Raw genomic sequence first — 68,282 nt, 5'->3', positions numbered from 1 at the left:
CAAACAGGTCCTCGGTGACGGATCAGACAAAGAGCAGCTCAAAAACTACTATGAAGAGACATAATCAAGGACCAAGGTTTCCCTTGCCCGGACACTGGTCACCGGGGCCCCCCTCTGGAGCCAGGCCTGGAGGTGGGGCTCCATGGTGAGCGCCTGGTGGCCGGGCTTACACCCATGGTGTCCAACAGGGCACAGCCCAAAGAGACAACGTGGGTCCCCCCTCCAATGGGCTCACCACCCATAGGAGGAGGAATATAAGTCGGGTGCCCTGTGAGCTGGGCGGAAGTCGAAGGCAGGGTCCTTGGCGGTCCAATCCTCAGCTACATAAGGTAGCTCTTGGGCCGTAAAATGTCACCTCACTGGGGGGGGGGGGGGGGGGGGGGGTAGAGGAGCCTCAGCTGGTGTGCGAGGTGTAGGTGTTCTGGCTGGATCTAGTCGGTCTCACTTCGACACACAGCAAGGGCTCTGGAACCCGTCTTCTCGAGAGGGGCTGGACTCTCTTCCACTCTGGCGCTGAGAGGGGATGGAGTTTACTCCAGAAAACGAGAAGTTAGTTTCCCTCCGCCTTCGGGTGGCGGGGTGGGTCCTGACTGTTGTTTGGGCTTTTGCACCGAACAGCAATTCAGGGAACCCACCCTTGTTGGAGTCCCTAGAGGGAGTACTGGAGAGTGCTACCTCAGGTGATTCCCTCGTTCTACTAGAGGACTTAACGCTCACATTGGCAACGACAGTGAGACCTGGAGAGGCGTGATTGTGAGGAACGGCCGCCCGGATCTGAACCAGAGTGGTGTTTTGTTTTTGGACTTTTGTGTTGGTCACAGATTGTCCATAACAAACACCATGTTCAAACATAAGGGTGTCCATATGTGCACTTGGCACCAGGACACCCTAGGCCGCAGTTCCATGATCGACTTTGTAGTTGTGTTTTCAGATTTGTGGTCTCATGTTTTGGACACTCGGGTAAAGAGAGGGGCGGAGCTTTCAACTGATCACCACATGGTGGTGAGTTGGCTCCGATGGAAGGGGTGGATGACCTGGCAGGCCCAAATACATAAGGGTCTGCTGGGAAAATCTAGCACAGTCTCCTGTCAGAGGGAGTTGCAACTCCCACCTCTGAAAGAACTTCAAACATGTTACGGACATTGAGTCCGAGTGGACCATGTTCCGTGCCTCTATTGTCGAGGCAGCCGATTAGGGCTGCGGCCGCAAAGTGGTTGGGGCCGTGGCGGTAATTCCAGAACCCACTAGTGTGCTGAGGGGTGCCGTCAAGCTGAAGAATGAGTCCTATCGGGTCCTTTTAGTTCATGGAACTCCGGAGGCAGTGGACAGGTACCGACAGGTCAAGCGGTGTGCGGCTTTGATGGTTGCAGAGTCAAAAACTCGGACAAGGGAGGCGTTCGGAGAAGCCATTGAGAAAGACTTCCGGTTGGTTTCAACGTGATTGTAGACTACCATCCCCCGCCTTAGGAGGGGGAAGCTTTGCACTGTCAACACCGTGTATGATGGGGATGGCGTGCTGCTGACCTCAACACGTCTTCCAATAAGGAAGGAGTGTCTGAGGACTCTGTAGTGGGCTCTCCTATTTCTCGAGCTGAGGTTGCCGAGGTGCTGGACGAAGTGGCTGGAGAGAGGGAAGTCTGGGCTTCCCTGCTTATGCTGCTGTCACCGCGACCTGACCTCAGATAAGCAGAGGAAGATGGATGAATGGAAGGTTGCCGTGTTAGTTAAGAAGCTCCTCGGTGGTAGGGCCCCTGGGTTGGTTAAAATCCACCCAAATTTCCTTAAGACTCTGGATGCTGTGGGGTTGTCGTGGTTGACAAGACTCTGCAGACATCGGGGGCGGCACCTCTGGATTTGCAGACTGGGGTGGTGGTTCCTCTCTTTAAGAAGGGGAACCGGAGGGTGTGTTCCAACTATCGTGGGATCACAAGCCTCAGCCTTCCCGGTAAAGTCTATTCAGGTGTACTGGAGAGGAGACTGTGCCGGACAGTCCGACCTTGGATTCATGAGGAGCAGTGTGGTTTTCGTCCTGGTTGTGAAACTGTGGACGAGCTCTATGCTCTTGGCAGGGTCCTTGAGGGTGCATAGGAGTTTTCCCAACCAGTCTAAATGTGTTTTGTGGACTTGGAGAAGGCATTCGACCGTGTCCCTCGGGAAGTTCTGTGGGTAATGCTCACAGAGAATGGGGTATCGGACTGTCTGATTGTGGCAGTCCGCTCCCTGTATAATCGGTGTCAGAGCTTGGTCCGCATTGCAGGCAGTAGGTCGGACCAGTTTTCAGTGAGGGTTGGACTCTGCCAGGGCTGCCCTTTGTCACCGATTCTGTTCTTAACTTTTATGGACAGAATTTCTAGGTGCAGTCAGGGCGTTGAGGGGATCTAGTTTGGTGGCTGCAGGTTTAGGTCTCTGCTTTTTGCAGATGATGTGGTCCTGATGGTTTCATTTGGCCAAGGTCTTCAGCTCTCACTGGAGCAGTTCACTGCCGAGTGTGAAGCGACTGAGACTAGAATCAGCACTGTATGTTTAAACCTAAACATTTTTGGATTTTTCTACGTGGCGCCATCTTGGAAGTATGCTAACATTTCTTATATTAGTTTTATGCCAGCTCTTTAGCTAATTGTACATGTTTACACTTAAAAATCACTGATAGTAGGCTCATTTATTCTCAAGTTTGTTCTAATAGTGTTTAACACTCATCACTTCCTCTCCCCACAGGGCATGTTCGTCCTGGGCCTGCCGTACGCCATCTTGCACGGCGGCTACCTGGGCCTGTTCCTCATCATCTTCGCAGCGGTGGTGTGCTGCTACACAGGCAAGATCCTCATCGCCTGCCTGTACGAGGAGAACGAGGACGGTGTGCTGGTGCGCGTGCGCGACTCCTACGTGGACGTGGCCAACGCCTGCTGTGCGCCGCGCTTCCCGGCGCTAGGCGGCCACGTGGTCAACGTGGCGCAGATCATCGAGCTGGTGATGACGTGCATCCTGTACGTGGTGGTGAGCGGCAACCTGATGTACAACAGCTTCCCTGGCCTGCCCGTCTCGCAGAAGGCCTGGTCGGTGGTGGCCACGGCGGCGCTCCTGCCCTGCGCCTTCCTGAAGAACCTGAAGGCCGTGTCCAAGTTCAGCCTGCTGTGCACGGTGGCGCACGTGATCATCAATGTGCTGGTCATCGCCTACTGCCTGTCGCGTGCCCGCGAGTGGGCCTGGGAGAAGGTGAAGTTCTACATCGACGTGAAGAAGTTCCCCATCTCCATCGGCATCATCGTCTTCAGCTACACGTCGCAGATATTCCTGCCGTCGCTGGAGGGCAACATGCAGCGGCCCGCCGAGTTCCACTGCATGATGGAGTGGACTCACATCGCCGCCTGCGTCCTCAAAGGCCTCTTCGCCCTGGTGGCCTACCTGACGTGGGCCGACACCACCAAAGAGGTAATCACAGATAACCTGCCCTCCGCCATCCGCGCCGTGGTCAACATCTTCCTGGTGGCCAAGGCGCTGCTCTCCTACCCGCTGCCTTTCTTCGCCGCCGTGGAGGTCCTGGAGAAGTCACTGTTCCAGGACGGCGGGCGCGCCTTGTTCCCCGACTGCTACGGGCCAGGCGGCCAGCTCAAGTCCTGGGGTCTCGGCCTGCGCGTGGCCCTGGTGGTGTTCACGCTGCTCATGGCCGTCTTCGTGCCGCACTTCGCCCTGCTCATGGGCCTGACGGGCAGCCTGACGGGCGCCGGCCTCTGCTTCCTCCTGCCCAGCCTCTTCCACCTCAAGCTGCAGTGGAGGAACCTGCTGTGGCACCACGTCTTCTTCGACGTCGCCATCTTTGTCATCGGCGGCATCTGTGCCGTGTCTGGTTTGATCCACTCCATCGAGGGCCTCATAGAAGCCTTCAGGTACAACATCCAGGACTGACGACGCCGTCCCCTTTTTCCACCTTTGCCCGCTGCGCCCGACGTGGGGAGGAAGAAAACGATGTTGTGTCAATCTTTTCATTTTGCCTTTGGTCGTGACGTGCAATCAGAAACTCTACAAGTCATGTTGGACGTCTGAACTCCAGTCCTGTCTTTATGTCTTCCTCTTTGGACTGCGGGCCTCAACTGCTCACCAACAACCTCCTGTCACTTCCTGTCACTTACCTGCAACCCCGTGTCATTTCTTGTCACTTACCTGAGCTGCTACTCATATGTACACAACACCGGTTGTACAGTACAGTAGGGTGTACAGTCTGCCCACACATAAACAAAACCTAAACCATCTGTTCCAGTTCCAGGGTCCAACTGCGGCCACCTTCTTAAACAACATTTAAAATTGTTTTGTCAATTTTGGCTAGCATTTCCTGACGAAACCCTGGCTGGGAATCGGACCGCTACCATCGGGAATTGGACCGCTACCCTCGGGAATCGAACTGCTACCCTCGGAAAACGAACTGCTACCCTCGGGAATCGGACCGCTACCCTTGGGAATCAAACCACTACCCTCAACAGGCCCAACAATTATAACAAGTTTGTTGCGAGACGTAAGGGTTTTTAAAGTTCCACCATGGCCGCAGTTTGGTCCTTGACACAAAAAACAATTTCTTGTTTATGTGTGGACCTGTTTTTCTACCAAGTGGTCCAGTTGGGTGCAGTTGAGTCCAGTTGTGTCAAGTTGGGTCCAGTTGGGTCCAGTTGAGTCCAGTTGGGTCCAGTTGAGTCCAGTTGGGTCCAGTTGAGTACCTTTGAGTCCAGTCGATTCAAATGGGTTCTAATTGGGTGCAGTTGTATCCAGTTGGTTCAGGTTGAGTCTAGTTGGGTCCAGTTGAGTCCAGTTGGGTCCAGTTTGGTCCAGTTTGGTCCAGTTGGTTCAAGTTGGTTTCCAGTTGGGTTTAGTTAGATCCAGTTGAATCTAGTTGGGTCAAGTGGGTTCAAGTTGGGTCAAGTTGGTTTCCAGTTGGGTTTAGTTAGATCCAGTTGAATCTAGTTGAGTCAAGTGGGTTCAAGTTGGGTCTAGTTGGGTCTAGTTGGGTCCAGTTGATTTTAGTTGGTTTTAGTTGATTCTAGTTGGGTCCATTTGAGTCCAGTGATTCAAATGGGTTCCAATTGAGTCCAGTTGAGTTTAGTTGGTTTTAGTTGATTCTAGTTGGGTCCATTTGAGTCCAGTGATTCAAATGGGTTCCAATTGGGTCCAGTCGGTTTCCATTTGGGTGCAGTTGTATCCAGTTGTTTCCAGTTGAGTCTAGTTGGGTCCAGTTGAGTCCAGTTAGATCCAGTTGGTTCAAGTTGGTTCCAGTTGGGTTTAGTTAGATCCAATTGAATCTAGTTGGGTCAAGTGGGTTCAAGTTGGGTCTAGTTGGGTCCAGTTGATTCAAGTTGAGTTTAGTTGGTTCCAGTTGATTCCAGTAGGGTCCATTTGGGTTTAGTTGATTCAAGTGGGTTCCGTTTGGGTTCAATTGAGTCAACTGGGTTCCAATTGGGTCCAGTTGGGTCTAGTTGGTTCCACTTGGGTCCAGTTGGATCAAGTTGAGTCGAGTTGGGTCCAGTTGGGTCAAGTGGGTTCATGTTGGTTCCAGTTGGGTCTAGTTAGATCCAGTTGAGTCTAGTTGGGTCCAGTTGGGACAAGTGGGTTCAAGTTGGTTCCAGTTGGGTCTCGTTAGATCCAGTTAAGTCTAGTTGGGTCAAGTGGGTTCAAGTTGGGTCTAGTTGGGTCAAGTGGGTTCCAGTTGGGTCAGGGGGTTCCAGTTGGGTCTAGTTGTGTCAAGTGGGTTCCAGTTTGGTCTAATAGGTTCCAGTTGAGTCCAGTTGGTTCTGGTTGGTTCCAGTTGGGTCCAGTTGAGTTCAATTACTTTCAGTGGGTTCCAGTTGGTTCCAATTGAGTCCAGCTGGGTCGATTTGGGTCAAGTTTGTAACCTAAAATGTGTCAAGTTCCTATGCTAAAAGTAACAAAGAGTTGTGTCACAAAAGTGATGTTTTGGAAAGCCAGCATTTGTGAACACGAGTTTTTGCATCATTGTTCATGTCACATGACAGGTACAAGAATGATCAGGCGTGCATTAGAAAGTCGGTGGTCACGTATGAAGGACACATGTTGTAAGAGCAGAGTGCAAAGTGCTGAATCAGCATGAAAAGTGAGGTGAGAGACAAGTACAGTAAGTACAGTAAGAGTTGTTTGACATTTACAATGCATACAGAGTTCATTACTTCTTGTTATTATTGTTATTCTGATGAAAGGTGGTTGCTGCTTTGTTTGTCTGCGTGCTCGTGGGTGAAGTGGATCTCAAACGTTTGAAAAGTGATGTTTTCTCCCTGTGGAAACGTGTCATGCAATAAAAGTCAAATATGAAACGTGACAAAGACACTCTCTCAAATGCAGTCTCACCGATATTTGTTCTTGCACAACACTCACATATACAGGATCTTTGATCAGCCATTTTAACAGCAGGTCCTACAAAAAAAGCAGAACCTCTTTGTCAAATAGAGGATCTTTGATTAGAGCTTTGAACAGTAGCTCCTTGAAAACTGCACAGCACTCCTCTTGTATTAAAGGATCTTTGAGTAGTGTTTAACGTATAAAGGATCTTTGATTAGTGTTTTAAAACAGTAGGTCGTTTAAACAGCAGAAGAGTTTTGTTATATAAAGGATCTTTGATGAGTGTTTTTAACAGTAGGTCCTTAAAAACAGCAGAGCACTCTTGCTGTATAAAGGATCTTTGACTAGTGTTTTAACAGTAGAGGATCTTTGATGAGTGTTTTTAACAGTAGGTCCTTAAAAACAGCAGAGCACTCTTGCTGTATAAAGGATCTTTGACTAGTGTTTTAACAGTAGAGGATCTTTGATGAGTGTTTTTAACAGTAGGTCCTTAAAAACAGCAGAGCACTCTTGCTGTATAAAGGATCTTTGACTAGTGTTTTAACAGTAGATCCTTGAAAACTGCAAAGCACTCCTCCTGTATAAAGGATCTTTTATTATAATTTTTTTAAACGTATACAGGATCTTTGAATAGTGTGTTTTTTAACGTATAAAGGATCTTTGATGAGTGTTTTTTAACAGTAGGCCGTTTAAACAGCAGAAGAGTTTTGTCATATAAAGGATCTTTGATGAGTGTTTTTTAACAGTAGGCCGTTTAAACAGCAGAAGAGTTTTGTCATTTAAAGGATCTTTGATGAGTGTTTTTAACAGTAGGTACTTAAAACAGCAGAGCACTCCTGTTGTATAAGAATCTTTGATTAGTGCTTTTAACAGTAGATCTTTAAAAACTGCAAAGCACCCCTCTTGTATAAAGGATATTTTATTATCATTTATTTTAAACATATAAAGGATCTTTGATGAGTGTTTTGAACAGTAGGTGCTTAAAAACAGCATAGCACTCCTGTTGTATAAAGGATCTTTGATGAGTGTTTTGAACAGTAGGTCCTTTAAACAGTAAATAGGTTTGTCATATAGAGGATCTGTAATGAGTGTTTTGAACAGTAGGTCTTTTAAAGAGCAGAAAAGTTTTGTCATTTAGAGGATCTTTGATGAGTTTTGTCATCATGTAATGTGTAAAACGAAGAGTTTCACTTCTACGTGTCACATGTTCCAAGGTTTCACTTCCTTCATCAAAGCTTTAAGAAGAGCATGAAAAGAGTTGCTGTGTTTTTGTTGCAAAGATGTTTGTCACAGCTGCGCTGAGCGCAATTTTCTTCTTCTTCTTCTGCACGCGTGCACAGGAAGTGCCAGCAGTTCAAGTTGTGTTCACTGATAAAGCACTTCAATACGGTGAGAAAAACATTTTTATTACTTATTATTATTATTATTGTTATTATTATTATCGTTATTCTCATAATTATAATTGTAATATTATGATTTATATGATTATTATTGTTATTATTTTATTATTATTGTTGTTATTCTTGAGATTTTTCTATTATTAATATTAATATTATTATTCTTATTATGAGGAGTATTAGTAATATTATTATTGTTGTAATTATTTTACAATTAATATTTGTATTATTAATATCATTATTATTATTGTTATTATTATCATTATTAGTATTGCTATTATTATTATTATTATTATTGTTATTATTTGCATCAATACCTCCTCTCTGAGCTGCCACCTTACCGTGGTAGAGGAGCTTGCGTGTCCCAATGATCCTAGGAGCTATGTTGTCCGGGGGCATAAGGTAGGGTCTCCCAAGACAAACTGGTCCTAGGTGAGGGATCAGACAAAGAGCAGCTCGAAGACCTCCATGACGAATAAAAATAAAGGACCCAGATTTCTCTCGCCCGGACGCGGGTCACCGGGGCCCCCCTCTGGAGCCAGGCCCGGAGGCGGGGCACGATGGCGAGCGCCTGGTGGCCGGGCCTGGCCCCATGGGGCCCGGCCGGGCACAGCCCGAAGAGGCAACGTGGGTCCCCCCTCCAATGGGCTCACCACCCATAGCAGGGGCCATAGAGGTCGGGTGCAGTGTGAGCTGGGCGGCAGCCGAGGGCAGGGCACTTGGCGGTCCGATCCTCGGCTACAGAAGCTAGCTTTTGGGACGTGGAACGTCACTTCGCTGGGGGGGAAGGAGCCTGAGCTAGTGCGCGAGGTCGAGAAGTTCCGGCTAGATATAGTCGGACTCACTTGGACGCACAGCAAGGGCTCTGGAACCAGTTCTCTCGAGAGGGGCTGGACTCTCTTCCACTCTGGCGTTGTCGGCAATGAGAGGCGACGGGCTGGGGTGGCAATTCTTGTTGCCCCCCGGCTCAGAACCTGCACGTTGGAGTTCAACCCGGTGGACGAGAGGGTAGCTTTCCTCCGCCTTCCGGTAGGGGGGATGGGTCCTGACTGTGGTTTGCGCTTACGCGCCAAACGGCAGCTCAGAGTACCCACCCTTTTTGGATTCACTCGAAGGAGTACTTGAGAGTGCTCCCCCGGGTGATTCCCTCGTTCTACTGGGGGACTTCAATGCTCATGTTGGCAGCGACAGTGAAACCTGGAGAGGCGTGATTGGGAAGAATGGCCGCCCGGATCTGAACTCGAGTGGTGTTTTGTTATTGGACTTTTGTGCTCGTCACAGATTGTCCATATTGAACACCATGTTCAAACATAAGGGTGTCCATATGTGCACTTGGCACCAAAACACCCTAGGCCGCAGTTCCATGATCGACTTTTTAGTTGTGTCATCGGATTTGCGGCCTCATGTTTTGGACACTCGGGTAAAGAGAGGGGCGGGGCTTTCAACCGATCACCACCTGGTGGTGAGTTGGCTGCGATGGTGGGGGCGGATGCCGGACAGACCTGGCAGGCCCAAACGCATTGTGAGGGTTTGCTGGGAACGTCTGGCAGAGTCTCCTGTCAGAGAGAGTTTCAATTCCCACCTCCGGAAGAACTTTGAACATGTCACGAGGGGGGTGCTGGACATTGAGTCCGAGTGGACTATGTTCCGCTCCTCTATTGTCGAGGCAGCTGATTGGAACTGTGGCCACAAGGTAGTTGGTGCCTGTCGTGGCGGTAATCCTAGAACCCGTTGGTGGACACCGGCGGTGAAGGATGCCGTCAAGCTGAAGAAGGAGTCCTATCGGGTTCTTTTGGCTCATAGGACTCCTGAGGCAGCGGAGGCAAAAACTCGGACAAGGGAGGAGTTCGGGGAAGCCATGGAAAACGACTTCCAGACGGCTTCGAAGCGATTCTGGACCACCATCCGCCGCCTCAGGAAGGGGAAGCGGTGCACTATCAACACCGTGTATGGTGAGGATGGTGTTCTGCTGACCTCGACTGCGGATGTTGTGGATCGGTGGAGAGAATACTTCGAAGACCTCCTCAATCCCACCAACACGTCTTCCTATGAGGAAGCAGTGCCTGGGGAATTCTGTGGTGAACTCTTCTATTTCTGGGGCTGAGGTTGCTGAGGTAGTTAAAAAGCTCCTCTGTGGCAGGGCCCCGGGGGTGGATGAGGTCCGCCCGGAGTTCCTTAAGGCTCTGGATGCTGTGGGGCTGTCTTGGTTGACAAGACTCTGCAGCATCGCGTGGACATCGGGGGCGGTACCTCTGGATTGGCAGACCGGGGTGGTGGTTCCTCTCTTTAAGAAGGGGAACCGGAGGGTGTGTTCTAACTATCGTGGGATCACACTCCTCAGCCTTCCCGGTAAGGTCTATTCAGGTGTACTGGAGAGGAGGCTACGCCGGATAGTCGAACCTCGGATTCAGGAGGAACAGTGTGGTTTTCGTCCTGGTCGTGGAACTGTGGACCAGCTCTATACTCTCGGCAGGGTCCTTGAGGGTGAAGGGAGTTTGCCAAACCAGTCTACATGTGCTTTGTGGACTTGGAGAAGGCATTCGACCGTGTCCCTCGGGAAGTCCTGTGGGGAGTGCTCAGAGAGTATGGGGTATCGTACTGTCTGATTTTGGCGGTCCGCTCCCTGTATGATCAGTGTCAGAGCTTGGTCCGCATTGCCGGCAGTAAGTCGGACACGTTTCCAGTGAGGGTTGGACTCCGCCAAGGCTGCCCTTTGTCACCGATTCTGTTCATAACTTTTATGGACAGAATTTCTAGGCGCAGTCAAGGCGTTGAGGGGATCCGGTTTGGTGGCTGCAGGATTAGGTCTCTGCTTTTTGCAGATGATGTGGTCCTGATGGCTTCATCTGGCCAGGATCTTCAGCTCTCGCTGGATCGGTTCGCAGCCGAGTGTGAAGCGACTGGGATGAGAATCAGCACCTCCAAGTCCAAGTACATGGTTCTCGCCCGGAAAAGGGTGGAGTGCCATCTCCGGGTTGGGGAGGAGACCCTGCCCCAAGCGGAGGAGTTCAAGTACCTCAGAGTCTTGTTCACGAGTGAGGGAAGAGTGGATCGTGAGATCGACAGGCGGATTGGTGCGGCATCTTCAGTAATGCGGACGCTGTATCGATCCGTTGTGGTGAAGAAGGAGCTGAGCCGGAAGGCAAAGCTCTCAATTTACCGGTCGATCTACGTTCCCATCCTCACCTATGGTCATGAGCTTTGGGTTATGACCGAAAGGACAAGATCACGGTTACATGCGGCCGAAATTAGTTTCCTCCGCCGGGTGGCAGGGCTCTCCCTTAGAGATAGGGTGAGAAGCTCTGTCATCCGGGGGGAGCTCAAAGTAAAGCCGCTGCTCCTCCACATCGAGAGGAGCCAGATGAGGTGGTTCGGGCATCTGGTCAGGATGCCACCCGATCGCCTCCCTCGGGAGGTGTTTAGGGCACGTCCGACCGGTAGGAGGCCACGGGGAAGACCCAGGACACGTTGGGAAGACTATGTCTCCCTGCTGGCCTGGGAACGCCTCGGGATCCCCCGGGAGGAGCTGGACGAAGTGGCTGGGGAGAGGGAAGTCTGGGCTTCCCTGCTTAGGCTGCTTCCCCCGCGACCCGACCTCGGATAAGCGGAAGAAGATGGATGGATGGATTTGCATTAATACTATTATTTGTATTATTGTATTATTTTTCTATTATTACTTTTAATATTATTATCAGTGTTATTAATATTATCCATCCATCCATCCATCCATCCATCCATCTTCTTCCGCTTATACGAGGTCAGATCGCGGGGGCAGCAGCCTAAGCAGAGAAGCCCAGACTTCCCTCTCCCCAACCACTTCGTCCAGCTCCTCCCCGGGGATCCCGAAGCGTTCCCAGGCCAGCCGGGAGAGATAGTCTTCCCAACGTGTCCTGGGTCTACCCCGTGGCCTCCTACCGGTCGGACGTGCCCTAAACACCTCCCTAGGGAGGTGTTCGGGTGGCATCCTGACCAGATGCCCGAACCACGTCATCTGGGTCCTCTCGATGTGGAGGAGCAGCGGTTTTACTTTGAGCTCCTCCCGGATGGCAGAGCTTCTCACCCTATCTCTAAGGGAGAGACCCGCCACCCGGCGCAGGAAACTCATTTCGGCCGCTTGTACCCGTGATCTTGTCCTTTCGGTCATGACCCAAAGCTCATGACCATAGGTGAGGATGGGAACGTAGATCGACCGGTAAATCGAGAGCTTTGCCTTCCTTCTCAGCTCCTTCTTCACCACAACGGATCGATACAGCGTCCGCATTACTGAAGACGCCGCACCAATCCGCCTGTCGATCTCACGATCCACTCTTCCCTCACTCGTGAACAAAACTCCGAGGTACTTGAACTCCTCCACTTGGGGTAAGATCTCCTCCCCAACCCGGAGATGGCACTCCACCCTTTTCCGAGCAAGAACCATGGACTCGGACTTGGAGGTGCTGATTCCCATCCCAGTCGCTTCACACTCGGCTGCGAACCGATCCAGTGAGAGCTGCAGATCTTGGCCAGATGAAGCCATCAGGACCACATCATCTGCAAATAGCAGAGACCTAATCCTGCAGTCACCAAACCAGATACCCTCAACGCCCTGACTGCGCCTAGAAATTCTGTCCATAAAGGTTATGAACAGAATCAGTGACAAAGGGCAGCCTTGGCGGAGTCCAACCCTCACTGGAAACGGGTCCGACTTACTGCCGGCAATGCGGACCAAGCTCTGACACTGATTATACAGGGAGCGGACCGCCACAATAAGACAGTCCGTTACCCCATACTCTCTGAGCACTCTCCACAGGACTTCCCGGGGTACACAGTCGAATGCCTTCTCCAAGTCCACAAAGCACATGTAGACTGGTTGGGCAAACTCCCATGCACCCTCAAAGACCCTGCCGAGAGTATAGAGTTGGTCCACAGTTCCACGACCAGGACAAAAACTTCACTGTTCCTCCTGGGAAGGTTGAGGAGTGTGATCCCACGATAGTTGGAACACACCCGCCGGTCCCCCTTCTTAAAGAGAGGAACCACCACCCCGGTCTGCCAATCCAGAGGTACCGCCCCCGATGTCCACGCGATGTTGCAGAGTCTTGTCAACCAAGACAGCCCCACAACATCCAGAGCCTTAAGGAACTCCGGGCGGCTCTCATCCACCCCCGAGGCCTTGCCACCGAGGAGCTTTTTTACTCCCTCGGCAACCTCAGCCCAGAAATAGGAGAGCCCACCACAGATACCCCAGGCATTGCTTCCTCATAGGAAGATGTGCTGGTAGGATTGAGGAGGTCTTCGAAGTATTCCCTCCACCGATCCACAACATCCTCAGTCGAGGTCAGCAGAACACCATCTCCACCATACACGGTGTTGACATTGCACTCCTTCCCCTTCCTGAGGCGGCGGATGGTGGTCCAGAATCGCTTCAAAGCCGCCCGGAAGTCATTTTCCATGGCTTTTCCAGAGTTTTTGCCTCTGCGACTGCTGAAACCGCATACCGCTTGGCCTGTCGGTACCTGTCTACTGCCTCCGGAGTCCTATGACCCAAAAGAGCCCGATAGGACTTTTTCTTCAGCTTGACGGCATCCCTTACCGGGTTCTAGGATTACCGCCACGACAGGCACCAACCACCTTGCGGCCACAGCTCCAATCAACAATAGAGGCACGGAACATCGTCCACTCGGACTCAATGTCCAGCGCCTCCCTCGTGACATGTTCAAAGTTCTTCCGGAGGTGGGAATTGAAACTCTCTCTGACAGGAGACTCTGCCAGGCGTTCCCAACAAACCCTCACAATGCGTTTGGGCCTGCCAGGTCTGTCCGGCATCCTCCACCACCATCGCAGCCAACTCAACACCAGGTGGTGATCGGTAGAAAGCTCCGCCCCTCTCTTCACCCGAGTGTCCAAAACATGAGACCGCAAATCCGATGACACAACTACAAAGTCGATCATGGAACTGCGGCCTAGGGTGTCCTGGTGCCAAGTGCACATATGGACACCCTTATGCTTGAACATGGTGTTTGTTATTGACAACCTGTGACGAGCACAAAAGTCCAATAACAAAACACCACTCGGGTTCAGATCCGGGCGGCCATTCTTCCCAATCACGCCTCTCCAGGTTTCACTGTCGTTGCCAACATGAGCATTGAAGTCCCCCAGTAGAACAAGGGAATTACCCGGGGGAGCACTCTCCAGTACTCCCTCGAGCGAATCCAAAAAGGGTGGGTACTCTGAGCTGCTGCTTGGCGCGTAAGCGCAAACAACAGTCAGGACCCGTCCCCCTACCGGAAGGCGCAGGGAAGCTCCCCTCTCGTCCACCGGGTTGAACTCCAACATGCAGGCTTTGAGCCGGGGGGCAACAAGAATTGACACCCCAGCCCGTCGCCTCTCACTGCCGGCAACGCCTGAGTGGAAGAGAGTCCATCTCCTCTCAAGAGAACTGGTTCCAGAGCCCTTGCTGTGCGCCGGAACTTCTCCACCTCACGCACTAGCTCAGGCTCCTTCCCCCCCAGCGAGGTGACGTTCCACGTCCCAAGAGCTAGCTTATGTAGCCGAGGATCGGACTGCCAAGTGCCCTGCCTTCGGCTGCCGCCCAGCTCACACTGCACCCGACCTCTATGGCCCCTGCTATGGGTGGTGAGCCCATTGGAGGGGGGACCCACGTTGCCTCTTTGGGCTGTGCCCGGCCGGGCCCCATGGGGAGAGCCCCGGCCACCAGGCGCTCGCCATCGTGCCCCACCTACGGGCCTGGCTCCAGAGGGGGGCCCCGGTGACCCGCGTCCGGGCGAGGGAAATCTGGGTCTTTTGTTCGTGTTCTTCATAGAGGTCTTTGAGCTGCTCTTTGTCTGATCCCTCACCTAGGACCAGTTTGCCTTGGGAGACCCTACCAGGGGGCATAGAAACCCCCGGACAACATAGCTCCTAGGATCATTGGGACACGCAAACTCCTCTATCACGTTAAGGTGGCAGCTCAGAGAGGAGCATTAATATCATTACTACTGTTATTATAATTGTATTATTATTATTATAATTAGTATTATTATGACTATTATTATTATTGTTAATATTTGTGTTATTGTTATTTTTAATATAATTTATATTATTATTATCATTATTGTTTTTATTATTGTTATTATTATTATGACTATTATATTATTTATATTATTTTATTATTTTTATATTATTACTTTTAATATTATTATTATTATTATCAATGTTATTAATATTATTATTACTGTTATTATCATTGTATTATTATTATAATTACTATTATTATGACTATTATGATTATTACATAATGTAGATACATAATGTGCCATAATGTTATATGTGTATATGTATATACATATATGCATATGTATGAATATATGCATGTGTGTGGATATATACATATATATAGATACATATCTTATTTTTTATCTTTTTTTTTTTACTATTTATATTACTAAATTATTGTTTATGCACCAAGGGGATCTGCTCCAATTTCGTTGTTCTTTGAACCTGTTCACTGTAATAATGACAAATAAAATTATATTCTATTCTATCATTATTATTATTTGTGCTATTATTTTCAATTTATATTGTTATTATTATCATTATTGTTTTAATTGTTATTATTATGACTATTATATTATTAGTAGTATTAGTATTGTTATTATTATTAACATCATTATATCATTATTATTATTGTTATTATTCTTTATTGGTAGTATTACTATTTTACTATTATTCATATTTGTATTATTGTTATTATAATAACATTATTATAATTATTCATCTTATTATTAGTATTATTTGTATTATTATGCCTATTATTATGAATAATATTTGTAATATTTGTTATTGTTATTATTATTAATACCATTATCATTATTGTTAGCATTATCATTATAAGTATTTTTATTATTATTATTACAATTATTATTATTATTACAATAATAATTATTTGATTATTGTTATTGTTCATGCAGCAAAGACTGTGTTCACAAACTGGATCCAGGACACCTTGGAACTGATCACACTTCCTGATGTCAAAGGTCAAATTCCTTTGGGCTTTTTCGGCCAAATGGACTACACACTGAGTGGGTAGGAAGACTTGACTTCTAGATCCATAAGTATATTCATAAGTATATCCATATAATATATACATACATATATTCATAAGTATATCCATATAATATATACATACATATATTCATAAGTATATCCATATAATATATAAATTCATACATTCATAAGTATATCCATATAATATATACATAAATACATACATAAATGATATCTATAAAAACATACAAACCCCGTTTCCATATGAGTTGGGAAATTGTGTTAGATGTAAATATAAACGCAATACAATGATTTGCGAATCATTTTCAACCCACATTCAGTTGAATATGCTACAAAGACAACATATTTGATGTTCAAACTGATAAACTTTTTTTTTTTTGCAAATAATCATTAACTTTAGATTTTGATGCCAGCAACACGTGACAAAGAAGTTGGGAAAGGTGGCAATAAATACTGATAAAGTTGAGGAATGCTCATCAAACACTTATTTGGAACATCCCACAGGTGAACAGGAAAATTGGGAACAGGTGGGTGCCATGATTGGATATAAAAATAGATTCCATGAAATGCTCAGTCATTCACAAACAAGGATGGGGCGAGGGTCACCACTTTGTCAACAAATGCGTGAGCAAATTGTTGAACAGTTTAAGAAAAACCTTTCTCAACCAGCTATTGCAAGGAATTTAGAGATTTCACCATCTACGGTCCGAAATATCATCAAAGGGTTCAGAGAATCTGGAGAAATCACTGCACGTAAGCAGCAAAGCCCGTAACCTTCGATCCCTCAACAAGCGACATCAGTGTGTAAAGGATATCACCACATGGGCTCAGGAACACTTCAGAAACCCACTGTCAGTAACTACAGTTGGTCGCTACACCTGTAAGTGCAAGTTAAAACTCTCCTATGCAAGGCGAAAACCGTTTATCAACAACACCCAGAAACGCCGTCGCCTTCGCGGGGCCTTAGCTCAAATCATCAAATTGATTTTGGAAACTGTGGACGTCGTGTTCTCCGGACCAAAGAGGAAAAGAACCATCCGGATTGTTAAGTGTAAAACCCAGCATCTGTGATGGTATGGGGGTGTATTAGTGCCCAAGACATGGGTAACTTACACATCTGTGAAGGCGCCATTAATGCTGAAAGGTACATACAGGTTTTGGAGCAACATATGTTGCCATCCAAGCAACGTTACCATGGACGCCCCTGCTTATTTCAGCAAGACAATGCCAAGCCACGTGTTACATCAACGTGGCTTCATAGTAAAAGAGTGCAGGTACTAGACTGGCCTGCCTGTAGTCCAGACCTGTCTCCCATTGAAAATGTGTGGCGCATTATGAAGCCTAAAATACCACAATGGAGACCCCCGGACTGTTGAACAACTTTAGCTGTACATCAAGCAAGAATGGGAAAGAATTCCACCTGAGAAGCTTCAAAAATGTGTCTCCTCAGTTCCCAAACGTTTACTGAGTATTGTTAAAAGGAAAGGCCATGTAACACAGTGGTGAACTTGCCCTTTCCCAACTACTTTGGCACATGTTGCAGCCATGAAATTCTAAGTTAATTATTATTCGCAAAATAAAGTTTATGAGTTTGAACATCAAATATCTTGTCTTTGTAGTGTATTCAATTGAATATGGGTTGAAAAGGATTTGCAAATCATTGTATTCCGTTTATATTTACATCTAACACAATTCCTCAACTCATATGGAAACGGGGTTTGTACATAAATACATACAAAAGTATATTTATAAGTATAGCCATTATAAAAAGGTCGTACTTTGTTATGAGGTCCATGTGTAAATGCTAGTGTTTATAGTCACACGTCAGACAGGTGTTAACACTCAACGTCAGCCAGGTGTTAACAGTTACACGTCAGACAGGTGTTAACACTCACATGTCAGACAGGTGTTAATAGTCACACGTCAGACAGGTGTTAACAGTCACAGGTCAGACAGGTGTTAACAGTCACACTTCAGACAGGTGTTAACACTCAACGTCAGCCAGGTGTTAACAGTCACACGTCAGACAGGTGTTAACACTCAACGTCGGCCAGGTGTTAACAGTCACACGTCAGACAGGTGTTAACACTCAACGTCAGCCAGGTGTTAACAGTCACATGTCAGACAGGTGTTAACACTCACACGTCAGACAGGTGTTAACACTCAACGTCAGCCAGGTGTTAACAGTCACACGTCAGACAGGTGTTAACAGTCACACGTCAGACAGGTGTTAACAGTCACAGGTCAGACAGGTGTTAACATTCACACGTCAGACAGGTGTTAACACTCAACGTCAGCCAGGTGTTAACAGTCACACGTCAGACAGGTGTTAACACTCAACGTCGGCCAGGTGTTAACAGTCACACGTCAGACAGGTGTTAACACTCAACGTCAGCCAGGTGTTAACAGTTACATGTCAGACAGATGTTAACACTCACATGTCAGACAGGTGTTAATAGTCACACGTCAGACAGGTGTTAACACTCACATGTCAGACAGGTGTTAATAGTCACACGTCAGACAGGTGTTAACACTCACATGTCAGACAGGTGTTAATAGTCACACGTCAGACAGGTGTTAACAGTCACAGGTCAGACAGGTGTTAACAGTCACACTTCAGACAGGTGTTAACACTCAACGTCAGCCAGGTGTTAACAGTCACACGTCAGACAGGTGTTAACACTCAACGTCAGCCAGGTGTTAACAGTTACATGTCAGACAGATGTTAACACTCACATGTCAGACAGGTGTTAATGGTCACACGTCAGACAGGTGTTAACACTCACATGTCAGACAGGTGTTAATAGTCACACGTCAGACAGGTGTTAACACTCACATGTCAGACAGGTGTTAATAGTCACACGTCAGACAGGTGTTAACAGTCACAGGTCAGACAGGTGTTAACAGTCACACTTCAGACAGGTGTTAACACTCAACGTCAGCCAGGTGTTAACAGTCACACGTCAGACAGGTGTTAACACTCAACGTCGGCCAGGTGTTAACAGTCACACGTCAGACAGGTGTTAACACTCAACGTCAGCCAGGTGTTAACAGTCACATGTCAGACAGGTGTTAACACTCACACGTCAGACAGGTGTTAACACTCAACGTCAGCCAGGTGTTAACAGTCACACGTCAGACAGGTGTTAACACTCACACGTCAGACAGGTGTTAACACTCAACGTCAGCCAGGTGTTAACAGTCACATGTCAGACAGGTGTTAACAGTCACAGGTCAGACAGGTGTTAATAGTCACACGTCAGACAGGTGTTAACAGTCACATGTCAGACAGGTGTTAAAAGTCGCATGTCAGACAGGTGTTAACACTCGCACGTCAGACAGGTGTTAACAGTCACAGGTCAGACAGGTGTTAACAGTCACACTTCAGACAGGTGTTAACACTCAACGTCAGCCAGGTGTTAACAGTCACACGTCAGACAGGTGTTAACACTCACACGTCAGACAGGTGTTAACACTCAACGTCAGCCAGGTGTTAACAGTCACATGTCAGACAGGTGTTAACACTCACATGTCAGACAGGTGTTAACAGTCACAGGTCAGACAGGTGTTAATAGTCACACGTCAGACAGGTGTTAACAGTCACATGTCAGACAGGTGTTAAAAGTCGCATGTCAGACAGGTGTTAACACTCGCACGTCAGACAGGTGTTAACAGTCACAGGTCAGACAGGTGTTAACACTCACACGTCAGACAGGTGTTAACAGTCACACTTCAGACAGGTGTTAACAGTCACAGATCAGACAGGTGTTAATAGTCACACGTCAGACAGGTGTTAACAGTCACATGTCAGACAGGTGTTAACAGTCGCATGTCAGACAGGTGTTAACACTCGCACGTCAGACAGGTGTTAACAGTCACAGGTCAGACAGGTGTTAACAGTCACACTTCAGACAGGTGTTAACACTCAACGTCAGCCAGGTGTTAACAGTCACACGTCAGACAGGTGTTAACACTCAACGTCAGCCAGGTGTTAACAGTCACACGTCAGACAGGTGTTAACACTCACACGTCAGACAGGTGTTAACACTCAACGTCAGCCAGGTGTTAACAGTCACATGTCAGACAGGTGTTAACAGTCACAGGTCAGACAGGTGTTAACACTCGCATGTCAGACAGGTGTTAACACTCGCACGTCAGACAGGTGTTAACAGTCACAGGTCAGACAGGTGTTAACACTCGCACGTCAGACAGGTGTTAACACTCAACGTCAGCCAGGTGTTAACACTCACACGTCAGACAGGTGTTAACACTCGCACGTCAGACAGGTGTTAACAGTCACACGTCACACAGGTGTTAACAGTCACACATCAGACAGGTGTTAACTCGACTATGACGTCATGCAGCTAAATAAACTTAACTCAGACAGGTGTTAACAGTCACACTTCAGACAGGTGTTAACAGTCACAGGTCAGACAGGTGTTAACACTCGCATGTCAGACAGGTGTTAACAGTCACAAGTCAGACAGGTGTTAACACTCACACTTCAGACAGGTGTTAACACTCAACGTCAGCCAGGTGTTAACACTCACACGTCAGACAGGTGTTAACACTCAACGTCAGCCAGGTGTTAACACTCACATGTCAGACAGGTGTTAACAGTCACAGGTCAGACAGGTGTTAACAGTCACACTTCAGACAGGTGTTAACACTCACACGTCAGACAGGTGTTAACACTCACACGTCAGACAGGTGTTAACACTCAACGTCAGCCAGGTGTTAACAGTCACACGTCAGACAGGTGTTAACAGTCACACGTCAGACAGGTGTTAACACTCACACGTCAGACAGGTGTTAACACTCAACGTCAGCCAGGTGTTAACACTCACATGTCAGACAGGTGTTAACAGTCACAGGTCAGACAGGTGTTAACAGTCACACTTCAGACAGGTGTTAACAGTCACAGGTCAGACAGGTGTTAACACTCGCATGTCAGACAGGTGTTAACACTCGCACGTCAGACAGGTGTTAACAGTCACAAGTCAGACAGGTGTTAACAGTCACACTTCAGACAGGTGTTAACACTCAACGTCAGCCAGGTGTTAACACTCACACGTCAGCCAGGTGTTAACAGTCACATGTCAGACAGGTGTTAACACTCACATGTCAGACAGGTGTTAACAGTCACATGTCAGACAGGTGTTAACACTCACATGTCAGACAGGTGTTAACAGTCACAGGTCAGACAGGTGTTAACACTCACACGTCAGCCAGGTGTTAACAGTCACATGTCAGACAGGTGTTAACACTCACATGTCAGACAGGTGTTAACACTCACATGTCAGACAGGTGTTAACAGTCACAGGTCAGACAGGTGTTAACACTCACACGTCAGCCAGGTGTTAACAGTCACATGTCAGACAGGTGTTAACAGTCACACGTCAGACAGGTGTTAACACTCGCACGTCAGACAGGTGTTAAAAGTCACAGGTCAGACAGGTGTTAACACTCGCACGTCAGACAGGTGTTAACAGTCACAGGTCAGACAGGTGTTAACACTCGCACGTCAGACAGGTGTTAACACTCGCACATCAGACAGGTGTTAACAGTCACACGTCAGACAGGTGTTAACAGTCACATGTCAGACAGGTGTTAACACTCTCACTTCAGACAGGTGATAACATTCACATGTCAGACAGGTGTTAACACTCGCACGTCAGACAGGTGTTAACAGTCACAGGTCAGACAGGTGTTAACACTCGCACTTCAGACAGGTGATAACATTCACATGTCAGACAGGTGTTAACACTCGCACGTCAGACAGGTGTTAACAGTCACAGGTCAGACAGGTGTTAACACTCGCACGTCAGACAGGTGTTAACAGTCACAGGTCAGACAGGTGTTAACAGTCACAGGTCAGACAGGTGTTAACAGTCACACGTCAGACAGGTGTTAACACTCGCACGTCAGACAGGTGTTAAAAGTCACAGGTCAGACAGGTGTTAACACTCGCACGTCAGACAGGTGTTAACACTCGCACGTCAGACAGGTGTTAACAGTCACAGGTCAGACAGGTGTTAACACTCGCACGTCAGACAGGTGTTAACACTCGCACATCAGACAGGTGTTAACAGTCACACGTCAGACAGGTGTTAACAGTCACATGTCAGACAGGTGTTAACACTCTCACGTCAGACAGGTGTTAACACTCGCACATCAGACAGGTGTTAACAGTCACAGGTCAGACAGGTGTTAACACTCGCACTTCAGACAGGTGATAACATTCACATGTCAGACAGGTGTTAACACTCGCACTTCAGACAGGTGTTAACACTCGCACGTCAGACAGGTGTTAACAGTCACAGGTCAGACAGGTGTTAACACTCGCACGTCAGACAGGTGTTAACACTCGCACGTCAGACAGGTGTTAACAGTCACATGTCAGACAGGTGTTAACACTCGCACATCAGACAGGTGTTAACAGTCACAGGTCAGACAGGTGTTAACACTCGCACGTCAGACAGGTGTTAACACTCGCACGTCAGACAGGTGTTAACAGTCACATGTCAGACAGGTGTTAACACTCGCACGTCAGACAGGTGTTAACACTCGCAAGTCAGACAGGTGTTAACAGTCACAGGTCAGACAGGTGTTAACAGTCACACTTCAGACAGGTGTTAACACTCAACGTCAGCCAGGTGTTAACAGTCACACGTCAGACAGGTGTTAACAGTCACACTTCAGACAGGTGTTAACACTCAACGTCAGCCAGGTGTTAACAGTCACATGTCAGACAGGTGTTAACAGTCACAGGTCAGACAGGTGTTAACACTCGCACGTCAGACAGGTGTTAACAGTCACACATCAGACAGGTGTTAACTCGACTATGACGTCATGCAGCTAAATAAACTTAACTCAGCAACATGGTGAGGAAGAAATAAATCTAAAGTCTGAAAATGTGTTTTATTGCCATCTAGTGGTCATTTATATTTATACACCAACAAGTATTTATGGACAGGTGTGTGTACTTACCTGTCACATCAAGTCTTTATAGACAGGTGTGTGTACTTACTGTTACATCACGTCTTCATGGACAGGTGTGTGTACTTACTGTTACATCACGTCTTCATGGACAGGTGTGTGTACTTACTGTTACATCAAGTCTTTATGGACAGGTGTGTGTACTTACTGTTACATCAAGTCTTTATGGACAGGTGTGTGTACTTACTGTTACATCAAGTCTTTATGGACAGGTGTGTGTACTTACTGTTACATCAAGTCTTTATGGACAGGTGTGTGTACTTACTGTTCCATCAAGTCTTCATGGACAGGTGTGTGTACTTACTGTTCCATCAAGTCTTCATGGACAGGTGTGTGTACTTACTGTTACATCACGTCTTCATGGACAGGTGTGTGTACTTACTGTTACATCAAGTCTTTATGGACAGGTGTGTGTACTTACTGTTACATCACGTCTTCATGGACAGGTGTGTGTACTTACTGTTCCATCAAGTCTTCATGGACAGGTGTGTGTACTTACTGTTACATCAAGTCTTCATGGACAGGTGTGTGTACTTACTGTTACATCAAGTCTTTATGGACAGGTGTGTGTACTTACTGTTACATCAAGTCTTTATGGACAGGTGTGTGTACTTACTGTTACATCAAGTCTTCATGGACAGGTGTGTGTACTTACTGTTACATCAAGTCTTTATGGACAGGTGTGTGTACTTACTGTTACATCAAGTCTTTATGGACAGGTGTGTGTACTTACTGTTACATCAAGTCTTCATGGACAGGTGTGTGTACTTACTGTTACATCAAGTCTTTATGGACAGGTGTGTGTACTTACTGTTACATCACGTCTTCATGGACAGGTGTGTGTACTTACTGTTACATCACGTCTTCATGGACAGGTGTGTGTACTTACTGTTACATCACGTCTTCATGGACAGGTGTGTGTACTTACTGTTACATCAAGTCTTTATGGACAGGTGTGTGTACTTACTGTTACATCAAGTCTTTATGGACAGGTGTGTGTACTTACTGTTACATCAAGTCTTTATGGACAGGTGTGTGTACTTACTGTTACATCAAGTCTTTATGGACAGGTGTGTGTACTTACTGTTCCATCAAGTCTTCATGGACAGGTGTGTGTACTTACTGTTCCATCAAGTCTTCATGGACAGGTGTGTGTACTTACTGTTACATCACGTCTTCATGGACAGGTGTGTGTACTTACTGTTACATCAAGTCTTTATGGACAGGTGTGTGTACTTTCTGTTACATCACGTCTTCATGGACAGGTGTGTGTACTTACTGTTCCATCAAGTCTTCATGGACAGGTGTGTGTACTTACTGTTACATCAAGTCTTCATGGACAGGTGTGTGTACTTACTGTTACATCAAGTCTTTATGGACAGGTGTGTGTACTTACTGTTACATCAAGTCTTTATGGACAGGTGTGTGTACTTACTGTTCCATCAAGTCTTTATGGACAGGTGTGTGTACTTACTGTTACATCAAGTCTTTATGGACAGGTGTGTGTACTTACTGTTACATCAAGTCTTCATGGACAGGTGTGTGTACTTACTGTTACATCAAGTCTTTATGGACAGGTGTGTGTACTTACTGTTACATCACGTCTTTATGGAAAGGTGTGTGTACTTACTGTTACATCAAGTCTTTATGGACAGGTGTGTGTACTTACTGTTACATCAAGTCTTTATGGACAGGTGTGTGTACTTACTGCTCCATCAAGTCTTTATGGACAGGTGTGTGTACTTACTGTTACATCAAGTCTTTATGGACAGGTGTGTGTACTTACTGTTACATCAAGTCTTTATGGACAGGTGTGTGTACTTACTGTTACATCAAGTCTTTATGGACAGGTGTGTGTACTTACTGTTACATCAAGTCTTTATGGACAGGTGTGTGTACTTACTGTTACATCAAGTCTTTATGGACAGGTGTGTGTACTTACTGTTACATCAAGTCTTTATGGACAGGTGTGTCAGGTGTGTGTACTTACTGTTACATCAAGTCTTCATGGACAGGTGTGTGTACTTACTGTTACATCAAGTCTTTATGGACAGGTGTGTGTACTTACTGTTACATCAAGTCTTTATGGACAGGTGTGTGCACTTACTTGATCTACTTCCTGCAGAGTCAACATCTCCAAGTGTGACTTTCCTGATCCGTCAGTCCAGTTCTCCCAGGAGGTCTCAGGACTGCAGGCCACCATGGCAGGTCTCAACGTGGCCCTGACAGGAGACTGGAGAGTCCACTGGGGGATCTTGTGAGGCACAAATCTCATTTTGTTTGTACAATTACTGCAAATTAAGTTTTTAATTACATTTTTAATATTCATATTGTATATATTTTTTATGTAGTTAATTTTATTTTTACTTTTTCCCCATTGCAGAATTAATAAATACTTTTTGTCTTCTATTTCATTTGATTTAGTTGTATCTTAATCATTACATTAAATCTTAGCATTTTAAATACATAGGTTATTATTTTTTATTATTACTATTATCATTATGATGATGATTATTGCTCTGATTATTATTATTAATATTATCATTATTATTATTATTGTTATTGTTATTATTATTATTATTCTGATTATTATTGTTATTATTATTATTACTCTGATTTTTATGTTTATTATTATTAATATTATCATGATAATTATGATGATGATGATGATTATTATTATCATGATTATTATTATTGTTATTGTTATTATTATTATTATTCTGATTATTATTGTTATTATTATTATTACTCTGATTATTCTGTTTATTATTATTAATATTATCATGATAATTATGATGATGATGATTATTTTATATTATCATGATTATTATTAGTAGTATTAGTAGAACGGCCTACCTCAAGGTAGTGTGCTGGCTCCACTACTGTATAACATCCATACCAACGACTAGCCAATGAACCAGAACACTGAACGATTCATCTACGCTGACGACCCCTGTGTAACATCTCAAGAGAGTACTTTTGAAGCGGTAGAAGCAAACCTCACCTCAGCCCTAGATGAGCTACTTCTCTAAGAGTGTCTGCCCTGAGATCGGTAGGTTGTGAGTTCAAACCCCGGCTGAGTCATACCAAAGACTATAAAAATGGGACCCATTACCTCCCTGCTTGGCATTCAGCATCAAGGGTTGGAATTGGGGGTTAAATCACCAAAAATGATTCCGGCCACCGCTGCTGCCCACTGCTCCCCTCCCCTCCCCGGGCGTGATCAAGGGTGATGGGTCAAATGCAGAGAGTACTTTCGCCACACCTAGTGTGTGTGTGACAATCATTGGTACTTTAACTTTACTACGAGCGAAACCATCTACATGCAAACCCTGCGAAGACCCAAGTCTGCTCGTTCCATCTCAGGAACCGGGATGTGAACCGACCTCTTAACATCAAATGGTCTGGAACACCACTTAAGAACTGTACCAAACCTGTCTACCTTAGCGTAACCCTGGACCGCACCACCCTCTCCTTCAAGGAACACATCAAAAACACCAAACTGAAAGTCAGCTCCCGAAACAACATCTTATGGAAACTGACAAATTCCAAATGGGGAGCCACAGCACACACACTAAGATGTACTGCTTTGGCCCTGTGCTATTCCTGGGCGGAGTAGGCATGTCCTGTCTGGGAGAGATCAACCCATGCCAAAAAACTGGACCCAGCGCTGAACAACACCTGCCGCTTGATCACTGGTTGCTTGAAGCCTACCAACCTGAACAACCTCGCTGGCATTGCCCCTGCAGACGTGAGACGGGAAGTTGCCAGCCGAGTAGAGTTCCCAACAGCTACCGGTGATGAACGCCACCCCCTCCATGGACCTGAACCCTCAGCCCAACGTCTGAAGACAAGGAGAAGCTTCCTCAGCAATGTCCAGCTCCTAACAACATCTCGGGAAGAAACCAGACTCCAGCTATGGACACAAAGACTAGAGAAAGACCCCCCTCCTATTGACATGGGAATCCCCCCTTCTGAAGACCTGAACCCCGGGTCGGAAACACCATGGGTCCAGTGGAAGACACTAAACCGCCTGAGAACAGGAACGGGGCGATGAAAAGCTGCTATGGCCAGATGGGGCTACAAAACCGGCCCAACCACCTGAGGACCTTAGGATGCAGCACTGCCATGTTGGACCTCTGCTAGCCCACCAGGGCATCTTCAAAGATCTCTCAGAGTTCAACCACAATGCTAAAGACCGTGTGAAGAAATGGAAAACTGACACGAAAAAAGAAGATTAATATGTTAATTACTATGATGATGATTATTATTATTATTATTAAGATTAATATGTTAATTACTATGATGATGATGATGATGATTATTATGATTAATATGTTTATTACTGGCAGCTCGGTGGCAGAGGGGTTAGTGCGTCTGCCTCACAATACGAAGGTCCTGAGTAGTCTTGGGTTCAATCCCGGGCTCGGGATCTTTCTGTGTGGAGTTTGCATGTTCTCCCCGTGACTGCGTGGGTTCCCTCCGGGTACTCCGGCTTCCTCCCACCTCCAAAAACATGCACCTGGGGATGAGTTGATTGGCAACACTAAATTGGCCCTAGTGTGTGAATGTTGTCTGTCTATCTGTGTTGGCCCTGCGATGAGGTGGCGACTTGTCCAGGGTGTACCCCGCCTTCCGCCCGATTGTAGCTGAGATAGGCTCCAGCGCCCCCCGCGACCCCGAAGGGAATAAGCGGTAGAAAATGGATGGATGGGATGGATGTTTATTACTATGATGATGATTATTATTATTATGATTAATATGAGATTGCGACTTGTCCAGGGTGTACCCCGCCTTCCGCCCGATTGTAGCTGAGATAGGCTCCAGCGACCCCCTGCTACCCCAAAAGGGACAAGCGGTAGAAGATGGATGGATGGATGTTTATTACTATGATGATGATGATGATTATTATGATTAATATGTTAATTACTATGATGATTATTATTATGATGATTAATATGTTTATTACTATGATGATGATGATGATTATTATTATTATCATTAATATGTTATATTTATTACTGTAATGATGATGATGATTAATATCATTAATATGTTTATTACTATAATGATGATTATTATTATTATTATTAATATGTTTATTACTATGATGATGATGATTATTATTATGATTAATATATTTATTACTGTAATGATGATAATTATTATTAATGTTTATTACTATGATGATGATTATTATTATGATTAATATGTTTATTACTATGATGATTATGGTGATTATTATTATGTTTATTACTATGATGATGATGATGATGATTATTAATATGTTTATTACTAAGATGATGATTATTATAATTATTATTATTAATATGTTTATTACTATGATGATGATGATTCTGACGCATGTTTCCAGGAATGCAAGAGGCTCCTTTGACGTGGCCGTGTTCCAAGTGGGCGTGGCCTCAGAGCAGTACCTGGGAAGAGACTCAGGTGGACGTTTGTGTGTAAACCAGGTGACATGTGAGGCCACAACTGGACAGGTGGACTTGCGTCTGCACGGCGGCTCCAGGTGTCACATCTTGTCTCTCATAATTCCTACTGCTTCTTCGCCACTTGAACGCCTCGTCCTGTCCCCAGCTGGATCATGCAGCCTTTTGGCAGCCATCTTGAGGCCTTCATCAGACGCCAGATAATGAACGGAGTGAGTGGTCTTCTGCTTTGTCTTTCACTGTTATCATAGAGGATCTTTGACTCACTTGTTTCTAGTACTTCAGTCCTTAAAAACAGCAGAGTGCTCCTGTCACATAGAGTATCTTTGACTCACTTGTTTCTAGTACTTCAGTCATTAAAACAGCACATCTCTCCTGTCACATAGAGGATCTTTGACTCACTTGTTTCTAGTACTTCAGTCAAAAAAACAGCACATCTCTCCTGTCACATAGAGGATCTTTTACTCACTTGTTTCCAGTACTTTAGTCCTTAAAAACAACACATCTCTCCTGTCACATAGAGGATCTTTGACTCACTTGTTTTTAGTGCTTCAGTCCTTAAAAACAACACATCTCTCCTGTCACATAGAGGATCTTTGACTCACTTGTTTCTAGTGCTTCAGTCCTTAAAAAAAGCACAGCTCTCCTGTCACACATATAGGATCTTTGACTCACTTGTTTTTAGTGCTTCAGTCCTTAGTCACATAGAGGATATTTGACTCACTTGTTTCTAGTACTTCAGTCCTTAAAAACAGCACAGCTCTCCTGTCACATAGAGGATCTTTGGCTCACTTGTTTCTAGCGCTTCGGTCCTTAAAAACGGCACATCTCTCCTGTCACATAGAGGATCTTTGACTCACCCTTTTTTAGTACTTTATTTAGCGTCTTAAAACAGCACATCTCTCCAGTCACAAAGAGGATCTTTGACCAGGGTTTTAGTGGGTCCTTCCAAACTACAAACGTTCACTTTATCTTACGATATTTTTTTTATTGGTGCGTAAAATAAAACAGTTTGCATGGTTTCCTTTCTTGCAAGCTTTGTCCCACCATGGAGGATCTGGTGGAGAACTTGGAACAGCACCTGCAGGCCATGAAAGGTACTGCAGCCAGTTCATCCATCCATCCATTTTCTACTGCTTGTCCCTTGTTCAGTTCTTGGAAAACACCCGACTTGTCTTTAGTCCGCCTGCAGGTCAACCAGGACCTGATCGTGGACCTGCCTCTCACCAGCAAGCCTGTGGTCCAGGCGGCAAGTCTGAGCCTCGGACTTAAGGTCAGGAAAGATGCATTATCATATAAAGTTTCATGTTTTTAACAAGGAATAGGCATTGCGATAAAGTTTGATGTGTTTAACAAGGAATAGGCCATATGATAACGTTTCATGTTTTCAACAAGGAATAGGCAATATGATACAAAGTTTGATGTGTTTGACAAGGAATAGGCAATGCGATAAAGTTTGATGTGTTAAACAGAAAAGATGCTTTATGATATAAAGCTTGGTGTGTTTAACAAGGAATAGGCAATGTGATAAAGTTTGATGTGTTTAACAGGAAGTAAATTATATACAGTGTGATGTGTTTAACAGGGAATAGGCAATATGATAAAATTTGGTGTGTACAACAAGATTTAGGCAATATGATCAAATTTGGTGTGTACAACAAGATTTAGGCAATATGATAAAGTTTGATGTGTTTCACAGGAAAGATGTATTACGATATAAAGTTTGGTGTGTTTAACAGGAAAGATGCAGAAATAGGCAATATAATATAAAGTTTAATGTCTTTGACAAGAAAGATGCATTATGATCTTCTGGAATAGTTCCAGTAGAGTTTAAACATGCAGTGGTACGACCTCTACTTAAAAAACCAAGCCTCGACCCCTCTCTCCTCTCTAACCTCAGACCTATCTCTAATCTTCCATACATTTCCAAAATATTAGAGAAGGTTGTCTACAGTCAGTTGTTGCCCTTCTTGGAAGATAATGGTATCACTGAGCTGTTCCAGTCCGGTTTTAAAGCCCTCCACAGCACAGAGTCAGCGCTTCTAAAAGTATCTAACGATATCCTCCTGTCCACTGATTCTGGTAAATGTGTTGTCCTGGTGCTTTTAGATCTGTCTGCTGCGTTCGACACCGTCGACTACGCCACCTTAATCACTCTTCTTGAGAACTGTGTGGGCATTAAGGGCGCCGCCCTCAACTGGTTCCGGTCGTACCTAACCGACAGGAGTTTTTGTGTAAAAGTAGACAGTTTTATGTCTTCCACAGCTCCTTTACCACATGGGGTCCCCCAGGGCTCAATCCTTGCCCCAATTTTATTTGCGCTTTACCTTCTCCCCATTGTTTCTATTTTTAGGAAGTACAGTATTGCATTTCATTTTTATGCCGATGATTGCCAGATTTATTTTCCCATGGCACAAAATAACACGGTTCAACATCTTATTGACTGCCTGCACGACATCAAAGCCTGGCTTTCAGTTAACTTCCTGAGCCTAAATGAAGACAAAACAGAAGTTATGTTGTTCGGTCCAAGTCGCTCTCCCTCCCCCAACGTTGACCTCGGCACTCTGACCCCGTATCTCAGCGACTGTGTCACAAACCTGGGGGTAAAGTTCGACTCAGATTTTAAATTCGAAAAACAAATCAGCAGTGTCGTTCAAAAAAGCTTTTATCAATTACGCCAAATAGCGAAAGTGAAACCGCTTCTATCAGGACCTGATCTCGAGAAATTAATCCACGCCTTTATCTCGACTCGTCTTGACTACTGTAATGCCCTGTATGTAGGCATTAGCCAGGCCTCCCTCGCCCGCCTGCAGCTCGTGCACAACTCTGCTGCTTGTCTGCTAACACAGACCCGCAGACGTGAGCACATCACCCCTATTTTAGCGTCCCTTCACTGGCTCCCTGTGCGTTATCGAATCAATTTTAAACTCCTTTTATTTGTTTTTAAATGTCTAAACAACCTCGCGCCAACCTATCTCTCCGACCTCCTTCAGCCTTACTGCCCCACCCGATCCTTAAGATCAGCCGATCAGCTGCTGTTGACGGTCCCTGACACAAGGCTGAAGCTTAGAGGTGACAGAGCTTTCGCCGCTGCTGCTCCCAAGCTCTGGAACGACCTACCTCTGAGTGTTAGACAAGCCTCCTCTCTTCCTGTTTTTAAATCTCTCTTAAAAACATACTTTTATTCCATGGCTTTTAACACTGAGTGATATCCATCCTGCAATGGCGCCCCATAATACACCTGCTGTGAACCTGTTTTTATGTTTTTATGTTTTATTTATATTATTGTATTTATTTATTTTTTATCGTGTTCTGTTTGTGTTGTGTTGTGTTTGCTCGGTACTCATATTATCTTTTAACCTGCCCATTGTACAGCACTTTGGCTACCCCTGTGGTAAATTTTAAATGTGCTTTATAAATAAAGTTGATTTGATTTGATTTGATATGATATAAAGGTTGATGTGTTTAACAAGGAATAAGAAATATGATAAAGTGTGATGTGTTTAACAGGAAAGATATGATAAAAAGTTTGATGTGTTTAACAAAGAATAGGAAATCTGATAACGTTTGATGTTTTTAACAAGAAATATGTATTATGAAATAAAGTTTGATGTGTTTAACAAGGAACAGGAAGTATGGATAGTTTGTTGTGTTTAACAGAAAATATGTATTATGATATAAAGTTTGATGTGTTTAACAAGGAATAGGAAATATGCATTATGATATCAAGTTTGACGTGTTTAACAAGTAATAGAAAATATGCATTATGATATAAAGTTTGACGTGTTTAACAAGGAATAGGAAATATGCATTATGATATAAAGTTTGATGTGTTCAACAGAAAATATGCAATATGATTAAGTTTGTTGTGTTTAACAGGAAATGTGCAATATGATTAAGTTTGATGTGTTTAACAGGAAATATATGATATAAAGTTTGATGTGTTTAACAGGAAATATATGATATAAAGTTTGATGTGTTTAACAGGAAATATATGATACAAAGTTTGATGTGTAACAGAAATATACATGCTATAAAGTGTGATGTGTAACTGAAATATACAACATGATATAAAGTGTGATGTGTATCAGAAATATACATCATGATACAAAGTGTGATGTGTAACAGAAAAATACAACATGATATAAAGTGTGATGTTTAAGAGAAATATACAACATGATATAAAGTGTGATGCATGTGTCATGTGTGAAGGGGGAGGTGTCTAGTGTGAAAGAGCCAAAGGATCCGCCCTTTGACCCGCAGCCCTTTGTCTTACCTGAGCACGCCCACTTCATGCTGACCGCCGCCCTCTCCGACTTCACGCTTAACTCCGCCTCCTTCAGCTGCTGGGCCGCAGGACTCCTGCACACCTTCATCGACGACAGCATGGTGAGATCACCTGAGAACACGCCCTCCTCACCTTTGACCAACATGCCCCTCCCCCGCTCAGGTACCTGCCAGCTCACCTGTGCACCTCAACACCCGCTCACTGGGCGCCTTCATTCCTCAGGTACGCCCACACTCCTCAGGTATGCCCACACTACTCAGGTACACCCACACTCTTCAGGTACAACCACACTCCTCAGTTACACCCACACTCTTCAGGTACAAGTACACTCCCCAGGTACGCCCACACTCCCCAGGTACGCCCACACCCCTCAGGCACGCCCACACTCCCCAGGGACGCCCACACTCCTCAGGTACACCCACACTCCTCAGGTACAACCACACTCTTCAGGTACAAGCACACCGCCCAGGTACGCTCACACTCCTCAGGTACGCCCACACTACTCAGGTACAACCACACTCCTCAGGTACACCCACACTCTTCAGGTATGCCCACACTCCTCAGGTATGCCCACACACCTAAGTTACACCCACACTCCTCAGGCACGCCCACACTCCACAGGCACGCCCACACTCTTCAGGTACACCCACACTCCTCAGGTACGCCCACACTACTCGGATACAACCACACTCCCTCAGGCACGCCCACACTCCTCAGGTACACCCACACTCCTCAGGCGCGCCCACACTCCTCAGGTACACCCACACTCCTCAGGTACAACCACACTCCTCAGGTACGCCCACACTCCTCAGGCACTTCCACACTACTCAGGTACGCCCACACTCCTCAGGCACTTCCACACTACTCAGGTACAACCACACTCCCCAGGTACGCCCACACTCCTCAGGTACACCCACACTCCTCAGGTATGCCCACACCCCTCAGTTACACCCACACTCTTCAGTTACACCGACACTCTTCAGGTACGCCCACACTCCTCAGGTACGCCCACACTACTCAGGTACAACCACACTCCTCAGGTACACCCACACTCTTCAGGTATGCCCACACTCCTCAGGTATGCCCACACACCTAAGTTACACCCACACTCCTCAGGCACGCCCACACTCCACAGGCACGCCCACACTCTTCAGGTACACCCACACTCCTCAGGTACGCCCACACTACTCGGATACAACCACACTCCCTCAGGCACGCCCACACTCCTCAGGTACACCCACACTCCTCAGGCACGCCCACACTCCTCAGGTACACCCACACTCCTCAGGTACAACCACACTCCTCAGGTACGCCCACACTCCTCAGGCACTTCCACACTACTCAGGTACGCCCACACTCCTCAGGCACTTCCACACTACTCAGGTACAACCACACTCCTCAGGTACACCCACACTCTTCAGGTATGCCCACACTCCTCAGGTATGCCCACACACCTAAGTTACACCCACACTCCTCAGGCACGCCCACACTCCACAGGCACGCCCACACTCTTCAGGTACACCCACACTCCTCAGGTACGCCCACACTACTCGGATACAACCACACTCCCTCAGGCACGCCCACACTCCTCAGGTACACCCACACTCCTCAGGCACGCCCACACTCCTCAGGTACACCCACACTCCTCAGGTACAACCACACTCCTCAGGTACGCCCACACTCCTCAGGCACTTCCACACTACTCAGGTACGCCCACACTCCTCAGGCACTTCCACACTACTCAGGTACAACCACACTCCCCAGGTACGCCCACACTCCTCAGGTACACCCACACTCCTCAGGTATGCCCACACACCTCAGTTACACCCACACTCTTCAGTTACACCGACACTCTTCAGGTACGCCCACACTCCTCAGGTACGCCCACACTACTCAGGTACAACCACACTCCTCAGGCACGCCCACACTCCACAGGCACGCCCACACTCCTCAGGTACACCCACACTCCTCAGGTACGCCCACACTACTCGGATACAACCACACTCCCTCAGGCACGCCCACACTCCTCAGGTACACCCACACTCCTCAGGTACACCCACACTCCTCAGGCACGCCCACACTCCTCAGGTACACCCACACTCCTCAGGTACAACCACACTCCTCAGGTACGCCCACACTCCTCAGGCACTTCCACACTACTCAGGTACGCCCACACTCCTCAGGCACTTCCACACTACTCAGGTACGCCCACACTCCTCAGGCACTTCCACACTACTCAGGTACAACCACACTCCCCAGGTACGCCCACACTCCTCAGGTACACCCACACTCCTCAGGTATGCCCACACACCTCAGTTACACCCACACTCTTCAGTTACACCGACACTCTTCAGGTACGCCCACACTCCTCAGGTACGCCCACACTACTCAGGTACAACCACACTCCTCAGGTACACCCACACTCTTCAGGTATGCCCACACTCCTCAGGTATGCCCACACACCTAAGTTACACCCACACTCTTCAGGTACGCCCACACTCCCCAGGTGCGCCCACACTTTAGGACACACCTTTAGGAACAAGGCAGTACCTAAAAGTGTCCACCAGGTGGTGTCATTGCACCACATTGTGGTCCAGGTGACATGTGGGTTCTTCCTCAGCTCCCAGGGCTGTTCCCCGACCTGCCCGTGGTTCTGAAGGTGTACGCTAGGAACACGCCCATCTTCTCCTTCCACCCTGGTGCCGTCACACTGATCTTGCCAGGCGCCATCAGAGCCTTCGCCCTGCAGGCCAACGCCACACTCACGCCGCTCTTCAAACTGCACCTGGTGAGGAACTTCAGTACTTCTACTTTGTAGAACTCAGAACATGACTCCAGTACTTTGAATAGCACCTGTTTGGATTTAGTCTGAGGAAAATTTACACCTCATTATAAATAAATGATAAATGGGTTGTACTTGTATAGCGCTTTTCTACCTTCAAGGTACTCAAAGCGCTTTGACACTACTTCCACATTTACTCATTCACACACTGATGGAGGGAGCTGCCATGCAAAGCGCTAACCAGCACCCATCAGGAGCAAGGGTGAAGTGTCTTGCTCAGGACACAACGGACATGACGAGGTTGGTACTAGGTGGGGATTGAACCAGGTACCCTCGGGTTGCGCAAGGCCACTCTTCCACTGCGCCACGCATTATTGTGGCCTGTCATGTAATTCACCGTATTTTTTAGATCATTTCATGTGGTCCACCCCATCATTTAGAGTGGCCTGTCACATCATTTAAAGTAGATTGTCACGTAATTTAAGGTGGACTGTCACTTCATTCAAAGTGAACTGTGACATACTTTAAAGTGACCTTTCACGTCATTTAAAGTGGACTGTCACTTCATTCAATTTGGCCTGTCACATCATTTAAAGTGGCCTGTCACGTCATTTAAGGTGGCCTGTCACGTCATTTAAGTTGGCCTGTCACGTCATTCAAAGTGGCCTGTCACGTCATTTAAAGTGGACTGTCACGTCATTTAAAATAGCCTGTCACTTCATTTAAAGTGGACTGTCACGTCATTTAAAGTGACCTGTCACGTCATTTAAAGTGGACTGTCATTAAGTGGCCTGTCACATCATTTAAATGGCCTGTCACATCATTTAAAATAGCCTGTCACTTCATTTAAAGTGGACTGTCACGTCATTTAAAGTGACCTGTCACGTCATTTAAAGTGGCCTGTCATTAAGTGGTCTGTCACATCATTTAAATGGGCTGTCACATCATTTAAAGTGGCCTGTTACGTCATTTAAAGTGGACTGTCACGTCATTTAAAGTGACCTGTCACGTCATTTAAAGTGGCCTGTCATTAAGTGGTCTGTCACATCATTTAAATGGGCTGTCACATCATTTAAAGTGGCCTGTTACGTCACTTAAAGTGACCTGTCACGTCATTTAAAGTGACCTGTCACGACATTTAAAATGGCCTGTCATTAAGTGGTCTGTCACATCATTTAAATGGGCTGTCACATCATTTAAAGTGGCCTGTTACGTCACTTAAAGTGACCTGTCACGTCATTTAAAGTGACCTGTCACGTCATTTAAAGTGACCTGTCACGACATTTAAAGTGGCCTGTCATTAAGTGGCCTGTCACATCATTTAAATGGCCTGTTACGTCATTTAAAGTGGACTGTCACGTCATTTAAAGTCGCCTGTCACGTCATTTAAAATGGCCTGTCATGTCATTTAAAGTGACCTGTCCTATGATTTAAAATGGCCTGTCATGTCATTTAAAGTGGACTGTCATTAAGTGGCCTGTCACATCATTTAAATGGCCTGTCACATCATTTAAAGTGGCCTGTTACGTCATTTAAAGTGACCTGTCACGTCATTTAAAGTGGACTGTCATTAAGTGGCCTGTCACATCATTTAAATGGCCTGTCACATCATTTAAAGTGGCCTGTTACGTCATTTAAAGTGGACTGTCACGTCATTTAAAGTGACCTGTCACGTCATTTAAAGTGGCCTGTCATTAAGTGGTCTGTCACATCATTTAAATGGGCTGTCACATCATTTAAAGTGGCCTGTTACGTCACTTAAAGTGACCTGTCACGTCATTTAAAGTGACCTGTCACGACATTTAAAGTGGCCTGTCATTAAGTGGTCTGTCACATCATTTAAATGGGCTGTCACATCATTTAAAGTGGCCTGTTACGTCACTTAAAGTGACCTGTCACGTCATTTAAAGTGACCTGTCACGACATTTAAAATGGCCTGTCATTAAGTGGTCTGTCACATCATTTAAATGGGCTGTCACATCATTTAAAGTGGCCTGTTACGTCACTTAAAGTGACCTGTCACGTCATTTAAAGTGACCTGTCACGTCATTTAAAGTGACCTGTCACGACATTTAAAGTGGCCTGTCATTAAGTGGCCTGTCACATCATTTAAATGGCCTGTTACGTCATTTAAAGTGGACTGTCACGTCATTTAAAGTCGCCTGTCACGTCATTTAAAATGGCCTGTCATGTCATTTAAAGTGACCTGTCCTATGATTTAAAATGGCCTGTCATGTCATTTAAAGTGGACTGTCATTAAGTGGCCTGTCACATCATTTAAATGGCCTGTCACATCATTTAAAGTGGCCTGTTACGTCATTTAAAGTGACCTGTCACGTCATTTAAAGTGGACTGTCATTAAGTGGCCTGTCACATCATTTAAATGGCCTGTCACATCATTTAAAGTGGCCTGTTACGTCATTTAAAGTGGACTGTCACGTCATTTAAAGTGACCTGTCACGTCATTTAAAGTGGCCTGTCATTAAGTGGTCTGTCACATCATTTAAATGGGCTGTCACATCATTTAAAGTGGCCTGTTACGTCACTTAAAGTGACCTGTCACGTCATTTAAAGTGACCTGTCACGACATTTAAAGTGGACTGTCATTAAGTGGTCTGTCACATCATTTAAATGGGCTGTCACATCATTTAAAGTGGCCTGTTACGTCACTTAAAGTGACCTGTCACGTCATTTAAAGTGACCTGTCACGACATTTAAAATGGCCTGTCATTAAGTGGTCTGTCACATCATTTAAATGGGCTGTCACATCATTTAAAGTGGCCTGTTACGTCACTTAAAGTGACCTGTCACGTCATTTAAAGTGACCTGTCACGTCATTTAAAGTGACCTGTCACGACATTTAAAGTGGCCTGTCATTAAGTGGCCTGTCACATCATTTAAATGGCCTGTTACGTCATTTAAAGTGGACTGTCACGTCATTTAAAGTCGCCTGTCACGTCATTTAAAATGGCCTGTCATGTCATTTAAAGTGACCTGTCCTATGATTTAAAATGGCCTGTCACATCATTTAAAGTGGCCTGTTACGTCATTTAAAGTGGACTGTCACGTCATTTAAAGTGACCTGTCACGTCATTTAAAGTGGCCTGTCATTAAGTGGTCTGTCACATCATTTAAATGGGCTGTCACATCATTTAAAGTGGCCTGTTACGTCACTTAAAGTGACCTGTCACGTCATTTAAAGTGACCTGTCACGACATTTAAAATGGCCTGTCATTAAGTGGTCTGTCACATCATTTAAATGGGCTGTCACATCATTTAAAGTGGCCTGTTACGTCACTTAAAGTGACCTGTCACGTCATTTAAAGTGACCTGTCACGTCATTTAAAGTGACCTGTCACGACATTTAAAGTGGCCTGTCATTAAGTGGCCTGTCACATCATTTAAATGGCCTGTTACGTCATTTAAAGTGACCTGTCACATCATTTAAAGTGGCCTGTCATTAAGTGGTCTGTCACATCATTTAAATGGGCTGTCACATCATTTAAAGTGGCCTGTTACGTCACTTAAAGTGACCTGTCACGTCATTTAAAGTGACCTGTCACGACATTTAAAATGGCCTGTCATTAAGTGGTCTGTCACATCATTTAAATGGGCTGTCACATCATTTAAAGTGGCCTGTTACGTCACTTAAAGTGACCTGTCACGTCATTTAAAGTGACCTGTCACGACATTTAAAGTGGCCTGTCATTAAGTGGCCTGTCACATCATTTAAATGGCCTGTTACGTCATTTAAAGTGGACTGTCACGTCATTTAAAGTCGCCTGTCACGTCATTTAAAATGGCCTGTCATGTCATTTAAAGTGACCTGTCCTATGATTTAAAATGGCCTGTCATGTCATTTAAGGTGGCCATCAGAGGGCAGCCATAATTGCGGAGTGGCCCTCATTAAAAACAAGGTGGCCCCTCCTGGTTTGGTGCATGGATTTGTGTCTGGGGGTGTTTGAAAAAACAAAACTTTATAAATGAAATGTTTTTACAGAACATCAACAACAAAGTCATGTTAAAAAAAATAAACACTAAATTAATATTTAATACAGACTACAAAAGTGACAACTGATTTATTTCTATGAACTTACAGCAGCACGGGAATTTTTTAAATATCTTCTTTAAGCAACGACTTTTATTTTTTCCAGCTGAGGTTTTCTGGGTCACTTGTTGCCGGGCAGATTGCGGCTACAATTCTGGAATTGAGGCCAAAAATGAGCACCAGTTGAAGGTATTGAACTGGAAATGTGTTTGTTTGATGCAGGACTCCAGCTACAAGGGCAGCGTGTGGGCAGATAATGAGCGGCTGAAGTCCTCGGTGACGATGGACAAGTGAGTGGAAGCATGAAGGCCACAATAAAAGGTGTAAAAGTAAGCGTATCTTCTTCCTACAGTCTGAATCTGACGCTAACAGCGACAACCATCGGACCCTTTAAGGTACCGCCTGTGTCACCTTAGCGCTCGCACACGCCCTTTAACTGCCGTCTGTTTGCAGACCGACACTTTGGAGAATTTGTCCAGGATTACCATGAAGATGTTGGTCCTGCCTCCACTTAATGGTGACTTGTCACTTCATTATTGGACCTTTTAGTTCAGGGTTCCCATCAATGACCTTTTTTTAATTGAAAAAAGTAAACAAATATGGCGTCCTTCTAGTTGATGTCCAAAGGAACCTGGATGTACACTTTTTGTTAATCATAGATTATTATTATGATGGAAGAATACTAATACACTATTTTACAGACTATAGTTGTTTATAAGCCACGCCCACTACATTTTAGAAGATACTAATATTTTCCATATATTAGTCACACCGGACTATAAGTGGCAGATATATTCTTGTTGTGAAATGACTTATTTACACAGCAATATTTATTTACATACCTTAATTGTTTCCAAACGGTGTCTGTAACACGGCAGTAAAATGGCCGATCAAACAAAACATCAGTCATCGTCATGGACCCACTAGCTGCGCAATCTAGCTAAACAGACTCAATAAGAGGAGTGGTCCACTCCCAGCTATCTTTATTGACATTTATAAATAATATAATTTCTGTATAAAATTGTCATAAGTACACCTCTGCATAACCTTGTATCGTTATTAACATTTATAAATAGTACCATTTGTCTATAACATTGTTATAAGGACACCTCTGCGTAACCTTGTATCTTTAACATTTATAAATAGTATCATTTGTTTATAACATTGTTATAAGTACACCGCTGCATAACTTTGTATCTTTAACATTTATAAATAGTATAATTTGTCTATAACATTGATGTAAGGACACCTCTGCATAACAATTTATATTTATTAACATTTATAAATAGTATAATTTGTGTATAAAATTGTTATAAGTACACCTTTGCATAACATTGTATCTTTATTAACATTTATAAATACTATCATTTGTGTATAAAAATGATATAAGTACACCTCTGCATAACATTGTATCGTTAACATTTATATAGTGCATGTGCCTCACAATACGAAGGTCCTGACTGAGTAGTCCTGAGTTCAATCCCGGGCTCTGGATCTTTCTGTGTGGAGTTTGCATGTTCTCCCCGTGACTGTGTGGGTTCCCTCCGGGTACTCCGGCGTCCTCCCACCTCCAAAGACATGCACCTGGGGATAGGTTGATTGGCAACACTAAATTGGCCCTACTGTGTGAATGTGAGTGTGAATGTTGTCTGTCTATCTGTGTTGGCCCTGCGATGAGGTAGCGACTTGTCCAGGGTGTACGCCGACTTCCGCCCGGATGCAGCTGAGATAGGCTCCAGCACCTCCCGCGACTCCAAAAGGGACAAGCGGTAGAAAATGGATGGATGGATGTATAAAATTGTTATAAGTACACCTCTGCATAACCTTGTATCATTATTAACATATAAATAGTATAACTTGTCTATAACATTGTTATAAGTACACCTCTGCATAACCTTGTATCTTTATTACCTATATAAATTGTATCATTTGTGTATAAAATTGTTAAGTACACCTCTGCATAACATTATATCTTTATTAACATTTATAAATAGTATCACATGCCTATAACATTGTTATAAGTACACCTCTGCATAATATTGTATGCTTATTAACATTTATAAATAGTACCATTTGCCTATAACATTGTTATAAGTACACCTCTGCATAACCTCGTACCTTTTTTAACATTCATAAATAGTATCATTTGTCTATAAAATTGTTATTGGTACACCTCTGCATAACATTGTATCTTTAATAAAATGTATAAATAGTATCATTTGTCTATAAAATTGTCAAGTACACCTCTGCATAAAATTGTATCTTTATTGACATTTATAAATAGTATGACTTGTCTATAACAAAGAGGAAGTCAGGATGAATGAATATCCACAATGAGCACGTTTTGTAGCAAACAGCTTTTTGAAGGCGGGTTTAAAGCATGATACTGATAAAGCACGTTGCACGGGTTTGCAAGCGTCCCGTAGGGGTCCCGCCCCACTATTTGAGAATAACTTATTATTTTAAGGCGCAAACACTACATTTTGAAATTATACAAAAACTTCAATGTTTTACAATATTTTAAACATCTTTATACAAACTGTGTTAATAAAAGAATAAGAGACACTACAGTAGGATCAATTAAAATATTGTAATAATACAAGTTATATGTATGTATAAAACAGGCTAATCTACATCAGCGTAAATTCCTCCAATAAAAATAATAATTTAAGGTATTTTCTACTTTCAACCATTTTCCAAGATTTAATTAATAATTTGAAAACATTAAGCCAATGGGAACATTGAAGTTTTACTTTCAGAAATTGACTTTTATGTATAATATATACATATATATATATATATATATATATGCATATATACCTACATATATATATATATTCTTATATATACATATATATATATATATACACAGTGGTGGTCAAAAGTGTACATACACTTGTAAAGAACATAATGTCATGGCTGTCTTGAGTTTCCTATCATTTCTACAACGCTTATTTTTTTGTGATAGAGTGATTGGAGCACATACTTGTTGGTCACAAAAAACATTCATTAAGTTTTCTTCTTTTATGAATTTATTATGGGTCTACTGAAAATGTGACCAAATCTGCTGGGTCAAAAGTATACATACAGCAATGTTAATATTGGCTTACATGTCCCTTGGCAAGTTTCACTGCAATAAGGCGCTTTTGGTAGCCATCCACAAGCTTCTGCTTGAATTTTTGACCACAAAATGGGTGCAGTTCAGCTAAATGTGTTGGTTTTCTGACATGGACTTGTTTCCTCAGCATTGTCCACACATTTAAGTCAGGACTTTGGGAAGGCCATTCTAAAACCTTCATTCTAGCCTGATTTAGCCATTCCTTTACCCCTTTTGACATGTGTTTGGGGTCATTGTCCTGTTGGAACACCCAACTGCGCCCAAGACCCAACCTCCGGGCTGATGATTTGAGCTTGTCCTGAAGAATTTGGAGGTAATCCTCCTTTTTCATTGTCCCATTTAAAGCACCAAAACAGGCCCAGAGCATAATACTACCACCACCATGCTTGACGGTAGAAATGGTGTTCCTGGGATTAAAGGCCTCACCTTTTCTCCTCCAAACATATTGCTGGGTATTGTGGCCAAACCGCTCAAATGTTGTTTCATCTGACCACAGAACTTTCCTCCAGAAGGTCTTATCTTTGTCCATGTGATCAGCAGCAAACTTTAGACGAGCCTTAAGGTGTGGCTTCTGGAGCAAGGGCTTTCTTCTTGCATGGTAGCCTCTCAGTCCATGGCGATGCTTTACTGTGTTCACTGACATCGGTGTTCCAGCAGCTTCCAATTCATTACAGACCTGCTTTTTAGTGGTTCTCGGTTGACTCTTGATCCTCCTGACCAATTTTCTCTCAGCAGCAGGTGATAGCTTGCGTTTTTTTTCTGATCGCGGCAGTGACAAAACTGTGCCATGCACTTTATACTTAGGAACAATTGTCTGCACAGTTGCTCTTGGGACTTTAAGCTGCTTTGAAATGGCTAAGTGACTTTCCTGACTTGTTCAAGTCATGTCAGGTTTTTTCAGATCTGTGCTGAATTCCTTTGACTTCCCATTGTGGTGTTTGTAACCAAGTCTAATGACTGCATCACATGAGCCCTATTTAAATGGGCTCAGAGAAGTCAACAGGTGTGGTCAATCATAATCACTCACATGAAGTTAAGAGGCCATGAAGATCATTTGATTGGATTGTAAATTTTCTACATCACCAACATTGAACATGTACCGTATTTTCCGCACTATAAGGCGCACCTAAAAACCACACATTTTCTCAAAAGCTGACAGTGCGCCTTATAACCCGGTGCGCTTTATTACGATTCATTTTCATAAAGTTTCGATCTCGCAACTTCGGTAAACAGCCGCCATCTTTTTTCCCGGTAGAACAGGAAGCGCTTCTTCTTCTACGCAAGCAACCGCCAAGGAAAGCACCCGCCCCCATAGAACAGGAAGCGCTTCTTCTTCTACTGTAAGCAACCACCCGCCCCCGGAAGAAGAAGAAAAAACGCGCGGATATCACCGTACGTTTCATTTCCTGTTTACATCTGTAAAGACCACAAAATGGCTCCTACTAAGCGACAAGGATCCGGTTCATAAAAAGACGCAATCTCTCCATCCGCACACGGATTACTACCGTATTTCACAGCAACTGATATTCCTGTGAACCGCACTGTGGAACGGGAGCACGTACGGTGAATATTCGCACCACAGGGAATGAGAAGTCATCCTTCACTGTGGTTCTAGCTTGCCATGCTAACTTCCACCCATGGTGATATTCAAAAGGAAGACCTTGCCAAAAGAGACCTTTCCAGCCGGCGTCATCATAAAAGCTAACTCGAAGGGATGGATGGATGAAGAAAAGATGAGCGAGTGGTTAAGGGAAGTTTACGCGAAGAGGCCGGGTGGCTTTTTTCACACAGCTCCGAAGGCGAACACACCTTCACTAAGACGGGCAGACAGCGCCGGACGACATACGCCAACATTTGCCAGTGGATCGTAAATGCCTGGGCAGATATTTCGGTCACAACTGTGGTCCGAGCTTTCCGGAAGGCAGGATTCACAGAACAACAGCGACACTGACTCCGATGACTTCGACGAGACGGAACCGGCCATTTTGGATACCACGCTTGCGCAACTTTTCAATTCGGACACCGAAGACGAAGAATTCGAAGGATTTACGAATGAAGAATAACTTCAGAAGGTGAGCGCTATGTTTATTTTGTGTGTTGTGACATTAACGTTCGAGCAACATTATGTTGCTATTGCTCTACACCATTTTGAATTTTACTATGTTTGTGATTGCACATTTGCGTACATTTTGGGACAGAGTTGTTAGAACGCTGGTTTTCAATATATTATTAAAGTTTGACTGAACTATCTGACTGTTTTTTTGACATTCCCTTTAGCGCAGCGTAGGCGCGGCTTATAATCCGGGGCGGCTTATTGGTGGACAAAGTTATGAAATATGTAATTCATTGAAGGTGCGGCTAATAATCCGGTGCGCCTTATAGTGCGGAAAATACGGTATGTTGCTGTATGTATACTTTTGACCCAGCAGATTTGCTCACATTTTCAGTAGACTCATAATAAATTCATAAAAGAAGCAAACTTCATGAATGTTTTTTGTGACCAACAAGTATGTGCTCCAATCACTCTATAAAAAAATAAGAGTTGTAGAAATGATTGGAAACTCAAGACAGCCATGACATTATGTTCTTTACAAGTGTATGTACACTTTTGACCACCACTGTACATATATACATATACTGTATATACAATATACACAGTACACACACACATGTGTGTGTATATATATATATATATATATATATATATATATAGCACATGTTATTCGAGTAGTATAACAGATATATAATTAATAATTATTATAATTGGTTATTAGGAGTGTGTGTACTTGTGGACATTTTATATAATGACATTTAAATATATCTCCTTATATAAAGACAGTCATATCTTCTTATTTAAAGACATGTTTTCATATCTTTGCTTTGCAGACAGACTGTCCAAGGGTGTAGCTCTCCCACAGAGCAGACAGGTACATCTGGTACAAGCAGTAGTGAGTGTAGAAGAGGTAAGTACACCCATCATTGTGAGGATGTGACAGAACAAATAGTTCATTGTTGTCTCCTCCCTGCAGGGCTTCATGGATCTGCACTCAAATGTTGAGCTGCAACTGAACCACAACCATCTTGGTCAAGTGGAGCACTGATTGTCATGAGGGCACCATAGGAAGGTGTGACGACCACCACAATGTATACACACGGGTGGGAGTGCACCACCTAGTGAGGAAATAGCAACTATGCCTTTGAGAGATGAATTTTAACCCTACGGCCCAAAAGGGTCCCTCTCAGTAACGTGTAATAAAAAAATTAATTTTTCCTCCCAATTATCATTCTAATGTTGCTGAGCTCAATTCAACACGGTTTTGTAAAAATAAAAATTAATGTTTGTCACCTTGACTCATGGTTTCAAAGCAACTTATTCATCAATTTGTACATAGAAAAAACTAATACACAATCGTGTATTAATATCATGCGTCCTTTATACATCTATATGTTCACTGTTACACACGTCCTTTATACATCTATATGTTCACTGTTACAAGCGTCCTTTATACATCTATATGTTCACTGTTACAAGCGTCCTTTATACATCTATATGTTCACTGTTACACGCGTCCTTTATACATCTATATGTTCACTGTTACACACGGCCTTTATACATCTATATGTTCACTGTTACAAGCGTCCTTTATACATCTATATGTTCACTGTTACACACGTCCTTTATACATCTATATGTTCACTGTTACACGCGTCCTTTATACATCTATATGTTCACTGTTACACACGGCCTTTATACATCTATATGTTCACTGTTACAAGCGTCCTTTATACATCTATATGTTCACTGTTACAAGCGTCCTTTATACATCTATATGTTCACTGTTACACACATCCTTTATACATCTATATGTTCACTGTTACACACGTCCTTTATACATCTATATGTTCACTGTTACACACGTCCTTTATACATCTATATGTTCACTGTTACAAGCGTCCTTTATACATCTATATGTTCACTGTTACAAGCGTCCTTTATACATCTATATGTTCACTGTTACACGCGTCCTTTATACATCTACCGTATTTTCCGCACCATAAGGCGCCCTGGGTTATAAGCCGCGCCTTCAATGAACGGCATATTTCAAAACTTTGTCCACCTATAAGCCGCCCCGTGTTGTAAGCCGCATCTAACTGCGCTAAAGGAATGTCAAAAAAACAGTCAGATAGGTCAGTCAAACTTTAATAATATATTAAAAACCAACGTGATGTGGGCGCGCATGGAGTCGTATATCAACATGGACGAAGCTGCGTGAAAAAAGCCACCCGGCCTCTTCGCGTAAACTTAAACTTACCTTAACCACTCGCTCATCTTTTCTTCATCCATCCCTTCGAGTTAGCTTTTATGATGACGCCGGCTGGAAAGGTCTCTTTTGGCAAGGTCTTCCTTTTGAATATCACCATGGGTGGAAGTTTCTGGCCATTAGCATGGCAAGCTAGAACCACAGTGAAGGATGACTTCTCATTCCCTGTGGTGCGAATATTCACCGTACGTGCTCCCGTTGTATCCACAGTGCGGTTCACAGGAATATCAGTTGCTGTGAAATAGTAATCCGTGTGCGGATGGAGAGATTGCGTCTTTTCATGAACCGGATCCCTGTCGCTTTGTAGGAGCCATTTTGTGGTCTTTACAGATGTAAACACACAAAGGAAATGATAATATCCGCGTGCTTTTTCTTCTTCTACGCGGGCGGGTGGTTGCTTACAGTAGAAGAAGAAGCGCTTCCTGTTCTATGGGGGCGGGTGCTTACCTTGGCGGTTGCTTGCGTAGAAGAAGAAGCGCTTCCTGTTCTACCGGGAAAAAAGATGGCGGCTGTTTACCGAAGTTGCGAGACCGAAACTTTATGAAAATGAATCTTAATATTTATCCATATATAAAGCGCACCGGGTTATAAGGCGCACTGTCAGCTTTTGAGAAAATTTGTGGTTTTTAGGTGCGCCTTATAGTGCGGAAAATACGGTATATGTTCACTGTTACACACGTCCTTTATACATCTATATGTTCACTGTTACACGCGTCCTTTATACATCTATATGTTCACTGTTACACGCGGTCTTTATACATCTATATGTTCACTGTTACACACGTCCTTTATACATCTATATGTTCACTGTTACACACGTCCTTTATACATCTATATGTTCACTGTTACACACGTCCTTTATACATCTATATGTTCACTGTTACACGCGGTCTTTATAAATCTATATGTTCACTGTTACACACGTCCTTTATACATCTATATGTTCACTGTTACACGCGTCCTTTATACATCTATATGTTCACTGTTACACACGTCCTTTATACATCTATATGTTCACTGTTACACACGTCCTTTATACATCTATATGTTCACTGTTACACACGTCCTTTATAAATCTATATGTTCACTGTTACACACGTCCTTTATACATCTATATGTTCACTGTTACACACGTCCTTTATACATCTATATGTTCACTGTTACAAGCGTCCTTTATACATCTATATGTTCACTGTTACAAGCGTCCTTTATACATCTATATGTTCACTGTTACACGCGTCCTTTATACATCTATATGTTCACTGTTACACACGTCCTTTATACATCTATATGTTCACTGTTACAAGCGTCCTTTATACATCTATATGTTCACTGTTACACGCGTCCTTTATACATCTATATGTTCACTGTTACACACGTCCTTTATACATCTATATGTTCACTGTTACACGCGGTCTTTATAAATCTATATGTTCACTGTTACACACGTCCTTTATACATCTATATGTTCACTGTTACACGCGTCCTTTATACATCTATATGTTCACTGTTACACACGTCCTTTATACATCTATATGTTCACTGTTACACACGTCCTTTATACATCTATATGTTCACTGTTACACACGTCCTTTATAAATCTATATGTTCACTGTTACACACGTCCTTTATACATCTATATGTTCACTGTTACACACGTCCTTTATACATCTATATGTTCACTGTTACAAGCGTCCTTTATACATCTATATGTTCACTGTTACAAGCGTCCTTTATACATCTATATGTTCACTGTTACACGCGTCCTTTATACATCTATATGTTCACTGTTACACACGTCCTTTATACATCTATATGTTCACTGTTACAAGCGTCCTTTATACATCTATATGTTCACTGTTACACGCGTCTTTTATACATCTATATGTTCACTGTTACACACGTCCTTTATACATCTATATGTTCACTGTTACAAGCGTCCTTTATACATCTATATGTTCACTGTTACACACGTCCTTTATACATCTATATGTTCACTGTTACACGCGTCCTTTATACATATATATGTTCACTGTTACACGCGTCCTTTATACATCTATATGTTCACTGTTACACGCGTCCTTTATACATCTATATGTTCACTGTTACAAGCGTCCTTTATACATCTATATGTTCACTGTTACAAGCATCCTTTATACATCTATATGTTCACTGTTACAAGCGTCCTTTATACATCTATATGTTCACTGTTACACACGTCCTTTATACATCTATATGTTCACTGTTACAAGCGTCCTTTATACATCTATATGTTCACTGTTACACACGTCCTTTATACATCTATATGTTCACTGTTACACGCGTCCTTTATACATCTATATGTTCACTGTTACACGCGTCCTTTATACATCTATATGTTCACTGTTACACGCGTCCTTTATACATCTATATGTTCACTGTTACAAGCGTCCTTTATACATCTATATGTTCACTGTTACAAGCATCCTTTATACATCTATATGTTCACTGTTACAAGCGTCCTTTATACATCTATATGTTCACTGTTACACGCGTCCTATATACATCTATATGTTCACTGTTACAAGCGTCCTTTATACATCTATATGTTCACTGTTACACGCATCCTATAAACATCTATATGTTCACTGTTACAAGCGTCCTTTATACATCTATATGTTCACTGTTACACGCGTCCTTTATACATCTATATGTTCACTGTTACAAGCGTCCTTTATACATCTATATGTTCACTGTTACAAGCGTCCTTTATACATCTATATGTTCACTGTTACACGCGTCCTATAAACATCTATATGTTCGCTGTTACACACGTCCTTTATACATCTATATGTTCACTGTTACACACGTCCTTTATACATCTATATGTTCACTGTTACAAGCGTCCTTTATACATCTATATGTTCACTGTTACACGCGGTCTTTATACATCTATATGTTCACTGTTACACACGTCCTTTATACATCTATATGTTCACTGTTACACACGTCCTTTAAACATCTATATGTTCACTGTTACACGCGGTCTTTTTACATCTATATGTTCACTGTTACATGCGGTCTTTATACATCTATATGTTCACTGTTACACACGTCCTTTATACATCTATATGTTCACTATTACAAGCGTCCTTTATACATCTATATGTTCACTATTACAAGCGTCCTTTATACATCTATATGTTCACTATTACAAGCGTCCTTTATACATCTATATGTTCACTGTTACACACGTCCTTTATACATCTATATGTTCACTGTTACACGCGGTCTTTATACATCTATATGTTCACTGTTACACGCGGTCTTTATACATCTATATGTTCACTGTTACACGCGTTCTTTATACATCTATATGTTCATTGTTACACGCAGTCTTTATACATCTATATGTTCACTGTTACACGCGGTCTTTATACATCTATATGTTCACTGCTACACACGGCCTTTATACATCTATATGTTCACTGTTACACACATCCTTTATACATCTATATGTTCACTGTTACACGCGTCCTATATACATCTATATGTTCACTGTTACACGCGTCCTTTATACATCTATATGTTCACTGTTACACGCGTCCTTTATACATCTATATGTTCACTGTTACAAGCGTCCTTTATACATCTATATGTTCACTGTTACACACGTCCTTTATACATCTATATGTTCACTGTTACACACGTCCTTTATACATCTATATGTTCACTGTTACACGCGGTCTTTATACATCTATATGTTCACTGTTACACGTGTGCTATATACATCTATGTGTTCACTGTTACACACGTCCTTTATACATCTACATGTTCACTGTTACACGCGGTCTTTATACATCTATATGTTCAGTTACACGCGTTCTTTATACATCTATATGTTCACTGTTACACGCGGTCTTTATACATCTATATGTTCACTGTTACACACATCCTTTATACATCTATATGTTCACTGTTACACGCGGTCTTTATACATCTATATGTTCACTGCTACACACGGCCTTTATACATCTATATGTTCACTGTTACACACATCCTTTATACATCTATATGTTCACTGTTACACGCGTCCTATATACATCTATATGTTCACTGTTACACGCGTCCTTTATACATCTATATGTTCACTGTTACACGCGTCCTTTATACATCTATATGTTCACTGTTACAAGCGTCCTTTATACATCTATATGTTCACTGTTACACACGTCCTTTATACATCTATATGTTCACTGTTACACACGTCCTTTACACATCTATATGTTCACTGTTACACGCGGTCTTTATACATCTATATGTTCACTGTTACACGTGTGCTATATACATCTATGTGTTCACTGTTACACACGTCCTTTATACATCTACATGTTCACTGTTACACGCGGTCTTTATACATCTATATGTTCAGTTACACGCGTTCTTTATACATCTATATGTTCACTGTTACACGCGGTCTTTATACATCTATATGTTCACTGTTACACACATCCTTTATACATCTATATGTTCACTGTTACACGCGGTCTTTATACATCTATATGTTCACTGCTACACACGGCCTTTATACATCTATATGTTCACTGTTACACACATCCTTTATACATCTATATGTTCACTGTTACACACGTCCTTTATACATCTATGTTCACTGTTACACGCGGTCTTTATACATCTATATGTTCACTGTTACACGCGGTCTTTATACATCTATATGTTCACTGCTACACACGTCCTTTATACATCTATATGTCTTTCAGCTTCTTCTTCACAATACCCCACAAATTCTCTATGAGGTTCAGGTCAGGGGAGTTGGCAGGCCAATCGAGGACAGTAATGCCATGGTCAGTACACCAGTTACTGGTGGTTTTGGCACTGTGAGCAGGTGCCAGATCAAGCTGGAACAGATGGAAGCATGTAGTGCTCTAAAATCTCTTGGTACACAGCTGCATTGACTCTGGACTTGATGAAACACAGTGGACCAACACCAGCAGCTGACATGGCTCCCCAAACCATTGCTGACTGTGGGAACTTCACACTGGATTTCAAGCAACTTGGATTTTGCTCCTCTCCAGCCTTTTTCCAGACTCTAGCGCCTTGACTTCCAAATGAAATACAAAACTTGCTTTTGTCTGAAAACAGTACTCTGGACCACTCTGCAACTGTCCAGTGCTGCTTTTCCATAGCCCAAGTCAGACGCTTCTAGAGATTTTAGAGCACTACATGCTTCCATCTGTTGAAAAGCTCTATGGAGATGATGATTTCAATTTCCAGCATGATCTGGCACCTGCACACAGTACCAAAACCACCAGTAACTGGTGTACTGACCATGGCATTACTGTCCTCGATTGGCCTGCCAACTCCCCTGACCTGAACCCCATAGAGAATTTGTGGGGTATAAGAAGCTGAAAGACACCAGACCCAATAATGCAAATGAGCTAAAGGCCGCTATTGAAGCATCCTGGGCATCCATAACACCTCAGCAATGCCACAGGCTGATTGCCTCCATGCCACGCCGCATTGATGCAGTAATCCGTGCAAAAGGATTCCCAACCAAGTACTGAGTGCATTAATTGACATTTTCAAATGTCTCAGAGAGTATGGGGTTTCGGACTGTCTGATTGTGGCGGTCCGCTCCCTGTATGATCAGTGTCAGAGCTTGGTTCGCATTGCCGGCAGTAAGTCGGACACGTTTCCGGTGAGGGTTGGACTCCGCCAAGGCTGCCCTTTGTCACCGATTCTGTTCATAACTTTTATGGACAGAATTTCTAGGCGCAGTCAAGGCGTTGAGGGGATCCGGTTTGGTGGCTGCAGGATTAGGTCTCTGCTTTTTGCAGATGATTTGGTCCTGATGGCTTCATCTGGCCAGGATCTTCAGCTCTCACTGGATCGGTTCGCAGCTGAGTGTGAAGCGACTGGGATGAGAATCAGCACCTCCAAGTCCGAGTCCATGGTTCTCGCCCGGAAAAGGGTGGAGTGCCATCTCCGGGTTGGGGAGGAGATCTTGCCCCAAGTGGAGGAGTTCAAGTACCTCGGAGTCTTGTTCACGAGTGAGGGAAGAGTGGATCGTGAGATCGACAGGCGGATCGGTGCGGCGTCTTCAGTAATGCGGACGCTGTATCGATCCGTTGTGGTGAAGAAGGAGCTGAACCGGAAGGCAAAGCTCTCAATTTACCGGTCGATCTACGTTCCCATCCTCACCTATGGTCATGAGCTTTGGGTTATGACCGAAAGGACAAGATCACGGGTACAAGCGGCCGAAATGAGTTTCCTCCGCCGGGTGGCGGGGCTCTCCCTTAGAGATAGGGTGAGAAGCTCTGTCATCCGGGGGGAGCTCAAAGTAAAGCCGCTGCTCCTCCGCATCGAGAGGAGCCAGATGAGGTGGTTCGGGCATCTGGTCAGGATGCCACCCGAGCGCCTCCCTAAGGAGGTGTTTAGGGCATGTCCGACCGGTAGGAGGCCACAAGGAAGACCCAGGACACGTTGGGAAGACTATGTCTCCCGGCTGGCCTGGGAACGCCTCGGGATCCCCCGGGAGGAGCTGGACGAAGTGGCTGGGGAGAGGGAAGTCTGGGCTTCCCTGCTTAGGCTGCTGCCCCCGCGACCCGACCTCGGATAAGCGGAAGAAGATGGATGGATGGATGGATGGATGGATGGATTTTGTTTTGCTGCTATAAATCTTTTTTTTTTTTACTTGGTCTGAGGAAATATTCTAATTTTTTGAGATAGGATTTTTGAGTTTTCTTAAGCTGTATGCCATAATCAGCAATATTAAAATAATAAAAAATATTTCAGTTGATGTGTAATGAATCCAGAATATATGACATTTTTGTTTTTTTAATTGCATTACAGAAAATAAAGGACTATTTTTTTACAATATTCTAATTTTCTGAGACAGTCATGTATATACTGTATCTCAGTTGCTCTTGGGACCTTAAGCTGCTCTGAAATGGCTCTAAGTGTCTTTCCTGACTTGTTCAAGTCAATGATTCGTTTTTTCAAATCTGTGCTGAGTTCCTTTGACTTTCCCATTGTGGTGTTTGTAACCAAGTCTAATGACTGCATCACATGAGTCTTATTTAAATGGGCTCAGAGAAGTCAACAATCATAATCACTCACATGAAGTTAAGAGGCCATGAAGATCATTTGATTTGATTGTAACTTTTCTACATCACCAACATTGATCATGTATGTTGCTGTATGTATACTTTTGACCCAGCAGATTTGCTCACATTTTCAGTAGACTCATAATAAATTCATAAAAGAAGCAAACTTCATGAATGTTTTTTGTGACCAACAAGTATTTGCTCCAATCACAAAAAAATAAGAGTTGTAGAAATGATTGGAAACTCAAGACAGCCATGACATTATGTTCTTTACAAGTGGATGTACACTTTTGACCACCACTGTATATACTTGCAGTGTGTATATTGTACATATTACATATTGTTATGAAGGTGTCTGTTACTACATTATACCGGTATATATACTTGCAGTGTGTATATTGTACATATTACTGTGGAGGGGGGCGTGGCCTGCAGACCTGCAGCGAAGCGGGGTGTGCCAGGGCCGGCTTCGAGATCAGCGACAGGTGCGTAGATGGCCCATCTGTGCCTGATTATCAAATCACCTGTCGCTCTATTAAAAGGCAGCAGCCGGGGAGGAGAGAGGTGGTGGAGCTGGAGCGAGAGCAAGAGAGAGACAGAGACGAACGAACCCTTGCTGAAAAGCAACACCGACTGCATCGAAGGAAAAATAAAACAGTGCTGTAAACCTGAACCTGAACTGTCATGTCAGTGCTTGGTGGTCCGAGGAACCCGGAGGAGAGAAACCTCCAATTTCCTCCCCGGCTGCTGCCTTTTAACAGAGCGACAGGTGATTAGATAAGCAGGCCCAGGTGGGCCATCTACGCACCTGTCGCTGATCTCGAAGCCGGTCCTGGCACACCCCGCTTCGCTGCAGGTCCGCAGGCCACGCTCCCCTCCACAATTACATATTGTTATGAAGGTGTCTGTTACTACATTATATATATATATACACTTGCAGTGGGTATATTGTGCATATTACATATTGTTATGAAGGTGTCTGTTACTACATTATATATATACACTTGCAGTGGGTATATTGTGCATATTACATATTGTTATGAATGTGTCTGTTACTACATTATATATATACTTGCAGTGTGCATATTACATATTGTTATGAAGGTGTATGTTACTACATTAAATATATACTTGCAGTGTGTATATTGTACATATTACATATTGTTATGAAGGTGTCTGTTACTACATTATATATATACTTGCAGTGTGTATATTGTACATATTACATAGTTATGAAAGTGTCTGTTACTACATTATATATATACTTGCAGTGTGTATATTGTACATATTACATAGTTATGAAAGTGTCTGTTACTACATTATATATATACTTGCAGTGTGTATATTGTACATATTGTTATGAAAGTGTCTGTTACTACATTATATATATACACTTGCAGTGTGTATATTGTACATATTACATATAGTTGTGAAGGTGTCTGTTACATTATATATATATACTTGCAGTGCGTATAATGTACATATTACATATTGTTAAGGTGTCTGTTCCTACGTTATATACGTATATATACTTGCAGTGTGTATATTGTACATATTACATAATTTTATGAAGGTGTCTGTTACTACATTATATATATATACTTGCAGTGTGTATATTGTACATATTACATAATTTTATGAAGGTGTCTGTTACTACATTATATATATATACTTGCAGTGTGTATATAAAACATTGGAGGTTTTTGAAGTTGTTTTAGAGTCTTTGAAGGCTACAATGGTGACTAGCCACATTTTCCAAGCGTTTATCATCTTTAAAATCTTTTTTTTTTTTTTAAAGACATGTGTTCATGTCTCTTATAATGATTGTGAACGATAGGCAACGTTCCAAAAAAGTGCACTTCCCCTTTAAGCTTCCACCAAGGAAAGATACACCTCCAGTGTCATGAAACAATGACATCTTTTATTACTTGTCAACATGTTTCATGTTCATTTTCTGCTAACAGCCTCACATTCTTGGAATGGAACACCGCCGCAATATAAATATCATCTATTTACAGGCCCTGTCAAGGTCACATGTTCCCCGGGAGAAAACATAGCTCAAGGAGACGCTGCATGGACGGAGGACATACGTCAAAACACTCCGTCCTTCCCGACGCTGCCTGAGAACATTCAAAATGGCCGCTCTCCTCGCTTGATTGAACGGCGTGGCGGATTAAACGCTGAGAAACAAAGACCGACCTGTCGTGGTCACGCACGGGTTTCAAACAAAGTGACAATTACTATGTGCTCTTGTCTTTCTATACTTGTGTGGCATCGCTCCACACAAGAAACACACTTTGATAAAGAAGGTGAGAAACACTTCTGCATTGAAGAAAGAGCTGGTAGTAACGGTGGTGTCTGTGCTGTGGTCCTATCAGGATGCACAGAAAAGTGTACTCATTTAAAAAGTGGTGTCATACAAGTAGGGATGGAACGATAAATGCAATAATGACATTCCGCGGTTTGTATTACTTTAAAATAAAATAAAACATTAAAAATCTTGACTGAAAACACTTTGATAAAATCCAACCTGGCGAGACTGCTCTTTTACTGAAGTAGCAAGCTCCCGCTAGCTAAAGTGCTAACATGAACAAGAAGACACCCAAGGCACGTTTTTTTCTTGATCATAAAAAATATTAAAATTTTTACTAATTCAAACAGAAGAAGATAATGTTTTAAGTACCGTATTTTCCGCACTATAAGGCGCACCTAAAAACCACACATTTTCTCAAAAGCTGACAGTGCGCCTTATAACCCGGTGCGCTTTATTACGATTCATTTTCATAAAGTTTCGATCTCGCAACTTCGGTAAACAGCCGCCATCTTTTTTCCCGGTAGAACAGGAAGCGCTTCTTCTTCTACGCAAGCAACCGCCAAGGAAAGCACCCGCCCCCATAGAACAGGAAGCGCTTCTTCTTCTACTGTAAGCAACCACCCGCCCCCGGAAGAAGAAGAAAAAACGCGCGGATATCACCGTACGTTTCATTTCCTGTTTACATCTGTAAAGACCACAAAATGGCTCCTACTAAGCGACAAGGATCCGGTTCATGAAAAGACGCAATCTCTCCATCCGCACACGGATTACTACCGTATTTCACAGCAACTGATATTCCTGTGAACCGCACTGTGGAACGGGAGCACGTACGGTGAATATTCGCACCACAGGGAATGAGAAGTCATCCTTCACTGTGGTTCTAGCTTGCCATGCTAACTTCCACCCATGGTGATATTCAAAAGGAAGACCTTGCCAAAAGAGACCTTTCCAGCCGGCGTCATCATAAAAGCTAACTCGAAGGGATGGATGAAGAAAAGATGAGCGAGTGGTTAAGGGAAGTTTATGCGAAGAGGCCGGGTGGCTTTTTTCACACAGCTCCGAAGGCGAACACACCTTCACTAAGACGGGCAGACAGCGCCGGACGACATACGACAACATTTGCCAGTGGATCGTAAATGCTTGGGCAGATATTTCGGTCACAACTGTGGTCCGAGCTTTCCGGAAGGCAGGATTCACAGAACAACAGCGACACTGACTCCGATGACTTCGACGAGACGGAACCGGCCATTTTGGATACCACGCTTGCGCAACTTTTCAATTCGGACACCGAAGACGAAGAATTCGAAGGATTTACGAATGAAGAATAACTTCAGAAGGTGAGCGCTATGTTTATTTTGTGTGTTGTGACATTAACGTTCGAGCAACATTATGTTGCTATTGCTCTACACCATTTTGAATTTTACTATGTTTGTGATTGCACATTTGCGTACATTTTGGGACAGAGTTGTTAGAACGCTGGTTTTCAATATATTATTAAAGTTTGACTGAACTATCTGACTGTTTTTTTGACATTCCCTTTAGCGCAGCGTAGGCGCGGCTTATAATCCGGGGCGGCTTATTGGTGGACAAAGTTATGAAATATGTAATTCATTGAAGGTGCGGCTAATAATCCGGTGCGCCTTATAGTGCGGAAAATACGGTGTATATTTTTTTATATTTCTTCTGCCAAGTAAGTACATTGTGGCGCAATTTATTATTTGATAAAACTTGGTTATAAGTGTTTATGAGTAGTTTCTGCAGGTGAAGTAAATGCCTTTTAATGCCAATTAAAATAAATGAAATGCAGGTGATTCTAATAAATAGTCAAAAGCATACAATTGTCTGTTTAAACAAAATTAGAAGCATTTACCAACAATAATGTTGAATAGTTGAGTCATTGTGTCAACTGTGTCCAAGTTAGGCACTAATGTAATCATAAAATATAGTAATTCAACATATTTGTCCTAACTGTGGTATTATTTACCACTGTAATTGGAAAGTCAATAACTTAATCCTTTAAATAGGTAAACAAACCTAAAATTTAAAAAATGGTCTGTGTTAGCAAAAGTTGCACTAAAAGTTGGAAAGTATGGGTCAGTTAGTTTGTTTTGTTGTTGCCAATTGGAACTGTATGGATTTTTAAGGCCTTTAGACATCGTATTTAATGCCATTGAGGGCCTTGATTCTCACAAAATCCATTTAGATCCTTTTAACGATCTTTAATGACCCGCAGAAACCTTGTAATAACGCCTAATAGTTACCTGAAGTGTTAACCGTGATATGAAAAGTTCCTATCGTTACATCCCTACACAAGGACAAGACTACACACTAATAGGGGAAAGGAGTGACAATACTAGGGTGTGTGACGAGTGGGTCCCCACAAGGAAAAGACTACACACTGATAGGGGAAAGGAGTGACAATACTAGGGTGTGTGACAATACTAGGGTGTGTGACGAGTGTGTCCCCACAAGGACAAGACTACACTACGGGAAAGGAGTGTAAACTGACAAAAAGAAAGTGAAAGTGTGTCAGGTGGTGCTGAGGCTTTACTGGCAAATGACGAGAGCTCCCCCTGGAGGAAGCGTCGGGAGAAGTGCGTCAGCTGATGATGATGATGATGATGATGATGATAATGGAGGAGGTTGGCCATCACTCGTCCGTCACGGCCGCCGCCATAGGCACGCGCATTGTGCTGCGCGCGCTCGCCGCGAGCTCCTCGATTTCCGTGTTCAACCGTCGAATGACCCACTCCATTGCCTCGCGGCCCTGAGGCAGGAAGATGTAAAAATAAAAAAAATTAAAAAGAGTAAAAACGAGTGAGGAGAACACTGACGTGTGGGAGGTGAAGTTTTGTTTTTCAAGGTGGAGCTCACCTTTCCAGCGTTGACAGACATGGTGTTGGCCATCAGACCCTCCAGGTAGCTGCTTAGGCTGACACCTTTCACGCTGATCAGAGCCTCCTGGGTCAGCACCGTCCTGGTCAACACAACCACATGCTAACTTGGCTAACTGAACTTCTCTGGTAATGCTAATAGCACATGCTAACTTAGCTAAAAACCTCCCTGGCTAATGCTAATAGCACATGCTAACTTAACTAACTAAACCTCCCTGGCTAATGCTAATAGCATATGCGAACTTAGCTAAAAACCTCCCTGGCTAATGCTAATAGCACATGCTAACTTAACTAACTAAACCTCCCTGGCAAATGCTAATAGCATATGCAAACTTAGCTAACAACCTCCCTGGCTAATGCTAATAGCACATGCTAACTTAACTAACTGAACCTCCTTGGCTAATACTAATAGCACATGCTAACTTAGCTAATTGAACCTCCCTGGCTAATGCTAATAACACATGCTAACTTAGCTAACAACCTCTTTGGCTAATGCTAATAGCACATGCTAACATAGCTAACAACCTCCTTGGCTAATGCAAAGAGCATGTGCCAACTTAGCTAACTACCTCCCTGGCTAATTCTAATAGCACAAGCTAACTTAACTAACTGAACCTCCCTGTTTAATGCTAATAACACATGTTAACTTAGCTAACCAACTCCCTGGCTCATGCTAATAGCACATGCTAACTTAACTAACTGAATCTCCCTCGGGCGGAATAGCTCGGTTGGTAGAGTGGCCGTGCCAGCCACTTGATGGTTCCAGGTTCAATCCCCGCTTCTGCCATCCTCGTCATTGCCGTTGTGTCCTTGTGCAATACACTTTACCCACCTGCTCCCAGCGCCACCCACATTAGTTTAAAAATGTAACTTAGATATTGGGTTTCACAATGTAAAGCGCTTTGAGTCACTAGAGAAAAGTGCTATATAAATATAATTCACTTCACTTGACTTCACTCCCTGGGTAATGCTAATAGCACATGCTAACTTAGCTAACAACCTCCCTGGCTAATGCCAACAGCACATGCTAACTTAGCTAACAACCTCCCTGGCTAATGCTAATAGCACGTGCTAACTTACATAACTGAACCTCCCTGGCTAATTCTAATAGCACATGCTAACTTAGCTAACAACCTCCCTGGGTAATTCTAAAATGCAACTGAACCTCCCTGGCTAATGCTAATAGCACATGCTAACTTAGCTAAAAATCTACCTGGCTAATTCTAATAGTACATGCTAACTTATCATAAAAACCTCCTTGGCTAATGGTAATAGCACATGCTAATTTATCTAACAGAACCTCCCTGGCTAATTCTAATTCCTATTGAACTGAATTAAAATCTATTTAATCTGTGCTTGACCCTCCCAAAACACCACAGTTTTAACATGTAACATGCATGTTAAAAAAGTATTGTTTGAAAAACATTACAGTAGCATGCACTTATAGCGCCATGGAGGAGTTGTGGGATCCGGTATTCAGACAAGACAAAATGGCGCCATTACTTGTCAGGGTCCTGCGGATGTGGCTTGTACGTCAACTTCTCGTCCACAGACACCAAATTAGTAAAGGATATCTGAAAGGAGCAAACAAGCCTTCAAGTCAGTCCTCAAACACTCTACACGTGTCAGCAAACCATGTATTGCATCTCCCTATAGACCGGAAAGTTCAATGTCCCAATGGCGGTATATACCGGTATCTTTTAAAAACGTGCACAGTTTTTAGTGTTTTATGGCTAAATAACCAGTGTTGAGAGTACTTATTCACGATTAATATATTTAGAGATTATTAGTGTTGTAAGCAGTTACGTGTCGTTTACTCTTCTAAAGTAATTAGTCAGCTGTTATGTCAAAGCAGTTTCCGCTCATTTTGTCGGGTTTCTCACACTAGAGCTAAACATTCGACACACCGAGTGAGCGGCAGAGATGAGCTACCGTTAGCTGCTATGCTAAGTCGCTAACAGACGTGAACAACACAAACTTAATGTTTCAAATATGGCGGTGTTATAGAGGCAGCGTTTACATGCTAGAGATGTTGAAGTGTGATGATAATCTCACATCGTCTCTCAAAAAATTGCTGTGTAAAAAACGCTCTCAACAGTCGGCAATTGTTAACGTGTTGCAACATAAATGAATGTTGAGGACGGACAGACACGTTTCAAGTGTAAAACATACGCGGAGAATGTCTGCCACGACAGAGCAGACAGTGGTGTTTCTTTCTGTCGTTAGAATTAGTACTTTTATTAGTGATTGTGAATCAAAACAGTAGCAATAATATGCCAACTAATGTCTACTTTTAAGTCTGTATGCTATAAAAGGAGTAGAAAATAATGACATACTTGCCAACCTTGAGACCTCAGAATTAGGGAGATATTCAAAAGGCCCGCTGGGGGTGGGGTGTGTGTGTGTGTGTGTATATATATATATATATATATATATATATATATATATATATATATATATATATATATATATATATATATATATGTATGTATGTATGTATGTATGTATGTATGTATATATATATATAGCTGTAATTCACTGAAATTCAAGTTTTTTTTATGTGTATATATATATATATATATATATATATATAAAAGAAATACTTGAATTTACAGTGAATTACAGCTATATATATATATATATATATATATATATCTGTAATTTACTGGAATTCAAGTATTTATTTTATTATACATATATATATATACACATAAAAAAAACTTGAATTTCAGTGAATTACAGCTATATATATATATATATATATATATATATATATATATATATATATATATATATATATATATATATATAAATAAAAGGAGGATAGGGATGATGTTCATTAAGAAATTATCGATGTCGATGCCTTTAGCGAATCCTCTTATCGAACCGATTCCTTATCGAATCTCTTATCTAATCCAGATAGGTTGTTGTGTGTGCACTGAGTTCCAAAAGCCATAAATGTTATGTGACTGGGCCGGCACGCTGTTTATATGGAGGAAAAGCGGACGTGACTGAGGACAGCATGCTGCCGTTAAAGGGTGAAGGTTTCAGGTGAGAGAGGACTTCTAAAGGCACGCCCCCAATATTGTTGTTCGGGTGGAAATGGGGAGAAATTTGTGAGAATGGTTGCCCCGGGAGATTTTCGGGAGGGGAACTGAAATTCGGGACTCTCCCGGGAAAATGGGGAGGTTTGGCAAGTATGCATAATGACCATAATATCGGCAATAATTATCCAAGCCAACTCACGTTTGTAGATTGGAGCTGAAAGATCTTGTGTCGGGGGTCCACTACTGAACGTTCTTGGACATAAGTGTGAGATCGTGAGGCTCCAATGATCTGCGCACACAACACACACACACACACACACACACACACACACACACACACACACACACACACACACACACACACACACACACACACACACACACACACACACACACACACACACACACACACACACACACACACACACACACACACACACACACACACACACACACACACACACACACACACACACACACACACACACACACACACACACACACACACACACACACACACACACACACACACACACACACACACACACACACACACACACACACACACACACACACACACACACACACACACACACACACACACACACACACACACACACACACACACACACACACACACACACACACACACACACACACACACACACACACACACACACACACACACACACACACACACACACACACACACACACACACACACACACACACACACACACACACACACACACACACACACACACACACACACACACACACACACACACACACACACACACACACACACACACACACACACACACACACACACACACACACACACACACACACACACACACACACACACACACAGAGTCATGACATGAATCATCACACTTCACACACTAGCCGTGTCGTAGGAGCGCACTAACAGATTTGGCGATGGCGGGCAGACCCCACTCGGCGCTGAGCAGTCTTTGACTGTGTAAGCGTCCGTCCTTGTCCACACTTCTGTCCAGGACGTCCACACCGAAGACGTTGGGGCTCATGGGGTTGGGGTACTTCTGCATGGCCGCCTTGGTCACCGTCTCCCAGGGGTGGCTGTGGGAAGAAGAAGAGTGGCCATGGGTCGCTGGTGAACAAGAGGAGGATTTGACCATCTGACCAGGATGACTGACATTTCAGGAAAAGGACACATTTAAGGTGTTAGACTCTGGAAAGGCACAATTGGTCAAATAAAAATGTCAAATGGAGCCTGCTCCACATGCAACCTGCACATTCACATGTGCATAGTAGCAACATCTGTCCCCTCAGAGAGAATCTTCTCCAAACAGGATCTCTCAAAACTGAGGCCATTGTTTTTTTGTTTTTTATTGCCAATCTTCGCTAAAACCTCACCTAGATGCTGCTAATTATTTTTTGTTTTGCACATTCTGAGTTATACTTTGTTGAGTGAGGACTTGATTGCGTTTTTTCACAAATTAAAATGGTTCTTTTTTTCATTTAATATGTACTCATGTACAGTATATATTCAGGTATGTTAAGTTTATTGATAAAGCCACATATATACTATACAGTGTTCCCTCACTACAACGCGGTTCACTTTACGCGGCCTCGCTGTTACACTGATTTTTTTTGTGTGTGTAATTTTTTACAGTGTTGCATGTTTGTTTGGCAGCACGGTGGAACAGGGGTTAGTGCATGTGCCTGGGTTCAATCCCGGGCTCGGGATCTTTCTGTGTGGAGTTTGCATGTTCTCCCCGTGACTGCGTGGATTCCCTCCGGGTACTCCGGCATCCTCCCACCTCCAAAGACATGCACGTGGGGATAGGTTGATTGGCAACACTAAATGGTCCCTAGTGTGTGGATGTGAGTTTGAATGTTGTCTGTCTATCTGTGTTGGCCCTGTGATGAGGTGGCGACTTGTCCAGGGTGTACACCGCCTTCCCCCCGAATGCAGCTGAGATAGGCTCCAGCGCCCCCCGCGGCCCCAAAAGGGACAAGCGGTAAAAAATGGATGGATGGATGGTATTATTTAATAAGTGTATCATATGTTAATAAGGTGGTATTCATTAAATAAGTGTACCAAATGTTAAAGTGGTATTATTAAATAAGTGTACCAAATGCTAAGGTGGTATTATTAAATAGCTGTGTAGTGATTTGTTGTCAAATGTTAAGGTGGTATTATTAAGTAACTAAAATTGGTTGGGTGTCAAATGTTAAGGTGGTATTATTAAATAACTACAATTGGTTGGTCGTCAAATGTTAAGGTGGTATTATTAACTAACTACAATTGGTTGGTTGTCGGGGCAGCACGGTGGAAGAGGGGTTAGTGCGTCTGCCTCACAATACGAAGGTCCTGAGTAGTCGTGAGTTCAATCCCGGCCTCGGGATCTTTCTGTGTGGAGTTTGCATGTTCTCCCCGTGACTGCGTGGGTTCCCTCCGGGTACTCCGGCTTCCTCCCACCTCCAAAGACATGCACCTGGGGATAGGTTGATTGGCAACACTAAATTGGCCCTAGTGTGTGAATGTTGTCTGTCTATCTGTGTTGGCCCTGCGATGAAATGGCGACTTGTCCAGGGTGTACCCCGCCTTCCGCCCGATTGTAGTTGAGATAGGCTCCAGCGCCCCCCGCGACCACGAAGGGAACAAGCGGTAGAAAATGGATGGATGGATGGTTGGTTGTCAAATGTTAATGTGGTATTATTAATTAAGTAGAATTGGTTGGTTGTCAAATGTTAAGGTGGTATTATTAAATACAAACCCCGTTTCCATATGAGTTGGGAAATTGTGTTAGATGTAAATATAAACGGAATACAATGATTTGCAAATCCTTTTCAACCCATATTCAATTGAATACACTACAAAGACAAGATATTTGATGTTCAAACTCAAACTTTATAGTTTTTTGCAAATAATAATTAACTTAGAATTTCATGGCTGCAACACGTGCAAAAGGAGTAGGGAAAGGGCATGTTCACCACTGTGTTACATCACCTTTTATTTTAACAACACTCAATAAACGAATGGGAACTGAGGAAACTAATTGTTGAAGCTTTGAAAGTGGAATTCTTTCCCATTCTTGTTTTATGTAGAGCTTCAGTCGTTCAACAGTCCGGGGTCTCCGATGTCGTATTTTACGCTTCATAATGCGCCACACATTTTCGATGGGAGACAGGTCTGGACTGCAGACGGGCCAGGAAAGTACCCGCACTCTTTTTTTTACGAAGCCACGCTGTTGTAACACGTGCTGAATGTGGCTTGGCATTGTCTTACTGAAATAAGCAGGGGTGTCCATGAAAAAGACGGCGCTTAGATGGCAGCATATGTTGTTCCAAAACCTGTGTGTACCTTTCAGCATTAATGGTGCCTTCACAGATGTGTAAGTTACCCATGTCTTGGGCACTAATGTACCCCCATACCATCACAGATGCTGGCTTTTCAACGACATCCTCGGTACAAAGCCCACCTTTATATACATATATATATACACATCTATATATATACATCTATATATATACCTATACTGGCTCACCTGCACTGGCTTCCTGTGCACTTAAGATGTGACTTTAAGGTTTTACTACTTACTAGAGATGCGCGGTTTGCGGACACAACCGCGGAGTCCGCGGATTATCCGCGGATCGGGCGGAGGAAATAAAAAAAATAAGATTTTATCCGCGCGCGGGTCGGGTCGGGCGGATTAATTAGATTTTTTTTTTTTTTTTTTTTTTTGCGGGTGGCAGTTAAACCAATTCGGAAATATATATACATAGTTAAATGTTGTTACACACATACGAAAAACGAGCAGGCACCTGCTGCATATGCCACAACAGAAGAAAAAAAAAGAAAAGAGATGGACACTTTTACGGAGCGGAGAAGGGACGCCTCGCCGGGGTCCGGGACCGAGGCCCCTTCCCCCGAGAGGGCCCCACCGGGAGCCGTAGCTGAGGCGATCCGCGAGAAGGGCCCGACGCACGTCCAGGGTCACTACCGCGCCCACCGCACCGACACCCCGCCTCGTCCGCCTTCGCCGCGGCCGGCGTCACGCGCAGCAGGTAAGCAGCTTACCTGCCCGCCACCCCCGTGGCCGGGGGCTCGTAACATGGGTCACTCCGCGCGCTCCGCCCGCGCAGCTTACCTGCCCGCCACCCCTGTTGCCGGGGGCGCGTAACAGGGGTCACTCCGCGCGCAGTGCGCTCACGAAAGGGGTGGGGCTCACCCTGGTTGATATAGAGAGCAGGACGGTGGCCATTGAAGTCGGAACCCGCTAAGGAGAGTGTAACAACCCACCTGCCGAATCAACTAGCCCTGAAAATGGATGGCGCTGGAGCGTCGGGCCCATACCCGGCCGTCGCCGGCAGCGAGACGCGCTTGGAGGTGCGCTCAGCGCGGCTCCCATATGATTGCGCACTGGTGTGCGTCTGGGTCGTGACAGCGTGGCACGCGAAAGTCTGTGCTGCATTGGGTCAGTCTCCTTTCTTTAACAGGCAAAAGCTTTATAACCGGCTCACTAATGCCTTGCATCGTCAATATTAGATATATAACAACGGGCGGGTGCGGGCGGATGGCGGGCGAGTGCAGTTCTGATCAAACGTTACATCGGGTGGATGGCGGATGGTTGACGACTTTATGACGCGGTTACGGATGAAATAAATTGCCTATCCGCGCATCTCTACTACTTACGTATAAAATACTACACGGTCTAGCTCCAGCCTATCTTGCCGATTGTATTGTACCATATGTCCCGGCAAGAAATCTGCGTTCAAAGAACTCCAGCTTATTAGTGATTCCCAGAGCCCAAAAAAAAGTCTGCGGGCTATAGAGCGTTTTCTATTCGGTCTCCAGTACTATGGAATGCCCTCCCGGTAACAGTTAGAGATGCTACCTCAGTAGAAGCATTTAAGTCCCATCTTAAAACTCATTTGTATACTCTAGCCTTTAAATAGCCCCCCCTTTTTTTAGACCAGTTGATCTGCCGTTTCTTTTTTTTTCTCCTCTGCTCCCCCCTCTCCCTTGTGGAGGGGGAGACACACAGGTCCGGTGGCCATGTATGAAGTGCTGGCTGTCCAGAGTCGGGACCCGGGGTGGACCGCTCGCCTGTGCATCGGTTGGGAACATCTCTGCGCTGCTGACTCGTCTCCGCTCGGGATGGTTTCCTGCTGGTCCCACTATGGACTGGACTCTTACTAATATGTTGGATCCACTATGGACTGGACTCTCACAATATTATGTCAGACCCATTCGACATCCATTGCATTCGGTCTCAACTAGAGGGGGGGGTTACCCACATATGCGGTCCTCTCCAAGGTTTCTCATAGTCATTCACATCGACGTCTCACTGGGGTGAGTTTTTCCTTGCCCTTATGTGGGCTCTGTACCGAGGATGTTGTTGTGGCTTGTGCAGCCCTTTGAGACACTTGTGATTTGGAGCTATATAAATAAACATTGATTGATTGATTGAATGTTTGGGTTCCTTAATAGAAAATATAATGACGTTTGACAAATAATGAGCAATGTTGTTATGAAGTTCACTTTCCAAAACGCAGTTTTCTATTGTCTGCAAGGACAAAAAAGCTACCGTATTTTCCGCACTATAAGGCGCACCTAAAAACCACAAATTTTCTCAAAAGCTAACAGTGCGCCTTATAACTCGGTGCGCTTTATTACGATTAATTTTCATAAAGTTTCGATCTCGCAACTTCGGTAAACAGCCGCCATCTTTTTTCCCGGTAGAACAGGAAGCGCTTCTTCTTCTACGCAAGCAACCGCCAAGGAAAGCATCCGCCCCCATAGAACAGGAAGCGCTTCTTCTTCTACCCGCCCCCGGAAGAAGAAGAAAAAACGCGCGGATATCACCGTACGTTTCATTTCCTGTTTACATCTGTAAAGACCACAAAATGGCTCCTACTAAGCGATCCGGTTCATAAAAAGACGCAATCTCTCCATCCGCACACGGATTACTACCGTATTTCACAGCAACTGAACCGCACTGTGGAACGGGAGCACGTACGGTGAATATTCGCACCACAGGGAATGAGAAGTCATCCTTCACTGTGGTTCTAGCTTGCCATGCTAACTTCCACTCATGGTGATATTCAAAAGGAAGACCTTGCCAAAAGAGACCTTTCCAGCCG

At 43.9% G+C, this 68,282-nt stretch overlaps 3 protein-coding genes across 3 annotated transcripts in view; 2 read left to right on the top strand and 1 right to left on the bottom strand.

The window, feature by feature from the left end:
• LOC133622696 (vesicular inhibitory amino acid transporter-like) overlaps nt 1-6,311 on the top strand; it is an 11,424-nt gene extending 5,113 nt beyond the window's left edge. The window contains exon 2 of the mRNA XM_061985560.2: nt 2,716-6,311. Coding sequence (XP_061841544.1) covers nt 2,716-3,903 — 1,188 coding nt within the window. The 3' untranslated portion in view covers nt 3,904-6,311. The remainder of the gene's footprint in view (nt 1-2,715) is intronic.
• Nucleotides 6,312-7,538: 1,227 nt separating this feature from the next.
• Nucleotides 7,539-45,815, top strand: bpifcl (BPI fold containing family C, like). The gene is made up of 15 exons (XM_061985561.2): nt 7,539-7,725; nt 15,683-15,797; nt 24,904-25,035; nt 28,153-28,308; nt 28,377-28,440; nt 29,265-29,325; nt 29,410-29,501; nt 32,441-32,617; nt 32,679-32,738; nt 35,137-35,304; nt 39,569-39,636; nt 39,699-39,741; nt 39,800-39,863; nt 45,351-45,427; nt 45,494-45,815. Exons 1-15 carry the CDS (start codon nt 7,617-7,619, stop codon nt 45,563-45,565), a joined length of 1,458 nt encoding a protein of 485 aa, XP_061841545.1. The 5' UTR covers nt 7,539-7,616; the 3' UTR covers nt 45,566-45,815.
• A 12,920-nt stretch (nt 45,816-58,735) lies between these two features.
• LOC133622698 (PRELI domain containing protein 3B-like) overlaps nt 58,736-68,282 on the bottom strand; it is an 11,124-nt gene continuing 1,577 nt past the window's right edge. Inside the window, exons 2-6 of the mRNA XM_061985562.2 lie at nt 63,080-63,248; nt 62,347-62,436; nt 60,604-60,674; nt 59,081-59,183; nt 58,736-58,973 (exon numbers count right to left, since the gene is read on the bottom strand). Coding sequence (XP_061841546.1) covers nt 58,857-58,973; nt 59,081-59,183; nt 60,604-60,674; nt 62,347-62,436; nt 63,080-63,248 — 550 coding nt within the window. The 3' untranslated portion in view covers nt 58,736-58,856. The remainder of the gene's footprint in view (nt 58,974-59,080; nt 59,184-60,603; nt 60,675-62,346; nt 62,437-63,079; nt 63,249-68,282) is intronic.

Source organism: Nerophis lumbriciformis, linkage group LG23 (genome assembly GCF_033978685.3).
Source record: "Nerophis lumbriciformis linkage group LG23, RoL_Nlum_v2.1, whole genome shotgun sequence".
NCBI lineage: Eukaryota > Metazoa > Chordata > Actinopteri > Syngnathiformes > Syngnathidae > Nerophis > Nerophis lumbriciformis.
Note: the sequence above shows the minus strand (reverse complement) of the source record. Positions and strands in the feature narration are given on the sequence as shown.

Coding starts and splice junctions, on each gene's coding strand:
- bpifcl (XM_061985561.2), top strand. CDS start 7,617: ATGTTTGTCACAGCTGCGCTGAGCGCAATTTTCTTCTTCTTCTTCTGC. Junction 7,726..15,682: donor TGATAAAGCACTTCAATACG/GTGAGAAAAACA, acceptor TTGTTCATGCAG/CAAAGACTGTGTTCACAAAC. Junction 32,618..32,678: donor CCTTCATCGACGACAGCATG/GTGAGATCACCT, acceptor TCCCCCGCTCAG/GTACCTGCCAGCTCACCTGT.